The sequence below is a fragment of the Nicotiana tabacum genome, chromosome 7 (assembly GCF_000715075.1).
Source record: "Nicotiana tabacum cultivar K326 chromosome 7, ASM71507v2, whole genome shotgun sequence".
Classification (NCBI taxonomy): Eukaryota; Viridiplantae; Streptophyta; class Magnoliopsida; order Solanales; family Solanaceae; genus Nicotiana; species Nicotiana tabacum.
Window position 1 is genome coordinate 21,642,020 of NC_134086.1, and position 72,089 is coordinate 21,714,108.

The 72,089-nt window shown below is 36.0% G+C and overlaps 3 protein-coding genes across 4 annotated transcripts; all 3 read left to right on the top strand.

Moving 5' to 3' along the window:
* Positions 1-9,113: 9,113 nt before the first annotated feature.
* On the top strand, positions 9,114-22,949 carry LOC107759038 (uncharacterized). Of its 2 annotated transcripts, XM_016576904.2 has the most exons (14): positions 9,114-9,485; positions 10,056-10,412; positions 14,632-14,806; positions 15,353-15,436; positions 15,531-15,772; positions 15,896-16,115; positions 18,569-18,648; positions 18,726-18,810; positions 19,880-20,011; positions 20,088-20,201; positions 20,315-20,362; positions 21,217-21,301; positions 21,503-21,559; positions 22,496-22,949. In XM_016576904.2, exons 2-14 carry the CDS (start codon positions 10,189-10,191, stop codon positions 22,591-22,593), a joined length of 1,644 nt encoding a protein of 547 aa, XP_016432390.1. In that variant the 5' UTR covers positions 9,114-9,485; positions 10,056-10,188; the 3' UTR covers positions 22,594-22,949. The 2 variants fall into 2 exon arrangements, with proteins under 2 accessions (XP_016432390.1, XP_075113098.1); XM_075256997.1 differs by lacking the exon at positions 10,056-10,412 and having other exon boundaries at positions 9,349-9,485.
* A 3,523-nt stretch (positions 22,950-26,472) lies between these two features.
* On the top strand, positions 26,473-29,549 carry LOC107759037 (putative pentatricopeptide repeat-containing protein At3g23330). The gene has a single exon (XM_016576903.2). It carries the CDS (start codon positions 26,735-26,737, stop codon positions 28,946-28,948), a length of 2,214 nt encoding a protein of 737 aa, XP_016432389.2. The 5' UTR covers positions 26,473-26,734; the 3' UTR covers positions 28,949-29,549.
* A 4,869-nt stretch (positions 29,550-34,418) lies between these two features.
* Positions 34,419-40,630, top strand: LOC107759036 (casein kinase 1-like protein 10). The gene is made up of 15 exons (XM_075256998.1): positions 34,419-35,083; positions 35,184-35,224; positions 35,822-35,891; positions 35,989-36,137; positions 36,216-36,311; positions 36,720-36,790; positions 37,405-37,466; positions 37,548-37,611; positions 37,712-37,796; positions 37,967-38,093; positions 38,225-38,298; positions 38,399-38,462; positions 39,490-39,626; positions 39,776-40,089; positions 40,188-40,630. The coding sequence occupies exons 1-14, from the start codon at positions 35,008-35,010 to the stop codon at positions 40,052-40,054; spliced, it is 1,395 nt and encodes a 464-aa protein (XP_075113099.1). The 5' UTR covers positions 34,419-35,007; the 3' UTR covers positions 40,055-40,089; positions 40,188-40,630.
* Positions 40,631-72,089: the final 31,459 nt, after the last annotated feature.

The following is a 72,089-nucleotide window of genomic DNA, read 5'->3' on the forward strand; positions in this document are numbered from 1 at the left end:
TATAAAGAAATTTTCTCATCCCTTAATGGCCAAAATGGGACTCAACACCATAGGAAGGGGATGTTTTCTTTTGGTGTTTGCTCCTTTTTTTCAACTACAATTGCAGTCAAATTAAACTGCCTGCTTATACAAGGACTGGCTCTAGCCATGAATATTGAGTAAGTTGACAAGAACTATTTCTCCCCTCTGAAGGAAAATTTGCTTGAAAAAGAAAAAAAGACATGAAAAAAAGTTGCTATTATATGAGTACTCTTCCAAAAGAAATGCGAAGCGACTTATAAGAAAGGGAAAAAAAATATTTATTTGGTACTAATTCTTCGGGATACCTGGTACATTTATCCAACAAGTACTCAATAACTCTATCTACCAAGCCTTGAGCAGATGGGAAGAAAAGAAAAAAAAAGTTAATTACTATGTACAATATTTATTTGGAATTGGTGAAATAACTAATTATAAGGTTTATGGAATTGAGTCCTCATAACTTTCATTTTAATCTAAATAGTAAAAACTTTAAGAGATTGTATACTGTCGATCCACAAGTTTGGAATACAAAAATGAATTATGGCGATTAGCTTCTAACTCTAATTAATGATAAGCAATTAAGCATTAATATTTTGAGCCTAGAAGAACTAACAACAACAACAACAACAACAACAATCCAGTATAATCCCACTTAGTGGGGTAGTGTGTAGGCAGACTTTACCCCTACCATAGGGTAGAGAAACTGTTTCCAAATAGACCCCCGACATCCTTCTCTCCAAGAACTTCCCACCTTGCTCTTGGGGTGACTCGAACTCACAACCTCTCAGTTGGAAGTAGGGGTTGCTTAACATCAGAGCAACCCCTCTTGTCTTCGCCTAGAAGAACTAAGGACGTGAGGAAATATGGGGAGGCGTTATAAGCTATTACCAAAAAAAAAAAAAATTTAGACTCGGTCAATTTTCTTATAGAATGTCAAAAAGTTACTCCTCTATATCATATTATGTGTCGTGTTTCTCTTTTGCATGCCTTTAAAAAAATATTAATTAGGAAATGGATTGGACTATTCTACCCGTATTTATGTCTCCATTCATTGAATATTTATTCTATTTATGTATTATCTCAATATTCAAGAACAATTATTACTAAGAGTAAAAAATAATCAATTATGTTTTGAACTTCTAAAATGACAAATAATTTGAGACAACTATTTTTAATAACTACGGCTGTTAATATGAGATGGAGGGAGTACAAGAAACTATGTGTAGTCAGCTTTCTAAGCTCCCTCCATCTTATTTTATGTGGCGTCGTTTGACACACAGAATTTAAGAAAGTAAGTAAAATTTGAAACTTGTTATCTAAACTAAATCATAAAAGTTGTGTATTTATAAATCATGTAATTATTAAGGTTAAATAAAAAGTTTAAAATTAAATTATTTATAAATAAGATAGTATTACATGTTTTTTGGGATAAACCGAAAAAAGTAGTATACCTAAATTAGGACAAGGGAGCAACAAGTAGTAAGCTAGTTTAACAATAAGATATGAAGGAATTTACACTTTAATCCAAGGTTGAACCAAACACACTACACCAGAAAGTAGTTTGGTCCTAATTAAAAAAAGGTATCTACTAAACTTTGTTAATGGTGATTTAATAAAGAGAATTCAAGTATATTCCTTAGTCATAATGCAATTGGTAATCTTTAATGTTTGACTAATAATCAAAGATAATTAGTTTAATCGAGTAGGATATTTGTCAAAAGGCCCTTTTCATTTGCCAGTAAGGAGATTTTGTCTACCCAAATTGAATTAAAGATGGCCCCCCATTGAAATATTGTTACCCTTAATTTTGGGGCAATTTTCCCACTACATTTAAATTGCCTGGGGTATGCCATTACCAAATCTTATCCTTATTTCCCTTTCCTTTCATTTATTTGAAGAGCTTTTCAAATCAAAATTCAAATTTAAAGATCTCATTAGGTCCCTTTTGGTATTCGAATTTTAGTGGCCGTTTGGACATAAGAATTGTAAAATTATAAAAAAGTGGAAATGGTATTTGAAAATTAGAGTTGTGTTGGGAGATGAATATAATTTTTGGTTGTTTTTAAATTTTTGTGAGTGATCTGAATGAATTTTGAAAAATAACCTTTTGGAGTTTTTCAAATTTTCAGAAAATTTTAAAATTCATTTTCAGGTGAAAATTGAAAATTTTATGACTAAATATTAATTTCGAAAAAATGAAAAAAATTCGAAAAAAAAGTAAAAATAATCTTATGTCCAAACGGTTAATCTTTTTGAAAAAATTAGCAAAACTTAGGTCCTAAGTTAAACTGTTAAAGTCACTTGTGGGCCGCAAATCTGATTTTTCAAAGTTTGCCTTCGCATGAGTCATCGTTGTATAACTTTTATCCAAGTCTAATTCATAGGGTTGAAACTCAAGATAATTTTCTTATAATGATACTTTTCTAAGTGGTGTAAATAGGTCTGGTTGTTTTAATTTTTTCATTTACTAAACTAAACCAGCTATGTCAGTTTTTAAATCTATAAACTAAATCAAACCAACTAAAATTAATTTTTCAGTCTCAATTTTTCGATTTGGTTCAATTTTAATCAGATTCTTTCCGGAAAAGGCCTCCATAGCATCAAAAAATGTAACCAATGCTTCATTTTTTTTGTTATAGCTCAACAATACAATTCTTTTTTTAAATATCAAATCAAACAGCTAGTCAGATTTTTTTTTTCCCAATTTGACTCGGTACAAAAAAATAAGATACAAAAAGCCAATAGATTATGGATATATAAAGTATGTACGTATACCTTAAAAAATAATTATATAAATAAGTTGGTACCCTGAATAGTAAAAACTTTTAAGGGTCGAGATAAAAAAGATAATGGTATCCGTGTCACGTAAAATTTTTGGGGGTGGCTCTGAACATTATAACTTATACTACGTGACAACTCTTCTAAAAGTTTCCTAACTCAAACAATATTTGCCCATTGTTTCTTTTTTGACTATTCTACCATCCATCTCCACTTTAACTTTTGGAAAAGTGGAATAAAGAAAGAAAAAACTAAAAGAGCTTCACTTCTTCTCCTTTCTCGTACTCACAAATTCGACTCAACCACAGAAGAATTACCAAAAAAAAAAAAAAAAAAAAAAATTTTTTTAGAACTCCCAGCTAATTCTTTTGCTATCTAATCAAAAAAGTATATGTCTAAACTTTCAATTATCACTTTTTAAATGTCTTAACTAATTAACATTCCACCAACTGGTATACTAAGGGTAATTTTTTTTTAATGTAATAAATTTGATTTATTGAAATGAAATTAGTTTATCAAAAGCTTGATTCAATTATAAAGACGAATTTTTAAGACCTTAATTTTAGTTAGCGTTTGGACATAGATTTGATTGAAACTTGAAAAAAAAATTGAAAGTTGAAGTTGTGTTTGGACATGCATTTTATTTGAAGAAAAGTTGAAGTTTTGTGAGTGGAATAAAAAATTTCACCCAAATTTTTGGGAACTTGAAAATTTTTGAATTTTTTTTCAAAATATGATTATATTTTATAAACGAACGATATTTTAATTTTTTTTAATAAAAATAAAATTTATGACCAAACGGAACCTTAACAACTTAGAAGATATAAACTGAAAAAGATTGAGATTTTCAAAAGATAATTGTATTGGGGCAGTCTGAATAATTATTTTTGAGGGTTTTGTGAACAGAAAAGCAGGAAAACAAAGATTTGTCAAAGGGCCCAATATGGGGACAGCTACCAATCTTCCACGTGTCCATCATGCCCCAATGTTTCTGCCGGACATCAAGGCTCTCTAATGTTTTTGTCGCCCTATCCTTCTACTATCATTTTTCTTTATTTTTTAAACTTTTTTGGGTGATCCAAAATATTTGATTTTTATATATATCAAAAGGAAATTAACTTATTCTATCCATAGTAACTTTTGGAGTAAAGAGCCTAGGAATAGTTTGTTATATTTTTAATGAGCAAATAAAAATTAATATGGTCAAGTTCATTATTAATTAATGCTAAAAAATAAATTCCTTAATATATGTGAAAAGAGCCAAAAAATTACTTAATGTGAACCGGAGGAAGCATTATTTGTCGTAGAAGTGACCTTTTAGCAACAATAAAGTTATTTTCATATAACTTATAGATTACGAGTTCAAGACGAGTATTTCAACAGGTAAATTATGACATATGGAGCTCGTCTAATTTTATTTTAACTCATATATGTATATTGTTCATATAAAATTATTGAAATTCAAATATGTTACACAAGATTTATAGGGATATCCCGGTGTACAAAATATTTCACATTCACGTAGGATTTGGAGAAAGGCCACATCCCAAAGAATATGATACATATAGTCTACCCTAAAGCAAGCATTAGAGACTATTTTCTCAGCTATTTAATAGTATATGCAAACATCAGTGGCTATTTTCTTATATACTAGTAATTGAATTTTCGCTTAAAGGAGAATGCAACTATTTAATCCAGATGACCAGATCTCAATTTTGATCGGCCATTCCTTTGAAGGCTGAATGGTCCGAAGAAGTGTCTAGCCACATTAATATTAATCTTTGCTAAAATATTCTTATGATATAGTTTTTTAACTAATCAAGCAAGACAGATGAAATAAAAAGGAGAAGAAGTAACTCACCACTATTGATTTGTCAATTCATGAACTTGATAAAGATGTACCCGATATAGTAAAATTAATTAAGACGAATCATCTTAGTTATTCCGCAAGCTTATTAATCCTAATCCTTAAAGTGAATAATATGCTTATAATTGTGATCATGCTACATTAGAGGTGGAGCCAGAATTTCAAAGTTATGGATTTGAGATTCTAATCATTAAGTTATTGGGTTCTAAATTAATAATTTGTACATATTCAATGAATTTTTTAAAACAAATATAGGGTTTGTACCAAAATTACTGGGTTCGGCCGAATCCGTTTCCAGCACTCTAGCTTCACCCCTGTGCTACATCATATTGTGATGAGCCGATAATCGATATATCAAATATTAAACTAATAAAAATAGATACTACACCTTGTTTTATAGTATCATATATATGGTAGCGCGCTACCTACCCCACCAATATGGAACTGAATATTGGATGGTAAAGAACTCACACATCCAGAAGATGAAAGTAGCAGAGATGAGGATGTTGAGGTGGATGTGCGGGCATACAAGAATGGATAAGATTAGGAATGAAGATATTCGAGAGAAGGTGGGTGTGGCCCCCATGGAGGACAAGATGCGGGAAGCAAGACTCAGATGGTTCGGGCACATTCAGAGGAGGAGCACTGATGCACCGGTGAGGAGGTGTGAGCGACTGGCGGTAGTGGGCACGCGGAGAGGTAGAGGACGACCTAAGAAGTATTGGGGAGAGGTGATCAGACAGGACATGACGCGACTTAGGATTACTGAGGACATGGCCCTTGACAGAGAATTATGGAGGTCGAGCATTAAGGTTGTAGGTTAGGGGAGAGTTGTGAATATTTCTACAGCACAATAAAGTGAGACTAGCCAGTTAGGAGTTAGACTAAGAATGTCATTGGTCGTCTATTGATGCAGGGCTTTACCTTCTAGTTTTACTATACCAGCCATCTATTTCGTATTTCGTATTTCGTATTCTGTATTTCATATCTCTTATATATTGCTGTTATTTTTATTATGCATTTTTATGGTACTAATATATCAGCTCCTATTGCTTTTTTGAGCCGAGGGTCTCCTGGAAACAGCCTCTCTACCCTTCGGGGTAGGGGTAAGGTCTGCGTATATATTACCCTCCCCAGACCCCACTTGTGAGATTATACTGGGTTGTTGTTGTTGTTGTTGCTCTTCTCCCTTATTAATTATTCTATTTAATTATAGTTTCCATAATACAATGATCTGATTGTATTCTTGTTTTAAGGTACTATTTGTTTTAAATTGTTGGTGTAATGTACCTGTTCACATAAATCTCTAGTACGTAGTATGTACATGTACGTAGATAGATAAGTATGTAATTATTGAAGCAATTATTCTTCAACGGTTTTTTTCTTAAATAAATATTTGCAGTAGGGACCTAAATGGTCCAGCTCAACCAACCGCGTTTTTTCCATTACTGTCATTTTCTTCAGCTCCTAATGTCTTTATCTTTAATTTATCGTTTCATTTTATCATGTGATAAATGATACGAAAGCCATTAAAAGTCAATATCTTGACGGCGCTAACTGCTAACAGCTAAATTAAATAGGCAATAGGTCAACATTTTCACAATTTTTGGTTTCTTATTAAGCATCTCCAGGCTAACATCATTTTTTGCACAAAATTTCACACCAAAATAGTATAATATCAAATTTACTCCAACTATTACATCATTTTTTAAACCAAATCTTCTCTCTCTTCTATATTATATTATTATCTTCTATTTACTTTTCATTTTTTATTTCCTTCAAACTAATACTATCTTTTTTCTTTTTTCCATATTCATTATATATAATTCACATTCACCACTTATATAATTATTTATTACAAAATTATTTTAAAGGATAAATTAATTAAAAGTGATAGTCGGCTTGTTGAGGCGATGGAAAAGTCAAGTAACTCAAGAAATGAAGCTTCGAGACAAAAAGAATACAAAGAAGAAAATAAAATTTTATTGACGAACTTGAATTCTATTGACGATCCAAATCTTCATGAATTTTTGCGACAAGAACAAAAACGAATAATCCATAAAAGAAGTCAACAATTTCAACAACCACAACAATCTTCTACCCCGTTCTCTCAGTATTTTGGTAATTTTGGTACACCTGAAAATGACATAGGGGATTACTAAACTTATGTTTAAAATGTAATTTCAATTTTAATGTATCCTCCTTTTATGTACTTTAATTATAATGTATTTTTATTTTATGTATTTTTAATTTTCTTTTTAAAATTTTAGTTTTCACTTTTCAATTTTAGCAACATTAAATATCTTACATTTGCATTTTTTATTTTTAAATAATGGTTATATTTCTTTTTATACAATTATAATAATAATAAAATTAACTTATAATTTTATATAAATATAATATATACAAAAAATAATATATCAAAAAATAGGATATAAAATTAAAATTATAAAGATCTTAATATAAAAATTAATTATATACACAATATATGATAAATTAAAAGTTCACAAAATAAAAAGATTGAATAAAATAATATTAAACCAAATTTAGAGTGATGAATAGTGTTGCACCAAATTTGGTGCAACACTATTCATACTCTATAATAGTGCAAGAATTAGTGTTGCATTGGAGCAAAAAAAACATTATTTCTTGCAACAAATTTGCATTTGGTGCAAGAAATAGAGTAGCCTTGGAGATGGTCTCAGTGAAAGAAACCCAGTAAAATATTTATTAATTCGAATTCGTGGGGACCAAGAGCACATGTAACTATTTTCAAGATTACTATTTAGAAATTAATCAGTATTTATTTTTGTCCTAAAATTTTAAATTACAAATCTTAACTTCAGGATAATTCATGACATTTTTGTCTCGAAAAATTAAACTGAAAAGCTGAAATTTATGACGTGCTGACTAATTCCTAAATATTACCCCTTTAGAGTGCTACCCGGTATCATTTATACGAATTCGTGCCGTAAAATCTCACTATGAAAGATAAACTATTTTCTACTAAAAGAGACTCTATACCTAGAATTCGAAGCTCGAATCTTTAGTTAATGATAAATGAATAGTTGCTCCTAATTATTCCACTATAATCTTCTGAATTAATTGAAACAGTAAATTCTGAATATCTTGTACCTAACGTAAGCTAGTAAACATTGAGCTGCATTTTTTGGCACATTGTGAGCTGCCTTATTTGATATTGTTCGTCGCTATAGATTAAATGGAAAGTTTTGAAATGTTTGATTTTTTTCAACTGAAGTTCAGACCATAATCCTAATATATATTGCAATATTAGGATGAACTTAGTCCAACATGAATGATAATGGTTGTTTGGTACTTTGGTTTGAGAAATAAAATAATTTAATCTCAGTATAACACTCAATAATTTGTTTGCAATATGTGTTTTAATATAAAACGCTGCATTGTCATGCGAAGTTAAGACCGCAAATCAATAGAAATATGATATTGTATACTCTATACGGAAAGTTATGTGTTTTCTATACAAAATAAAGAATACATATATTAACAATATGATAATAAAAAATTTGAACGCTCTTAAAGTTACATAATAATTCATTTGTTATTATTTATATATTATAATCTCTACATAATTAAACTTAAATAAAATTATGATCTCTTAATATTTCACATATTAAGTTATTGATATACTGGTTTTAGGCATCTCTCTACTCTCGTATGTATTTTTCAGAGGACCTGAACAATTGAACTTCACTTCTACTCGCCAAATTCTCACGACATATCAAACATGGGCTGTTTTGAAGTGAAATGGAAAAGGGCACTCTAGTATTTACCTAATAAAGAAATGGAAAATAAAAAGAATATTAACGAAAAAAAAAGAAAAAATAAAAAATAAAAAAGAGAAGGTCTCAACTTTTCATAAATGTGAAACGTAAAAATTACAAAAATTCTGTATTTAAATTTTTATTTCTTAAACAAAAGATCCTTTCTATTATTATTCAATCTCTTTTGGGATTTTCTGCTCAATGTCTAGTATTAGAGTTAAAATAGCATGTTCGACCAAGTATCTAAAATCAGTTTATTTTGAAAAATACTTCTCACAAAAGTATTTTTCCAAAAAGGTTGAAAAGTACTTTTGGTAATAAATAATTTGTGTTTGATTAATTAATTTGAAAAACACTTTTAAGCAGCAAGTGATATTTGGCCAAACTTGTAAAAATTACTTCTTAAAAATACTTTTGAAAAAAAATCATTTTTTTTATTTCTCAATATTACTTTTGCTTCTACTCAAAAACAAATTTCTTAAAACTTGACAAACATCTTAATTTTAGAAAAAAATACTTCTGGCCAATTTTTTTTTTAGCAATAATCCAAATTGTACCCGGGTAAAGCACATTAAAGAGGAAAATCTTCTTTAGCAATTTTTTATTCTCAATTTTGCTTAGCCAAATATTTTATTCCTATTTTCAATCTTCAATCAATTACTCAAGAAAAAAAGGAAACAAGGCTTTTCCTCCCTTTTTATCTCTCTCACACACAGTATGTGTGTGTCTATGGTGAATTGATGCCACCAAAGCACAACACAACACAAAGTGGTCATCCCCACTCCCACACAACTCTTCATTCTTCTTCTTCAACTAACACTATCTCTTTCCCCTTTTTTTTCAGTTTCCCTCTTTAGGGTTTTCTTTCTTTCCCTCTTTTGACAATTCAACTGTATTATATCCCACAACTAACCTATGTGATTCACTTGTTACAAAAATACTCATTTTTTCCTTTCTGGGTCTTGTTGATTTGGTACAGAGCTGCCAGAATTTACTCATTTTGAAGCATTTTTGAGGTAAAGTTTGAATCTTTCTTGCTGAATTTTTGTCAAGAAAGTTGCTTTCTTTGATGAAATTTACCTTCTTTTTTTAAGCTTTCTGTATTATGGGATGTTAAATTATCATTTTTATTGATATTCTGAATTTTGACATGATTGAACAATTACCTGTTTTTTATTGCATTTAAATTGATACTATATGTAGTTATGGATTCTCTTTATTTGATGATACATAGAGGATCTGTGTTCTGGAGAAGCAATTTTGATTTTTGAAGTTCTAGATTTACTGTGTGGTTATTTGAACATTGAAATCCACCTTTTTAAACTTTTTCTCTTTATTCATGGAATAAGTCCTATTGTCCCTTATTTATCTATTGTTAATTTAGTGCTGGTGAGCAGTGTATGAGATTTACTCCAACCACGAATATTTTGTATAGTGTATTATTTTACTAACCTTAAGTTAAAAAATAATCGAGCAAATTGAGAATGCGGAGATTTTCAGATTTTGACAGAGTTTTAGTTGCCTGTAATGGTTAGTTGCTCAGTGCAAATACACGGCATCAATTCTTGATTGAGTTCTTTTTGCAGAGCATTTAATTGGCTCCTTGTGGTGCTTTGAAGCTTGGCCTATAATTAATTTCCTGTCGAAGAAAGACAAATTTGCAGTTGCAGACTTCTTTGTGATTATTCCTTCCTATCTTTAGTAAGTTGACTAAGGCAGATGGAGACTGCGAAACGGTGGTTCAGTAAGCTTGGAAAAAAAGATAAGCCCAAGCCTCCGAAGAAGCAGGAAACGACTACTAGTAATGGGAAAGAAGGGTCAAAATTGTCCTCACATGAGGAAACACCTTCAACTGCTACTAAACAGAAAGCTGCAGCTGCCAAGCAGTACATAGAAAAGCACTACAAAGAACAAATGAAGAGTTTGCAGGAGCGTAGAGAGCGGTATGTTAGTTCTCCTTTTTCCATAGGATACTGTGAATTAGCATTGGTCATTCCTAGATACATGTCCTTGCAAACGTTCATTTGATCATTGGTCCAACTTGTATTTACTGCGGTTGCTAGAATCTTAGTTACATCATATTTCCAGTCTTGCAACTCTAACAAACATGGGGAAGCTTAGACATCTATGCAATGACCATTTTCTTGTCCCTTCTCGTGATCATCCTTGAATCTATTATCACATTCCAAAAGGTTTTAATGTAGTTTTCCGTTGATTATGTTGTTAACAATAACTTCAGAATGGGATACTGGGATACTTAAAATGGATGTCATTTCATAGAGGGAATGCTGATTTAGTTTGTTTTGACAACTTGATTAAATAAAAAAGGACATAGAGGGAACTCCGTATTAGGTTAGGCTGTCTATATCACACCTCTTAGGGTCGGGGAAGAAATGTGGGATGCTTTGTGCATTGGGCTGCCCAATAAATAGAGGGAACTCTGTACTCTTTCCTGAACAAGTCATACAGCCTCATTCTGGCACCTGGAGTTGATTCATTAATTTTGCCGTGACATTTACATTTTTTGTTGGTATTTTGATGATGAGTGATGTATCGCAGGGGGTGGTTTATGCTAATAATAAAGAGTTGATAGCTGATACCTGTAAAAAATTTCCCAAGCTTTTCACTCTAGAGTGTTCTAGATAGCTAGAAATGAGCTTTGTGGTCTTAATTCCATGAAATGTTGGATCATGATGAATCGTCGTGGATGCCGTATTAATTTGTGATAGTCCAGTTGTGATTTGTTAGCCTTTAAGAAATTACAAGTGTACCTCGTGGTTTTCTTGATATGTTTGCATATTGATTGTGCTAAGATTTAAATCTATTTGCATTTAGGTTGTGCTAAGATTTAAATCTAAGGTTGAGAGGAATCAAATGTTTAGAAAACATTTCCGATGGTTTGCTCTGTGCCACTTTGGGGCGAATGAACTCCTTGCAATGATTCGACATTCTTGAAGAAACATTATCTGGATTGCGAACTGATACAGAATTTCATTCCCTTTTTGCTCATGTGAGGCTCATAGATTCATATCGATCAGGTGTAGGAAAAGTTATTGAAGTTCCTAACCCTTGCCAACATTTTCCTGCGGTTTTGGCATTTGTTGATAAGCCTAGTTCCAGATTTTCAAGGGAGTGCATTTGGTTGTGAGGTTTGGGAAACGTAAATTGCCCTTTGGTGATGTAGATTTGTCTTCTAATATATATCTTTGTAGATGCGTAGTTATTTGTGAAAACAGAGGCGAAAACTGCATATATGAACTTTTTGGTGCCTATGAGATGCCTATTAGCATCGATAACTGCTATTTGTAGAGAACGGTATTATTGTGTAAGTTCAACAACGTTACCGAGGAAGCGGATATGGAGGTGAGGCTTGATAGACAAGTCATCCCCAAGAGAGGTAGTTTCAAGTACCTTGGATCTATAATACAAGGTAATGGGGAGATTGATGAGGATGTCACACATCATATTGGAGTAGGATGGTTGAAGTGGAGGCTTGCTTCCGGTGTCTTGTTTGATAAGAATGTGTCGCTGAGACTTAAAAGGCAAGTTCTACAAGGTTGTAATTAGACCGATGCTGTATGGAGCAGAGTGTTGGCCGGTCAAGAACCCTCATAAAGATACAAGTAGTTGAGATGAGGATGTTATGGTGGATGTGTGGCATACCTGGTTGGATAAGATTAGGACTGAAGTTATTCGGGATAAGGTGGGAGTAACCCCTATGGAGGATAAGATGCGGTATGCGAGGTTGAGATGGTTCGGGCATGTTAAGAGGAGAAGTATAGAAGCCCCAGTCAGAAGGTGCGAGAGGTTAGCCTCAGTGGGTATCAGGAGGGGTAGAGGTAGGCCTCAGAAGTCTTGGGAGAGGTTATTAGGCGAAAAATGGCACAGCTAGAGCTTGACTGAGAACATGGTCCTAGATCGGAGAGTGTGGAGGTCAAAGATTAGGGTAGAAGGCTAGTAGGTAGTCGAGCGTTTCTCATTGTCTTACGCAGTTCGCTAGCATTAGTGTTAGTATATATCCTTTTATTCATAGATTTCTATTACTATCTAGAGTTTAACTGCTTTGGCTACAGTCTTTTTTATTTTGTTGTTATTCCTACTTGTTGCCATTATTTTTTCATCCGTTCTCCAGCCGAGGGTCTATCAGAAACAGCCTCTCTGCACTTCTAGGGTAGGGGTAAGGCAGTGTTTTTGAGAGCGAGAAGCGCAAAAAAGCGATAGGGGCTCGCCTCGCTTTGAAATGAAGCGCAATTCTTAAAAAACATAAAGTAAACCTTGCAAAGAGACAAACATAATGAAATAAACTGAAAATATATATATATATATATATATATATATATATATATATATATATATATATATATATATATAAAACTGAAATCAGCAACACCTTAATTAAATTAAATTTAATAATTGAAATTAGTAACATTTCAAATAAAAAGGAAAAAAGATGAAAAAAAAATAATAATTATGTTTAATATACTAAAATCAGCAAAGCAACAACATTTCAAAATATAATAATTAAGTTTATAAACTGAAATACACACAAAAATTAATAAATAAAGGCTAAATAAGAAGAATAAAAGGAGAGAAAAAAAGGACTGTTGCCTGCCCTAGCACTTAGCAGCAGTCGACGGGAAGAAGAAGAAAGAACAGAGAAAAAAAAAAGGATAAGCAGAAGAAAGAAGAAGAAATTACCTGGAGGTTGGACGGGCTTCTGGAACCTAGCAGCAGTAGCAGTGATGCTCGATGGAATAGAGGAAGAGAAGAAATGTCTTCACTTTGGGGTCTATGTTTTGTATAATATGAAAATGACCCAATCTTTTTTTTTAAAAACAATTGACCCCTTTTGACTGAAGCAATCACTTTTTCGCTTCTCGCTTCTGCGTCGCTTCTCGCTTCAGGTGTTGAAGTGATCGCTTTTGATGGTCGAGCTGTCTCAGCTTCAGAAAAGCGATGATTTGTCGCTTCGCTTCTCGCTTAAAGCGATGAAGCGATCCCCATACCCCACTTCTGGGAAGTTACTGGGCTTGTTGTTGTTGGTATTATTGTGTAAGTTCTCTACTTTTATATCCGACTTGTATACTGGAAATTTCCACCCCATCAATACAAATATTACCTTTTGTTAAAAAAAATGCAAATATAGAATTTTTTGTGTTATTGGTGATTGCCATTAGCCAAGTTTAGGCCTAGCTATGGGAGAAGAAAAATGGAATCTAGAGTGGACAAACCATTCACAGTTGCATTTCTTTGAACTGAAAGTAAGTATGAGCAGAAAATTGTTCAGCTTCTTGTTGGTCTTCCCTGATTAATTTGGGTTCATGTAATTTATGAAAATAGAGCACTGGAACTGCAAATTTAAAACTTATTTTGTTAGTGTTGATGGCCTTTAGCGAAGGTCTAGCCCTAATCATGGCCAAAGAAGACGAAAACTAGAGTTGACAGTTTCTGCTACTTATTTCTTGTCCCTGATAATTTGCAGTATGATATACATGTGTATGATAATCTGAAGTAGCTAGTAGTATACAGTGAGGAGTTTGTTTAATTATAAATAATTACAGTCCTTATATTACTGATTAATTTTGCCTTCAGTTTTATTTCTTCCATTATGATCTCTTTTATTAAGTTGGTCAAGTGCTTCTAAAAACCTTTTGGTAGTTGGTGAATCTGCTGATATACAAATCAGGCCTTTACCTCACTACTTCTTACTCATAGGCTACCAAACAAAGCTTTACATGCAATGCTTGCTTAATCTCTTTTACCAAGTTGATTTATTGTTTTTAGAACCTCTCCATATTAATAACTAGCCAACCAACATTTGCTCTATTTGACCCATTACTTGCAATTGTAGAGTTTATAAGCATGTTTTTGGGGTGATATGTCTTAAGACTTGATTATAGAATTTCTCTGGATAAGTTGAACAATCTTGTGTCACCCTTCATTCTTTTGCAAAATTACTTGATGTCTTAAGACTTGAAGTTTTCTGAGGCCATGTTTATGGTAATCCTCCTTTATAAGATATGCGTCTCTTATTAGTTAATAGATGTGCTCTCTGTGCTATCACCATTCCTTTTATCTTTTCCATGTTCTTTGTGCTTTAAATGAACGGTGCATACAAAATCAATTTCTCTTAAAGAATAATCATTGTTTTCTTTGTTGCAGGCGCAATATGCTTGAAAAAAAATTAGCTGATGCTGAGGTTTCTGAGGAAGAGCAGAACAATTTACTGAAGTACCTTGAGAAAAAGGAGACAGAATTTATGCGCCGTCAAAGGCATAAAATGGGTGCTGATGATTTTGAGCCTTTGACAATGATAGGAAAGGGTGCATTTGGGGAGGTCTCTTTTTTCATCTCTTACCGCATGCATACATCCTTTCTCCCATTTATATCTGACCAGCATAACAGGCAAAGAGAACTTTGATTGGAAATCTTTTAAAATTCTCTTATTTCTTTTTAATTCTACTTATCAAGCTTGTATCTTTTTCCCTCGGGGCTCAAGCATCCTTTGGGAGAAATAAAACTAATAAAAGTAGAGGTATGGTAGAAAAAGGGGGCATTATGTCCTTGGGCTGAAACGCTGTCGTGGTTGTTTTCTACATCATACATTCTAACTCAGATAGTTGGAAATTGGAACTTTTTTCCTAGTGAACTGTTATGGGTTCTTTTACTCTTGGTGGGGTACACTTATCTTTGTGGTGGAAAGCTTTTGAGCTTTAATTGAGAAAGGATATAATCAGTAAATCTTCACTCACAGACCCTCTCTCTCGCTTTCTCTCTCTCTCTCTCTCTCACACACACACACACACACACCTGAGTCGGAAATATGAGTAACATTTGAGATTATATTCCTCTTGACCTTCTAACTTATTTTGTCTTGCTTCAGGTTAGGATATGTAAGGAGAAGGCAACTGGTCATGTCTACGCCATGAAAAAGCTTAAGAAATCAGAAATGCTTCGTAGAGGCCAGGTAAAGAACACAGAGAACTTTCTCTATAGTTACCTGGTGATTGTTTGTGTTGCACTTGCATGCTAATTTCTGCTTATCAACTATTTTTTGTTAGGTTGAACATGTTAAAGCAGAAAGGAATCTGCTTGCTGAAGTTGAGAGCAATTGCATTGTTAAGCTATATTGCTCTTTCCAAGATGAGGAGTATCTTTATCTAATAATGGAATATCTTCCTGGTGGAGATATGATGACTTTGCTGATGCGCAAAGATACTTTAACAGAAGATGAGGCCAGGTTTTATGTGGGGGAGACAGTCCTTGCTATAGAATCTATCCATAAACACAATTATATTCACAGGTTGGTACAAAATTCTGTTTCTCTGTGATGTGATTGCATTGACCAATCAAAGTGTTCTTCTTTGCTCCTAAACTCCATAGTTCTCTAATCAGGAGGAGTAACTTATGTATCCAAAATTTGCAGAGATATCAAGCCGGATAACTTACTACTTGATAGAAATGGGCACATGAAGTTATCAGATTTTGGATTATGTAAACCACTGGACTGCAGTAATCTTCAGGAAAAGGATTTCACAGCGGCAAGTAAGTTAAGTGGTGCTCTTCAAAGTGATGGACGCCCAGCCCCTCCAAGGCGCACTCAACAGGAGCAACTGTTGCATTGGCAGAAGAATAGGAGGATGCTTGTAAGTCCTTATTATAACCATAATAAAATTAACCTTTTATACTCAAAATCTTAACCGCACCCCACTGCCTTTCCTCGGATATCACATATGGTGCAACGGATATCTGCATGAGGTGCATCTGGAAAATATATTACACGCCTCTATATGGTAAACTAATGCTTATTTTCCTCTTAAACTCGCTACCGAAGACAACAAGGCTTGCAATAAAAGTGACCTAAATCCAATGTACTACACCCGGCACTGTCATCCTCTCTACTCCTCACCTCCTACCCCTCTTGTGCTGGTATATATGCTACCCCTACTTTCAGTGCTGACTTCCTCTGATCTCTTTCTCTTTTGTCTTAATCCTCTATCATCACTCCTCTTGGTCGGAGCTCTTTGCCTATATTTCTGTCACTTCGGTTTAATGATGTGCCTACGGAAGTTTCCTTTTCTTTACCGTGTTTGATCATAAGAGTGAGATATGCTCTATTCCTATCCATTATCTCTCTCCCCTCCCAACCCTCCCCACCCAAAGTCTGGAGCAAATAGCTAGAGTGTTCTTGGATACTGTAATGCCTATGCTTATCGAAGACATTACAATCAGGGACGGATTTAGGGGGGCCAAAGGGATCCAAACCCGTCACCGAATATTACACTGTGTATATAAGGTTATACTTGTTATTATTAGATATATAATACAAAATGAATCCCCTTAGCACAACATGAATGCGCAGCGCAATGATTAAGGGGGTTCAGATTTTCCTTTGGTTCCAGGATCGAGTCCTGCTAAATGCACACTGTTATGTTTTTTGCTAAATGCACACTGTTATGTTTTTTCTCGGAAGACAGTTGTTAAGATATTGTACTAATTCTATATATGTAGAATAAAATGAATGCCCCGAGTATACTACAGATGTGCAGTTCAGTGGCGATGGTATTTGGATTTTCCCTTTGTTGGCAAGATCGATTCCCATTGTCTGCACGTTGCTATCTCTCTCTTTTAAACTACAATTTATTTGGTTATTTTGGTTGAAACTTTGGTATCTGAACATCCACCACATCGAATATACTGTTTTATACTTTTAATTAGGAATTTTCTTTCTGAGTTATTTTTGCAATCATATTTAATGTATTGTTTATTGTAATAATTTTTTTTGCCTTTTCTCCTTTAAATGCCTTTTTCACTAGCATATTTAGATAATTCTTTTGGTTGAAAATTCGCATTTGAACATCCTCCACTAAATAAGAATTTTATTATTATTATTTATTTTGCAATCATATTTAGTTAATTGTTTATTATACTATAATGTATTTTTTGTCCTTTCTCCTTTAAATGCCTTTTGCACTAGCATATTTAGACAATTTTTCTGGTCGAGAATTCTCATTTGAACATCCTCCACCTCAAGTAAAATGTTTTATTTATTAATTAGGATTTTTCTTTATTAGTTATATTTGCATTAGGATTAAATTTTTTTGAAAAAAGTACTGCAAAACGATGTACCACCGTATCTGATTTAATTTAATTTATAATAGTTGCTTAATTTTTATTTAAATTTAAATTTTTTAATGACCTCGTTTGATGAAATTTTTTATTGTTAGCTTCTTTAAAATATTGAATCCCCTTGCTCAAAATCCTTGATCCGTCACTGATTACTAACCTGTAATTTGAACTTTGAACTTGCTGCTATGAAGGAGAATAGAGTTCTCTTTGTATTTGTAAAAAAAATAATTGAATATTCATTGCTTTTGGGAGATATTAGCAGACTAGCTGACAAGATAAACAATTGGGAAAGACCATGAATTAGGGATTCAACTAATAAAAAAGGTCTTGACTTTTAAATTTAATACATTTCAGTTCCTTTTTAAAACTTCTGAATAATTATCAAGCTGACTTTTGAGAATTTGGGTATTATATGAAGGACTTATTCAACAAATTTTGTTTTAATATGAAAAAGTCTCTGGGCTTATGCATCACTAAAAAACGCGCCTCAAATGCCCGGGCGTACGCTCCTAACGCCCGGGTGTACGCCCCGAATTGCTGGGCGTACGCCTCTTGAGACTTTCGCCTCACACCATCGCCCGGGACGTTTTTAGTGCGCCTCGCCCTAGGGCTCGCCCCGAAAACGCTTTTTAAAACACTACTGATTACAAAGCTATAATAGTAACAATAGTAAATTAGTAATGAAGCTTAATGCTTGATCATTCCTTGCCTTTCTTATGTTCCAATGCAAACATAGACTAGAATTCCTACTTCCTACGTTCTAAATTGGAGTCTACATCTTATGGATTGTAGTGCAACATTATCTTAAACTCATGATGAGTTCTGAGTAATGAGTGATTTTGCAAACTAACAAAGGTAAGTGTTCTTCCCTCACTGCTGCTTCTGACTAGGAAAGTATTGTGATGAATTATTATTTTTCTGAAACTTGTATTGATTACATGGAACCATTTAACACAGTGAAGTACTGTAGGCTTATTCCACGGTTGGAACACCTGACTATATTGCTCCAGAGGTTTTGCTGAAGAAAGGATATGGATGTGAATGTGATTGGTCAGTATCTTTGTATTATGTTCTCTCTTTCAATTAAAAGCTTATCTATTTTTTACATGCCTGTGTGTTTCTCTCAGGTGGTCACTTGGTGCTATCATGTATGAAATGCTGGTTGGATATCCACCATTCTATTCCGATGAACCTATGTCCACCTGTAGGAAGGTAAGAATGGGAATCTGCTCCTTGGTTATGCATGGTGAAAAGTCTTTTAACGTGCGGAATCACTGGTTGTCATCTTTGTCCGTTTCATTCCTTTGGTCTAGTTATGCATGATCTTAGCTATTTTCATTCTGTTTCTGGCTTGGGACACACAACGTCTGGAGCTGCTTCAAAATAATTAGAACTGAAGCGGCTATATTGTTAATGGAAATTCAATGCACTGCGAAAAAACTTGAACTGCTTCCCGAGACTGCTTTTTGGCCCGTCTAAGTTGATAAGAGACCTGGGAATGTAATTGTTTGCTGAGCACAGTGAGTCATTAAGAATATGAAGGCCAACACTTGTCTTTGCTTCGAATCATTATGATTCTTTCAGTGTCTGATTTCTAGGGAAAGGAACAGGAGGAAGTAATACAGTTTTTAACATCTGGCATTATGTATATGAACACATGCCTCTTAAGTCTTATTGTGCAGAATCTTATGCTCTGCTGAGTTTATCCAGAGTGACTGGACATAATAGCATACTGCGGGGGCGCCAAAATATCCTGGGGCAGAAGCCTTTTTTGTTTCCACCATATTTTGATGGTGTATACATGCATCACAATATTTGCTTACTATATATATCAGCAATTCTTCTTAGATCAACTTTGGCTAAATGCATCCTTCTAGGCACATAATATCAGTATTTGATAAAACAAATTTTAAATGGATTTACTATATGACCAATTTTGAACTACAACGAGCAAGGCTTGATCATTATTCAGTGATTGCATCTTGATGCATGTGTGTTCTTGTTTGACATTCACAGCCATTTCCTTGTGACATAGGTTGCATTGTATTGTGGGTTAGGTCAGGAAAAAATGGGCATGTTGTCTAAGCATGATTTTTGCATTTAGCAACATTTGCCCAAGATGTCTTAGAAGCGGTTTCTATTTTCATCAATTACAGTATTGCATCAATTTTAGTATGTAACCTTTGGTGAAAACTTGGAATGCTTGATAACTATCCAACTTCAAGTTCCATTTTGATACTTTCTTGATGACAGTCCGCTTTTATCTGTCTTGTTGCTACAGATAGTAAATTGGCGGACTCATCTTAAATTTCCTGAAGAGGCAAAACTATCTCCTGAAGCAAAAGATCTCATATGTAAACTCTTGTGTAATGTGGAACAGAGACTTGGGACCAGGGGTGCTGGTGAAATAAAGGTAGTTGGTGTATTCGATGTAAATACTTAGAATGGGATTAGACTTGGTCAAGTTTAATCGGTTAACTGTTTTTCAGGCTCACCCATGGTTCAAAGGTGTTGAATGGGATAAACTTTATCAAATGAAAGCTGCATTTATTCCAGAAGTTAATGACGAGTTGGATACTCAGAATTTTGAGAAGTTTGAAGAGGTGTGCGAATTGACCTTTTCAGTCGTGGTTTCTCCATCAGTGCTACAGCAACCCTTTTGTGCAATCCTTATCTGCTTGATTCTCATGTCTTCCTTTGCAATTTTGGTTTGCAGGGTGACAATCAAATTCCAACAGCAGCAAAATCAGGTCCTTGGAGGAAGGTTAGCACCGATAAACTGCTAGTGACTTCATAATTTGTAGGGGCTTCTTTTTTTTAATTGTTCATAATTCATAGGGGCCTCTTTAAGTGATGTTAACTGTCATTCTGCATTTGAATAATCAGCCAATAGGGATGATTTATTGCATACAAGTTTCATAATTCATAGGGGTTGTTTCAATGATGTCATTCTGCATTTGAATAATGAGCTCATAGGAACAATTTGTATGGTCTTCATTCTAACTTTGCTTCACATATGCAAAATGGAGAACCTGAATTTGGGAAACTAGTTCTCTGGAGTAGCCATTTCCTCTGAGTGCTATCAATCCAAATGCAATTTCTAGCTGACAAATCAGAATATCCTGTTAAATTACCTATTTTTCTATGTGGCAATTTGACAGAATTGGAAGTAATTAGTAATAAAGAGCCAGATACTCATATCTGTTTAATCAGCATTTAATATGCTGGAAGAGGGGATCGGTTTTGGTAGATAAGTTCTCTAGTTGAGCATAATTAAGTATAGGGATGTGTTTTCTGTTTCCAAATTGAAAAATCTATGTAATTACTACATGGTAAAGGATAAAGGGTGAGAAACAGTTGAAACAGAGGATACTGCCACCTTTATTGAAACTAGTTCGGTAAGAAATTGGCTGATAGAAGTGTTTCAGTACTGAGTAAGAGGAAAATAATTCATTTTGCTATATATCATTAGCTAATCTAGTTGGTGGTTATGGTCGGTCATAGTGATTCATGTGGCTACATCGATATATCAACTTCTATTGTCTTTTTCACCATGCACTCATAATATTCCTCTCATCGTTAAATCTGTTCTTTATCCTTTTGTTTGTTTTGCTACAGATGCTTTCTTCAAAGGATGTCAACTTTATGGGCTACACTTACAAAAACTTTGAGATTGTGAATGATAATGATGTTGCTGGAATGGGTATTGAGCTTTTCCTTGCATTAAGTTATAATTAATCCCTTTGGTCTCAATTGAACTTATCTAACATAGGATAAGTATGATTTGATTTTCTGCTGTTATCTGTGCTTTGCTTATCAACCTCTGTTTTACAAGTATTAAATGGTTATATTTGTTTCTTTTGTAATTTTGATTTTGTCTTGAAATGTTTTTTTCCTTTTTCAGCTGAACTGAAGAAGAAGAGCAACAAAGCTAAGAGGCCAACTGTGAAGGCACTTTTCAGTAGGATTTCTGCCCCTCTTTCTATTCTGGTTGTCATCATTATTACTGTAGACTGGATTATTACTTCTCCGGGCATTGCTCCTAGAAATAGAGAGGCAATGCCCAAGGAATGGAAATAATAGTTGTACGCCTTCGCTAGCTGTAGTTGTTAGGCATGGTCAGAAAACGTTTTCCCACTAAGTGTATTGCAACTTATATTGGGATTGAGCGTCACCATCCTTTATATTGAGAAACATCGATAAAGTTTCTGAGAGTTGAAGGTAAATAGAGTTTTTCCTTATGTTTTGTAATGTGGTAATTTGTCAGAATGAAACAGTTGATATTATATCAGCAAAAAAAGGAAAAGTGAATTGATATCCACCACCAGGCCTTTGGTTCAGCCATAAGGACACATTGGAGTGTGGGTTAGGTCCACATCAGTGGTTCGGATCCTGCCAATGGACAAAAGTCCGGTATTTAAGTTGGGAGGAGGGTAGGGGGAGGCCAATACTCTCCGGAGTTTTGAACCTGCTGATACCTCACAAAGTGGGGGCTCAGAGGTGATTTCTCCAATATAAAAAGAACATTAAGAAAAAGAATTGATCATTCGTTGACTCTCCAGTTGCGGTTTACAGCATTTTGTCCATCTGTTTCATGTGGTCTTTCTTGTTATCCTTTTTTTGTGGATCATGAAGTTTCTTAGAGTTGGAGAGCTAGCGACAAATCTTTCTCTGAAGTTCTCCTTGTGGTGGTAATTTCTCAAAAGAAATGGTGGATATTACTGTTAGCTTACAAGAAATGAGTTGATTATTTGTTGACTTTCTGTTTGTGATACCTTTACAGCATCTTGTCCCTCTGTTTCATGTGTTCTTTCTTGTTATTCTTCCGTATATTTTTCTCTCATGGATCATGAGATGGTATAAACATGCTAAAGTATGGATGTTCATATGTGTGTAGGTGAGGATTCGGATGCATCCAACTCTCAACCTGCTCACGGGAGTTTCCTTAAAATGTTACCTCCACACTTGGAATCGTCAAAGCAGGCTGAACTATAGCGTCCAAACTAATCTGTTAATAACTGTATGACCATAGTCAACAAAGCAAACATGCAACATTCCCTCTGTTAAGTGAAGCTGTTGTGTTTTAACATAGGTGTATTTCAAGTGTAAAGTGTCCACGACCAAGGCAGTTTTGCAAATCTGTGACTGCCTTGGTTCATAGTTGCGCTTGTTTTTGTGTAAATTATTTCTTGGAAGTACATATCATTCTTTTTGTTGCTAGTTTGTAATTTTCTCCCCTCTAAGCTGCAGAAAATTGCACCCTTGTTCTTGTAATCTCTTCCACTATGGGTTTATTTATTTCAATAGCCTATCTCAAAAGGTGGAAGTTCTAGTTTGAGTTCTTCCTAAAAGTGTACACTCTCCTTGTTTATGTTTTCTGGGATTGAAACCACCTTTTCATTGTTGTGTTACTGTTAACTCGAAAAGAAGACGAAAGATGCTTTATTGTTCTATAGTTTTGCATGAACTGAGTTGGTTATGTTGATGTCCCTCACCCCCTTGGCTGTGTAGTTGGTTCTTGTCAAGGGTGGCATGTGAATTGCAGACCCTTTAGCAGTTGGGTGAAGTACACAAATAGCCCTCAAAGTGGATGGTCTTGAATTATTGTTTTCGCTGGTTCTGTCTATGGGACAAGCGGGAGTCAAAAGTTAAAGATCACTCCAAAGTGTCATATTTCTGCAATTTTTTGTTAGCAAACTGACATGAAGGGTGCTTGTTCATCTATATCTTTGCTTCTTCTGTCCAATTTGCATTATGGTCTGCACATATATCCCCCTACCCCACCCCATTTAGTTTTTTGATAACGGTAGAGTTCCGGCATGTATCCGATGACTTTGTTCGCCAAGGTTGGTCAAACAGAAAGAAATCACCTAGCATATTGTGTTTGTTGGGAATTTATACTTGGTTTCCCTTAGGATTGCTTTAATTAGTTATTTGACTACACTTAATCTCAAAAGTAGTTGGGGTTGGTCATATGAGCTCTATACATCTAGGCTCTAGCTTACAAGATTTTACTGATTCATAACAGTGTTTTAAAGGCAGAGGTGCATAGTAGGATATTTTTGCTTACATGGGGTAAGATATTAGTCACAATGCACGCTCCACAAATTCAATAATAATATTATCTAAGTCAACAAGATTCTTCCAGTATATTATAACAATTATAGTTAAATTTTTCAAAAGAAATTGTTAAATAATACTAGTATTTCAGGCCTTATAGATCAACAATTTAATACTAAAGTGAGCATAGTTCTTGGACGTATTGGACCAAAAAAAATGTGAGTGAGGTAAAGATACACTGATTGATGTATTCCCCCAAGTCTCTAGCTCTCATAATACTTTGGGTTCAATCATATAAACAAAACAACTTTTAAGTCGAAATAATTAAGTCACTAAACCACTCGAAATTACTTAGTAAACAACAACAACAACATTAGCGGCGGAGCCACATGCATCGAAGAGGTGTCGACCGACACCCGTTCGTCAGAAAATTACACTGTATAGCTCGATAATTTTTTAAAAAAATATGTATATATACTATATAATGACACCTCTTGACTTCTTGGTGAGTTTGTTTCTTTATATTTTGACTCCCCTTAATGAAAATTCTGGCTCCGTCACTGAACAACATATCCAATATTATGCCACACCGTAGAGTCTGGGGAGGGTAGTGTGTACGCAGATCTTATCCCTACCTTGTGAGGATATAAAGGCCCGAAATTACTTAGGTTTTTTTTTGGTTTGTAAAAGAAAGTCACTTAACTATTTCTATAGCACTCTTGGAACAAAATAATTGAACAAAATTTTCAAGCATATATTGAATATATTATAAATATGTCTTTATTTTAAATAATTACTTTTTTTTTTAGTTACATGTATGGATAATATACTTTAAAAGTTTTTATTCTCTTTCATTATTGATACGAATAAACTATTCTAGTTGGAAATTTTACTGTGCTCACTTAGTTTATTCATCAATTTCAAGTGCTTACACTCTTATTTTATAACTCAACCACAATTTTTAATATTTAATTTATGCAATTTAAAAAAATTATTCATAAGAACAACGCGCACGCGAAACACATGTACGTTAAGACTAGTTAGACAATAGTTTAAATAGAGGACTAAAAGGATTTGGTTAGTTTAAGTAGCATTTGACAGATTGGGCTAAATTCGCCATAAAATTAGTAGCCAATTATAATTTATCCAGTCCAAAGTTCAAACCATGCTACATTGATCCCAAATAAGATTGGGAAGCTTAGAGAAATGTCCCAAATAAGTCTCAACTTACCAATCTCTAATTTTAGTCATAGACTTACCAAAACTAGTCAAGCACATATAAAAATTAAAAAATCAAATAAATAAAGTTCTTTCTCTCAAAGAATCACATGCAAAAATCACCTTCCATATTTTTAAGCGTGATTAACAACATATGCAAGACGGAAAGAAAATTTCATGAATGAGGTAGTAAATAAGGTGATGAAATACAAAAAAAAAACGGCCAAATACATCGCCAGCCCATCAAAGTTGTCCGTATTTTTCATTTAGACACTCCATTTAAGTCTGTTTCAATTGAATACTCCAACCACATCCCAAATGTGTCATTTAGACACAATTTGATGATGTGGCATAGTGCGTGTATTACACCATTATTTGGTGTATTTAGTGTGTTTTGTTCGATTCCAGTAGACCTCGATAGCTTGTTGTGATGGGTGTAATTTCTAGCAATCTGGGATTAATCCTTTGTGACAAAGAATTATTAGTTAATTTCTATGTCTTATGCATGTTCTTAATATTGTAGAGGGTTAGAGGTGGAGATTAGGAGGAAAAAGAGTGGTGATAGGAAAGTGAGTTTGTACCTCTGTTCTTTCTTTTGGAAGAAGAAGACGGAATGAGGGAAGAGGAGTCGCTGGGGTCGTGGGGAAGATGACAAAGGGGTGGGATGGGTTCATGTTTCTTGTTAATCTTTTTTTTTTGTTTTCTCAAATTGTTTTTTTTTTTAATTTGTTCAAGTTATATCCACTTGTCCTCGTCTTATTCGTTATTTTGGCGTGTGAAATACACACTTCTTTTGTATTTGGGTGCCTATTAATTTTGTGTTTAAATGACTCATTTGGGATGTGGTTAGAATGTTCAATTGAAAAGGACTTAAACTGAAGTGTCTAAGTGAAAAATATGGACAAATTTAAGGGACTGGTGATATATTTGTCCAAAAGAAATATATATACAATATTCCAAAAATCTAAGCAAAAAAGGATCTTTTTCCATGTGTATAGTTGAAATTCATTAAAAATATATAGATAAGTCGGTATACAAAATTTGAGGAAGATTGAAGGTGATTTGGACTGGTTTTGTATCAAAATTCGTAATTAAATCGAGTTCAAAAAATTCTTCCGCGACACATGTATCACGCATGTATCTCACACAAATGTATACATGGATATACATATAATACACAATTGATACAGATATGATACATATGTGATACATAAATGATACACAGCGACAGTGTGATACACATATCATTTTTTTTTCATGTTCAGTTTTTACTTTGAATTTTCAATTCGAACCACCTCAAAACATCACCAAATCATCCCAAAATTGAGATTCAATCTCCTTAAGATGCACCACTCAAAGGAAAGCAAAAATTTGACCTTTTTTTTTTTTGCTACAAATAGCTTTTGACTAATATTAGTAATATTTTATGGATTGATCAATTTTTGTAATAAGCTACTTATAAATGGACAAACGGGTAGTTTCTCAATAAGATTCTCCTAGAGTTTGCCTTTTTCTTTTTTTTTTTTTGCAATTTTAAAAAGAAAAACATAACTGAACTTTGATCCAGTAGTTAACAGTCTCATTTTAAGGATTCATTTTCTGCCTTGGCTCTCATTCCCCTTATGTCTATACTTTGTTTGTTACATCACAAGGTAGAACATCACATTCTTACATCATCTTTCCCTTTGGCCTTCTAACTAAAACAAAAACCAAAACTCATTGACAAATGACAATAGCAACCATTTTTTAACAAAATCCTAAGTTCCTCCCAACATGTCTTGCTCACTATTTCCATCTTCACTAATGTGACCATTTAAAAACCTCAAGATTCATTCACCCAAAAAACCATTGTACCAAAATGGATTCTTCCTATGAAAATGTAATCAAAAACCTTTTAAGAAACCCATCTTCCATTAAAACAAAGTCACAAGCTAAGCAACTCCATGCCCAAATTGTAAAAACAAGAGGGTCAAGGTCTGTTTCACTTGCCACTATAATTCTTCGCATTTACTCTGACCTTAACCTTTTAAAAGAATCTTTACAAGTTTTTAACACCTTTTGTTATGTACCCACAAAAGCTTTTAAATCTGTTATTAAGTGTTACTCTTGTAATGGCTATTTTCTTGATTCTTTAGCTTGTTTTGTTGAAATGAGAGGTTTTGGAAAATTACCTGGCCAAGATGTCTTTCCTGCTGTAATAAGAGCTTGTACCCATTTGAAAGAATTAAGGTTTGGTGAATCTGTTCATGGTTGTGTTGTAAGGTTTGGTATGGAATCTGATCTTTATACTGGAAATGCACTCATGAATATGTATGCGAAATTGCAGGTTTCGTCACATGATTGCCATGTGTTTGATAAAATTCCCCAGTCAAATCGCTTCAGCAGTCAAAGAAGCAATTTAGTATCTGTTTTGTATGAGGAAACAAGAAATGAGTTGATAAGGAGTGAAAAAAACCATTTTGATACTTTAAGTGGGAGGAGAGTGGAAAAAGGTACAAGATTAGATAGTGTGAGTAAGATTTTTCAAATGATGCCGAATAAAGATGTTGTTTCGTGGAATACTGTGATTGGTGGGAATGTACAAAGTGGGCTGTATGAGGAAGCTCTGGATATGTTAAGGGAGATGAGCAATGCCAATCTGAAGCCTGACTGTTTCACTCTGTCGAGCATCCTTCCTGTCTTTGCGAGGCACGTAGACGTTACAAAGGGAAAAGAGATTCACGGGTATGCGATTAGACATGGGTTTGACAAAGATGAGTTTATTGCCAGTAGTTTGATTGATATGTACGCGACTTGTACTAGGGTTGAGGATTCTTATAGGGTGTTCGATTTATTACCACAAAAGGATGATGTTTCATGGAACACAATAATAGCAGGATGTGTGCAGAATGGTGCTTTCGACGAAGGGCTAAGATTCTTTAGGCAGATGTTAGCTGCTAATGTCAAGCCTGTGGAAGTTACTTTCTCAGCTATACTGCCAGCCTGTGCTCATTTGACCACACTACATCTCGGGAAACAGCTCCATGCATACATAACGAGAATGAGATTTGATCAAAACATGTATATAGCTAGCTCACTCGTGGACATGTATGCCAAATGCGGGAAGATAATGACTGCTAGATGGATTTTCGATAGGATGGAGGTGCACGATTCAGTTTCATGGACAGTCATAATCATGGGCTATGCGTTGAATGGACATGCTCGCGAGGCCATTATTCTATTTGAAAATATGGAGCGTGAGAGGATAAAGCCCAATGCTGTGGCCTATCTAGCTATTTTAACAGCTTGCAGCCACGCCGGTTTGGTTGATGAAGGTTGGAATTATTTTACAAGTATGAGCAAATGTGGAGTTTCTCCTGACATCGAGCACTATGCTGCTATTGCAGACCTTCTTGGTCGGGCTGGAAGATTATCGGAAGCTTATAAGTTTATCACTGACATGCCTATTAAGCCCACGGGGGGTATTTGGGCTACGCTTTTATCAGCTTGCCGAGTTCACAAAAATGTTGACCTGGCTGAAAAAGTTGCCAAAGAAATGACTACAACCGATCCCGGGAACATGGGACCTTATCTGCTCTTGTCAAATATGTATTCTGCAGCTGGGAGATGGAAAGATGCATCAAAATTAAGAACTAATATGAAGAAGAAAGGAATGAGGAAACCACCAGCCTGCAGCTGGATAGAAGTTAGGAACAAAGTGCATGGTTTTGTCTCGGGAGACACATCTCACCCATATTATGAGCAGATACATGAAGCACTAAGAGATCTTTATGAACGTTTGAAACAAGAAGGTTACGTTCCTGAGATGAGTGAGGCGCTACATGATGTTGATGAGGAGCAAAAAGGTGATTTGCTCTATACTCATAGTGAACGGCTTGCAATAGCATTCGGTATTATTAGTACGCCTGCTGGGACAACCATTCGCATAACCAAGAATCTCCGTGTATGCGTAGACTGTCACACAGCCATAAAATTCATATCCAAAATTTTGGGGAGAGAGATAATTGTGAGAGATAATAGTCGATTTCACCATTTCAAAGATGGGAATTGCTCATGTGGAGACTATTGGTGACAGTTACTATGGAAGTGTATCCATAATGTGGCGGTAAAGGGCTTCATTGTAAGCCAAAAAGAAAAAAAAGGAAACACATATGGGAAGGTTTCAAGAAAATAACAGAGATTATGTAGGAGTTCAGATAGTCTCTAGTATTTCGCATTTTATTAGCAAATCTAGAGATCATGTCCGTTTTGGTCTGAAAATTACAAGGTCCTTCTGATGCTGTTCAACTACATGGTATTGGGGGCAAGAATTTCATCAATCCATTCAGCTAACTAACTGGATAAATGGTCTGATGTGAACTTCCCATTTTCTCCAGTGTGTTACAAAAGCTTAGAGACATTTTGGAATATCATAAGGTCGTATAGGATTCATCTGAGGAGGATACTAGGAACTGGACTTAAACTTTAAATTATTTTGTGTAAATTGCATTTTTTTTCTGTGACGTTTGAATATTTTGCACAACCTGAAAAGAGAATTTTCTGAAAACTGTGTAAGTCTTTGATGCCAAAAATAATGCAATCTTTGTCATTGTGGAAACTATCTTTGTACATTTGCTTAAACATTGTTAGACACTTAATGCAGGGCAATATTTGGAACTTTTGAATAGTCAAAATGTGTTTTCTCTCTTTGCAAGGCTGTTTATTTACATTTGTTGCACTTTCTTGGTGCTGAATCGCTTAGGAGCTCTCATGAATTTTGGCAAAGATTTCATTCCAGTTCTAACTATATTGGTATATGGCCTTTGAACGTTTGGATAGCATAGCGAGTGAACGGAAATGGGATGAAACTTGGTAGATATTCCGTCGATAAGAGCTCTGGGGAGTCATCACCATGTTATCCCAGGTCAAGCTCTGCAGATTATAACATGCTGCATGAGGCTACAATGTGGTCATGTAAAGTACTTGCCACATCTTGGGAAAGAATTTTCATAAGCTTAATTGCGAATTGTTTATTCTACATTGGTTGGATCTTTGTTATGGGAGTGTAAGTGAGATGATGAAGTTTGTATTTTCTGATAGGAGCTGGCATTAAGGAGACAGATCCTATTTCACCTCAGGAATAGGTCATAGTACAAGTAAAGTAAAAGGGCAATCCGGTGCACTAAGCTCCCGCTATGCGCGGGCTCCAGGGAAGGGCCGGAGAACTGTACGCAGCCTTATCCTGCATTCCTGCAAGAGGTTGTTTCCACGGCTCGAACCCATGACCTAATCATATGGCATCAACTTTACCAATCACGTCAAACTCCCCTTCCATAGTACAGGTAAAGTATCCATCAAGTTGGACCAAAGAAAGACAATATATAAAATAGTATAGTAGTTTAATACAAATGTATGTGAATTAACAATGTATTTGGTCATTTGATGGTCATTTGAGTTATCCACTATTTGTTCTTTGTCAGTTGGCATGTGAAAGCAACATTGTATATGCATAAGTAGACAAAGTATGCCTGTGATTTTCATATGTTTGATCCTTGTGATCTCGTTGCAGTCTATTTTTTAAGTGATTTGCTGGAGAAAGTGAACAAAATGGTCATGATTTCATCTTACAATATGATCTCTTAGTCAGAACATGCGCAGTGAGACAAAAATGATGTTCTGATTAATATGCACATCTTCAGTCACCGTCCTACTTTAATTTTTTTTAAATACTTCTCCTCTTTTACTTCCTTCTTACTTTCCTTTTCTGTTTGGACGTATTTTTCAGTCTTTTTTTTTTTGAAGGACAAAATAGACCTATAGTTGAAATTGTCTCCCAAGATTGATAATCCCGGGGTGTTTGGTTGGTGGGATAAGGGATAATACCCGAAATAAAATATGAGATTATTTTATTTTATGTTAGTTATAGGTATTAGTTAGTCACGGAAACTCTTTTGTACTAAAATGGTGGGATTAGCAATCCCGTATAGAATGTGAGATAGCTAATCCCTGAAGATATCCTTGTCTATACCATCCTGGTAATCAGACGACCTCGAAAATTCAAGAAAAATTCAAGAACAAATTGACCGCTTTATACTTCAGAAACAAACATAAACAAATATTAATCACTTTCATCTTAATAAAAAAAAGAATTAAGAATCTTTAATTCAAATATTCAAATAGTCTTTCTTTATATATATATATATATATATATATATATATATATATATATATATATATATATATATATATATATATATATTTGGAAAAAAGAAAAGAAAGGGAAAAGGGAAAATGGGTGTGTAAGATGGATTGATTTAAGAAATCTTTTTTTTTTCAAGAAGAAAAGAAAATAAAACATAAGAAAATAATACGTTGATATCTTCTTAGTGGTGAACATTTCAATGTACTAAAATTTTATTGGTCTTCTTTAGTTATGAATACTATTAATCTTCAGGTTCCTCAATTAGCTTTGACAAATTCATATGTTGTAGCTAAGATTATGTACGAAAAGTATAAAGAAAATAGTTGGCTTCAAATCTTCAACCCAATACCAATCATATTTGATTAATCATTAAATTTATGAACTTGATATGATAATTTTTAAATATTTTAAACATGACGTACTTGTTCTATCAAATCAGAACTAATTTCGTGATCTTTGTATTTCAAACTGGTGCAATTACAGAAATTTCAAATTAGATGACCTTAGAGAGGAATTTTGGCTGCGGTAGCAGCCATTGCCCATTGGCATCCTTTGACGCCTTTTTTTTTTTTTTTTTTTTTTTAATTTTTAATGTTGAATGAAATTTTGATTATCAACTTGTTTTGACTTTTTGCTGTTTTTTTTCTAATAATAATAAAAATGTGATATATTCTCACTTTTTGAACAGTTTACTAATTTTATTTCTCTCTAACACAAGGCTATACCTACCAAAGTGAAAAGTAAACTCTATAAAAAAGTTATAAGACCAACAATGTTATATGAGAATGTCATTGAGATATAGAAAGTGTGGTCATACAAGATAAGAAATGATCACATTATTAGACAGAACATGTATCACATATCAAGAATAAAATGAAAGATGATCATTTTCGATGGTTTAATCATGTCATACATACAATGGCAAAACTAGTCTTTAAGAGTGTTAAAATTTAAAAGAAGTGAAAAGAAATTTCGATAAAGGGTGTTCAATATGTGTTATATACCTCTAAAACGTAATATTTTACCTATGTACACAGTGCAATTTTTCGACGAAGAATGGTTCGCCACTAAATGCATAGACCTTTAGATGCACCGGTCAGTATGTGTAAAACTATAGTGAATGAAGATATTAAAATAGAATGAGGTAGACATATAATTACATGAAAAAAGTTTTTTTGAGATGTCTACAATCTCTTAGAATTACTTAAATCTAGGAAAAATATGGCACAACGGAAGAAATAAGATCTATATGGGTGATGCCGGTTAGTTGGAACTATGTTTGCTCACGTTGTACATTAACTCTTATATTTTCTGAATTTCTTTAACATATTGGACGTTAATTCTATTATCAAAATTATCCCCGCGACTAACGGCACTTCATGTGGGCCTCTCACTAAATGATGTGACATTCTTTCATTTGTCCACATGGCTCAGTGGGACTGAAATTGTATTTGGGTAAATTTTGACCCATTTAACCGATCCGACCCACTATTTTTTATATGGGTCAGCTCTCCGTACAGTGCGACTACCGTGAGCAGTAACACGGTCGTGCTTTAATGCACACTGCTCTACCGTTGGAAAGCCACCAGACCACCACCAAAAGATGCGCCTTCCAATTGCGCACCAACTTCAACAAACCATTTCCCAAAACAATTCCCTAGCTACTACAAATTTGCAAAATGGTGCTGGGATCACTGTAGCGCAAAATCACCTGGGAGTTCAAATCGAGCCATTCCAAGCACCAAGGATTCTTCTCTAGGTCCATATCAATCTCCCCACCAAAATCTGGAGGATTTCAGCGTCGGAATTGGAAGCCCCGATCAACTGAACAGTCCAAAAATGCACTAGATGGTAGAGCATGGAGTTATGGTGAACCAATTGGCCCAAGACCAATGCCAAACGATTCCTACTGTTCAGGAGATCGTTTCCAACTCCTCAAACCCAAACTCATCGGCTCAATCTCCACAACAATTCAAAAAGGTAATTTCACAAATTTGGGATCACCAGACGTTCGACAAAATGTCCAAGCCAATTCCCCAGCTCAAATGGTTGGTACTGATGTTCCTCAAGCTTTTCATGATCATAATGAAGTCAGTCGTCTAACCTAATTCTCACGAAACAATTCAAAAAAGGGTGATCAGGCACTTTCTTCCCCTTTCAGTTCCTCATGTGGCCGTCAATGGTGTTCAGTCTATTGAAAATGATCAGAGCCAAGTTAAAGTTAAATGGGTTGAAATTTCGGAGAGCTGACCCACATAAAAAAGAGTGGATCAGATCAGTTAAATGAGTCCAAATTTACCCAAATACAATTTCGACCTCTCTGAGCCATGCGGACAAATGAAAGAATGCCATATCATTTAATGAGAGGCTCACATGAAGTGCCGTTCGGTGGGTAATTTTAGCAATAGAATTAACGTCCTACATATTTTCAGACGGATAGATGGATGGAGGATTTTTATAAACCATTTAGCATATGACAGGGGTATCAGGTATCTTAGGCCCTTTTCCGTTTCTTTAATTCTATCTACAAAAAATATATAAAAAAATTGTAAACATATTATTAAGATTAAAAATATTTGAAATTTTAATAATATTTATTATTAAGTTGACTTGTGACTTATTTCACAGATTTGTTACGTTAAAACTCAAATTTACATTGACTTAATAACATGAAACATTACCTTTATCCAATGAAGAATGAGCGTAGGACTTTAAAAACTAAAAGAATATCAAGCCAAGAAACGTTGATAATTCAAAACTTCTTTATAACTAAAAAATAATTTAAAAATAATAAGTACGGTACATTTATTTATTTTCTTGAAAATTTTAAATTGAAATCCGAATACATTATAATAACCACCTAAGCTAAGCTAAGTTATTGTGTAAAAGAGAATATTAATCTTCGAATTTAGAAAACAAAAAACAATTTTAATCTTCTTTCCTAGAGAATCACAATATATTCCTCTTTCCTTTCTTTTTTTTAAATTATTCTCCCCAGCATCTAAGTTTTTTCTTTTGAAAAAAGAATTTATCCCAAAAACCAAGAGTAGCCGCCCCGCCACCCAAACCTCAAATAAAGAAATAAAAAATACAAGTATAATTTCATAAATAAAAAAATAAAGTTTAAATTCAATGCACTTATAATGTAACAAATATATATACAATCATATCATTTACTAAAATTATATATTAATTTATTAACAAATTAGTTGATAATGCTATAAATGATAATTAACCTAATCATCACAAATTAAATTCACAATATTATAAGAAAATAAGAAACCCAAAAAAATAAACTAAAAGAAAAAAGGAAATGAAAAAAAGAAGAAAAAGCCACTATTTTTCCAGCTTTTCTTTTCTTGTATACCATTTTCCCTATTTCTCCTTCATCATCTTCTTCTTCTCTCCGTCTCTTTGAATCAAATTCCCTTTAATTTTCCACAAATTTCGTTTCCATTAGATTCTCTCTCTCTCTCTCTCTCTCTCTCTCTCTCTCTCTCTCTCTCTCTCTCTCTCTCTCTTATTTTCCCTTCTCTTTCCCATTCCATTTCCATTTCCTCTCTAATTCTTTTTTTTCAAGAATCCAAAAACCCACTTAACCTTTTTTCTTTCCTCATATTATCTTCCCAGATTTAGGGTTTCTCTTCAACGCTATAATTTTTTTTGTTGCAATTTTTCCCCATTCATTGTATTATTCTTTTATTTTTTTTAATTACAAAGGGGAGACTTTTGTTGAAAAAAATACTTGTTCCAAGTGTTTTCCATATATATGATTGATATTAGGTATTAGGGTTTTGAAGATTTTTTTGTTTGTTTCTGGGGTCACCAGAAAGAAGTCATTTTTGGTAATTTCTTTTGGTTTTTTCTGGATCTGAGGGTAATTTCAAGATTTAAACCTGTTTAGTTGAATTGGGTTTAAGTGAAATCAAGAAAAGATTCAATCTCTGAGTATGGATCATGTGGTAGGTGGCAAGTTTAGGCTAGGCCGAAAGATCGGTAGTGGATCTTTTGGGGAACTTTATTTAGGTAATCTCAATTTGTATTTCTTGATTGTTGTTAATTTCAATTGTAGCTTAACATTTTTTTGTTATGGGGCTTGTGTTGACTTTCAGTTTTTTTATATCAGGAGTCAATGTACAAACTGGAGAAGAAGTTGCTGTTAAGCTGGTGAGTATGTTTATTAGAATTAGAGATTGGGTCTTTTCATTGGATTTGAATAAAATTAAGAATGTTGATTTAGCTGAAGCTGGAAACTCAATACATGGTTGTGGTGTCAATTGTCTTAAGATTGAGCTTTTCACTCTACTAAATAAAACTAAAAACAACATTAAGAAAATTAAAAAAACAATGAGTCTTTTACTAGAAGATGAGAAGATTAATCTTGAGCTATCAATTGTCAAATAAAAAACTCACAATATAATAGATACACATTGCTATATTGTGCTTTGTTACCGTTCCCAAAAAAAAAATTGCTATTTTGGCTGAATGTTCGAGTAACGTTGCTTATTTGACCCTTTATTTGGTTAGTCTGCATTTGCTGGATATAGCTTCTATTTCTGAAGAGTCCATATTGGTTTGGTAGGGGACCATATTGTGATATATTATAAGACTTCATATGTGGCTTGCTTCTTTCACCATTCGTCAAGTGTTTTAGAACATCAATGAGATTTTCTTGCGCTTTCTATGCAGGAATGTGTTTCTAGTGCTATGTTTAGTATTGAAGGTTTTTTCTTTGACACATTAGCTTTATTTTTTCGTTTCCAGGAATCAACTAAAACAAAGCACCCTCAACTTCATTATGAATCAAAGCTGTATATGCTTCTACAAGGAGGAAGTAAGTAATAGCTTCTACCCGTGAATATCAATGACGGATTATATTTTTTTGAGCTGAACTGATCTGTTTTTTTCTTTTATCATTTTCTTACTTTAAGCTGGAATTCCACACCTCAAGTGGTTTGGCGTTGAAGGTGAATACAATGCCATGGTTATTGACCTTCTTGGGCCAAGTTTGGAAGACTTGTTTAACTATTGCAATAGGAGGTTCACTTTAAAGACTGTGTTAATGCTGGCAGATCAATTGGTAAATAATTAAAATTATATATACTGATTAAAGCATAAATAATGTAGCTGGTTGCATAAGACTTGTTCTCCTATGCAGATTAATAGGGTTGAATATATGCACTCAAGAGGATTTCTTCACCGCGACATTAAGCCTGACAACTTCTTAATGGGTTTAGGGCGTAAAGCAAATCAGGTGTGCACTTCATAATATGTTCTCGAATTGTTCATCTTTGTCTGTGTATTTTAAAACAAAGTTGTATGCTCCTACGTGTTGGACTGGCTATTCGGGAAAATTGTCCACCTATTTGTCTGGAAACTAGATCAGAGGATCTAGGAAGTTGGTACTTTCTTAGGGTTTTATAGTTCCACTATATGAGTGCTTCTCCATCATTTGTGGAGCTCGAACATTCTATCTTGCTCGTTGAGCTTGATCTAGGAACTTTTGGAGTAACATCTTTTTGGTATTCCCTTATGTTATCTGTAGTCTGTACCATTGTGAATCTACGTTGGACAAAGTTTAAAAATTTGATGGAAAAACAATTCTCATGGCATGAATGCTGCAGCTCTAAACAATTTTGGGTGTTTTCTTTTGCTATAACAGGTATACATCATTGACTATGGTCTTGCCAAGAAGTACAGAGATCTTCAGACGCATAAGCATATTCCATACAGGTATAAAATGTGAACCTCTTCTGTTCCTCAAAGATCTCCATGTGATCTTTCACTTTTAGAAATTAAAATGGTCCAATTGGTGACAAAGTGTTAGAATCAAGGACGATTACTTGATAGAAAGAAGCCGAAGGTTGAGCTGTTTCCATTTGTCTCTTTGGTGGCTTCATTTTGATTTTTGCAGTAGTGAGCATTTGATTTTTATCTTGAACTGAGTAGCAACCCTCGCTGATTTGTTATATTTTCTCCAAAGTTCACATTTGCATAAGCTGAATCAAAGCCACCAATAGGGGATCTCAGAAACCATATTGTTTCATTTTGCTTCTGTAAATTTTGACTGTGCATGGTGTACTATGTCACTTATAATCAAAGAGTTGGATTACTTTTCCCCACCTCCATTCCTGCTTGGACACATCTCTTATTTTTTCACTCGCTCGCCGTCCATTCTATATACACTTCCAAGCTTCTCAATAATTGATGGTTAGATTAAGAAACAAATTTGGAGGTTTTCATTCTTATCACGCTTTTCTTTCCTTCACCTTATTTTTATAGGGTGTTGGGTGGATGGATTGGAGTGTATGTTGATTTTTGAATAATTTATTTGCTCCTTTTGACAGGGAAAACAAAAACCTCACAGGAACGGCTCGTTATGCTAGTGTTAACACCCATCTTGGAGTTGGTAAGCGACGATAATGATATCGTTTTTGGTACTTAGTATTCTTTGGAATTGAACATAATTCACTCGCTTCTTTGTATGCAGAGCAAAGTAGAAGAGACGATCTGGAGTCACTCGGTTATGTGCTTATGTATTTTTTGAGAGGAAGGTTTGGGAACTACAGTTTTAATGTTGATCTTTTGGCTCCTGTCTTTTGATTTCCATGTGCCTTGTTTCTTACAATTAGCATATTTAATTGTCTTTACTAGTCTGCCGTGGCAAGGTCTGAAAGCGGGCACCAAAAAGCAGAAATATGACAAGATTAGTGAGAAGAAGATGCTTACACCTATAGAGGTAGTGTGACTTTGTGTACATTATATGTTCTGTGTAAAATCTTGATATGAGATGCTACATGTTTGGTCATACAGGAGAGTACTGGGTCTTACAAATATATACCTGCCCTAAATATGTGTTCTGTGCATTAAACTGCATAATGACATATTCCATTGGTCTTTGTTAAGCAGGTGCTTTGCAAATCTTATCCCTCAGAATTCATATCATATTTTCATTACTGCCGATCATTACGGTTTGATGACAAGCCTGATTACTCATACCTGAAGAGGCTATTCCGAGACCTTTTTATTAGAGAAGGTATATTTTATAGTTTATGATGCTAGTAGTTTCAGTCATCCATTCCATCCTTTATATTTTCTCTTTGGTATTTATCATATGTTTTATTTCAGTAGTTTTATACAAGAAACTTTTTTTTGTGTGCGTTGCAGGTTATCAATTTGACTACGTATTTGACTGGACTATATTGAAATATCCACAGATTGGCTCTAGTTCAAGAGGACGAGTCTGTCCCTTTTTTCTGCCCTCACTAAAAACTTATCCACTGTCACTTGATTTCTGCGTTATAAAGATACACTAGTCTTACCCTTCTGTTTCTTTTTCAGCAACCTACTGGGAGATTACCTGTGAACCCAGGACCATCCGCTGAGAGAGCAGAAAAGATTCCTGGTACTGTTTTAAGAAACTTTGGCTTAAGAAGTAACAGCTTGAATTTCTGATAGTGTGTTCATTGATGTTTAGGCTCATGGTGCTTGTCCTTTGTCTCCAATCTAATTTATGCTTTTTGTAAAATAACCAATTATTGGGAGCGGAATAGCAATATAAGCCTCTTGAGGGGGAAGAGAGAGAGAGAGACGTATGGTGCTCAAGTATGTGCATAGACTAAAAGTTGGATCTACCCTAGTCAGGGGGAATGGGTGCTCTACTCTTCCCCCCCCCCCCCCCACCACCACCACCAAAAAAACACTCCTGGTTTAATGTGCACAAGAGATGCCTATGCATCAGATTGTGTTCCATCTTTTGTTAGCTTCCTCACTCCTGGTATCCATCAGACCAGAACTAGTTTGCTGAGAGATGAAAATGGGATCTCCCTTGGTTAAACTAGGAGAAATTTGACCCAAGAAATCTCAAGGAAGAGAAATCCTTTTAGTTATTAATATAGACAACTGTTAACAACTAGTGTTGCATGTTTGACCTTCCAAAAAAGCTAGTGTTGCATGTATTTTTGTACCATATATATGAGAAATGTGTACAGTATACGATGAAGTCCATTAGCTGTTCTGGTTACTTAATGAGCTTCTGATATGAAACACTTCTCTATAAATTGTAAACTGGAATAGTGAATGTTCCAACTGACCAAACAGTTGAGTAGTTCTGTCTCTTTCTGATGTTATGGGGCATAAGGTGCTTTTTGGGTCAGGGAATAAATGATGCACAGAAGTTGGCCATTATGGGCTAGGTTATCTCTGTTTGAAAAGATCGTAACGAGCTGTCCACTTTTCTTACCATGCCCAGTGCCCCCTACCTTGCAAGAATTATCAGAGGAAGGCGAGGCAGAGAGAGTTTCTCAAACCCCCCCCCCCCCCCCCCCCAAAAAAAAAAAAAAGAGAAGGATTTGTTGGTTGAATTTCTGGTATCATGTTACAGATTTGTATTCCAGAAGCTAATTTTTATATTTGGCTGAGCTCTTTTACAGTGAGGCAGGAAATTAAAGATAGGTTTTCTGGTGCTGTTGAGGCGTTTACTAGAAGGAACGTGTCTGGAACTGGTTTGCAAGGGGACCATTTGAGACACCACAGATCTTCAGACGATGTTCCATCATCCAAGGATGTGGTAAGCGGTGCATATGATTATCTTTTATCTGCCTGAACCTGTGGATTCTGTACAGTATTTCTGCATCCTCTCAAGTTTGCATGCATTAATTTGTTCCTACGCGGAGCTTTCTTGGTATCGGAACCTGCTGATATTGTTTATATTGTCAGCAAGCTGATACTGAAAGAAGCCGTGTAACTCGGACTGGTAGCAACTCGAGTAGGGCTGTCATGGGAAGCAGCCGACCAAGCTCATCTGGTGAACCCACTGACAATCGCACTGGTCGATTGGGTTCAAGTAGTGGCCGTATTTCCACCACCCAAAGAGTGCAACCCGGATTTGAATCCAAGTCATCATCTTTTACCCGCGCTACTGCAACAAGAGGCGGTAGAGATGATGCTCTTAGGAGCTTTGAGCTGCTAACTATTGGCACTGGAAGAAGGAAATGAGAGGCTATATGGTGTCTAAAATCTGCCCCCTCAAGGTTCCAAAACTTTTTACCGCTGGCATTTAAGTATTTCCTTATTCTTGATTTTAGTCCTCGGCTAATTTGATATTATCGTTACTGGTTTTTGCTGATAGTTGAGCAGCAGATTGAGCAGCTTTCTTTAAGCACTTCCCGGCAATCGTGCACTGATTCTTGCAATTTAACAGACTTGCTAAACTTTCAGAGATAGGGGGGCTGTTTCTCTGTTTATATATTTGAGAATGCCTCTCTAGTGTGTGATGTTGTAGACCGGGATATGTCTCGAAAATAAAAATATTTCACATCTCTGTAAATTGCTTAATGCAGAGATGAGCATAGCTCCCTTTTTTTCCTGATGCATGGCTCTGCTATGTTTGCAAATGGGGAGGAAGTTTAGTGGAAAGTAAATAGTTCATGGTTATGCAGTGTAGTTCCGATTACTTTAAGGGCTACCTCGGTACATTTTCTTAGTTGTGTGGTTCTTGTGCCAAGAAAGATATTCATTTACTTTATGAATGTACCTTAAATTTCTTCTATCCAATCTTACATGATTGTTACTATGAAACAGCCTCTTGCAGAAATGCAGGCCGTGTATAATACTCTTTGTGGTCCGGCCCTTCTTCGGATCCCGTGCATAGCGGGAGCTTAGTGCACCAGCCTACCCCTTTTATGAACTTGAGCTGTCACTAGTGAATCTGATTTGATTGGCTATGGATTAATTACACTTGCAATAATGCTCTAGTTCTACTGATATGGGACCAATTATTTATTATTTTTCTAGATTTATCTGTCCAAGTATATGGTCATTGTTAAGATGAATTTGAGTTTTTAATTTTGAATCTCTATTTTCTTGGACGAGACTAACAAGGCATTTCATGATAAGAGGGGTTGGTTAGATTGTTAACCTCTCCCACCTGGGGTTGTGGGTTCGAGTCAGCAAAGGAGTAATAGCGGGGAATTTAAAAAAAAAAAAGATCTGTGGAATTTGACGTGGGTGTGGAGAATTCACCCCTGTTCTTGTGTAAATAGTCATTGTCTCGACTTCTAAGGCGCATAAGAAACGGGCTAACATTTTTTCGATTGAAATGTGGATCAGTCACGGGCCAATTGGCTTCCCGAATAATTTAAAAAATATAAAAAATTAAGTAAAAACGGTGTGTAGATTGAAGATACACTAATTTTACAAATTACTCATTTTCATATTAAATTGAATTGATTTTATTTTCTATAGGATCTTACCTTATTTTCTTCCCTTTCAATGTTTTCATAAAAAAATATAGTCTAAATTTTTCATAAATGAGATTCCTAAAGCACCATTACTCGCAAAGGTGAAAAATATAAAGGTAGATTTCTCTTTAATTTTTGTCTAAAGAGGAAAAATAGTCTTTTATAGTATGTGCATCAAACATTAATTTTTCCATGAGCCAACTTTGATAAAGTTGTTCACCACTACCTTGTGTTCTTGTAATATTGGCTTTGTAAGGACATGGTATAATTAAAGTAATAAATTATAACTAATTGCTGAGACCAATTAATGTTATTTCCAGTTTACACAATCACAAGTGATTATAATAATATCACTTACAAGTAAGTAAATTGAAGTTTGTCCAAAATATCACAAAGCAATCTGATTCGTTTGACATAAAGATAATCATAAAATTTAGTAGATCCATTCTGTGATTACATCAATTTACTGAGTCTGATTCAAAAGAAATCAGATTGCTGCAATTTATTAAACAAAAAAAAGTTAGTGTTTTATTCTAGTTGGACAAAATCACACCTCGGATTTGAAATAAAATCATAACGGGAATTTACTTTGAAATTCAAATTCATAAATCTGTTGTATTAAATATAGAGCTAAACGACGAGTCTGTTGTAATCTAAGAATGTGAATACTTAACTTAGAGATAAAACCGAGCTTTCTTCGAAATCTATTACAGCAGGTTAGTTAAATATAAACAAAAATAAGGACAAAGATAAATCCCAAAATAAGAAAAACATTAGTTTTAAAATTTTGTTTTGTAAAGCTGTCACACATTGTTACAATATTGAACTTACCATTAGAAATCTGGAACAAAAATAAATAAAGGGCAAGATTACACCCTGAGTAGGCTATAAATTCCCTTCATATTTCACAAAAAATATTGTGCAAAGTTATTATTTTCTCTACCATTGTTTCTTTGGAGAGATCTTTCTTTAGAAAACTGTCATTCATTTTTCAACATGCAAAACACAAATCCTTCTCCTCCTCCAATTTTAATACCTTGTCGTGTGCTACTTCGCTGCCCTTTATGTTATGGCATTTTTCGTACTCATTTTGACTTTATGAATCATTTACAATCTCACCCGTTATCTTCTGAGCAAGATGTCATTCTACGTTCTGGTGTAGATGCGGCCGCTCTTCCTTTACCAGGCCATTTGCAACCAACACAGCCCACGCCATCACAACATGCAAGTTCGAGAAGAAATGACAGAGGTACTGTGCTGCCATCATCATCATCGTCGAATCGTTCTCACCCTACTGAAGGGCATCAAATGGCAAGAAGAAATAGAGGTAGAGCTCCAAGTACAACATTTCTTGATTTAAATGTGACTCATGATGGTACAAGACCATTGATAAATCAGTTGGATGTTCCCATTTCATCAAATGCAGTTGCATTAGATGAAGAACCAAATGGTTTGAACTTAAGCTTGAGGCTTTAGAGCAAAAAGTACAAGGATCTTCTTTGTTGAGTCTTTTGTTTTATTTTAGTCGGTCTGATATTGGTATGTCTAAAAGTATTGGAGTCTTCTGTTATGTTTTGTTTTGTTTTTTTTAATTGTTTTTTTTGGTTGATAGGGCGTGTCAAAAAATGTGTACGGTTGGAGTCTTTTATATTATTTTACTAAATATTTGTTTGATTTAAATAATCCTATCCCATTTGTTTTCATTCAAATTTCAATTTTTCTTGTCGAAAAAAAAAAAAATTAATTTTCCTATTGTTCAAAATTGCAATTGATTCCACGAATTATTACTGAATTTTGCCTACTAACTTATATCTGCAAAATTATTTTTTATGTTAAGATAATTGAACTATTAATTTAGTAAGAAAATATAAATGGCTAGAAGGTTTGATTTTAAATTTAGGTATGATATATCACTCATCATATTGATTTTTTTCACCCCGTAAATTCAAATAAAAAAATAAACCTCCAACCTTCATGGACTTTCAAAATTATCCTTGCCCTGAAGCCAAATACGGACATGTACCTAGGGCCAGAGTTAGAAGCCCCTCTATGTATTCGGTCGAACCTAATATTTTTTTGCTCAAACAGTATATTTGTGTTAAAAAATTTATCAAATATATGTATAAATATTAAACTTAGGACCCAATTATTAACACTTGAAAATTAAAATTGCCGTTTTAACTAAAACTCATAAAGTTAAATTTCTGGATCCCTCCATGTACCACTTGAACAACTCAAACTGATATGTTAAAAGAGGCAAAGAAAATAATTTTCGAAGCTATAATGTGAAAACAAAAAATAAAAATTAAATAGTTATTCACGAGTATCGACAGAGATTTCAAGTATAGCTTGATTGAATTGAATTATAGTAAGCATGGCATAACACAGAGGGAGCTAGTCCTGTCTTTACTCCTTAAATCTTAGAATCGTATTATGTACATCTGTCCGAGCTAATCCAGTATTTGACTTAGATTTTAAATATTGCTAAAATATAATTTCTAGATTTTATTTTACGAAGACCGTTAAAGACTGGATGGTAACACGAGATACTGATAACTTGAAGTTGCCCCTAATACAAAATATATAATCACTATTTTTTTACGAACCATTAAAAATTGGATGGCAACATGAGACGTTGAACTCAAGTTAGTCTTAATGCAAATTATATAATCTCTAGATTTTGTTTTATGAAGACCATTAAAATTTGGATGATGACATGGCATACTGAACCGAAGTTGGTCCTAATACAAAAGAAATTATGTCAAATACATATTTTATTCCATTTTATCTGAGGTCTTTGATTGAACATGAAGTTTTTAAAAAAGAATTTTAAAACTGAAAATTCGACTTAAATTCAGGGGGGTACTTATGCTTTTTTTCTTACTAGTTTCTGGACACGCACGTTGCACGTGGAGCTATTATTGCCTCAATTTATGGGGTATAATTTGGATTTCGAGAGTCGATCTTCATAAATTTGACTGTGAATTCGAACATAAATCTTTAAATTCTTTAATTTTTTTTAAATATTTGAAAATTACGTAATAAGTATTATAAGTAACAATAATAAATAATTTAAAATATTGAAAAGGTATTTAAAAAATTACAATCAACGATTTTTTTTCTTTCCGATTTTCGAAATCCGATAACAACCATATAAGTTAAGATGGAGGGAGTACATCACATAAAAAATATTTTAAAAAATTATGTTTGAGTTATTAAATAAAAATCAACTTAAAAATAACGAATATACACCTTATTTAGCTGATTCGATAAAGGAAGAAGTCATAGTAAAATTTTATGTCAAAGTAATGAATTTAAAAGTACATACAATGTTCATCTTTCGATCCTTATGTAGGGATTTTACTAATTAGTACATATCGAAATATATTTCATATCGATACATGAGGCAAGACTCTTTCCTACCATTCTTGATAGCTACAATATATAAAGTTGATTTACCTCCTATCAGGGATGAAGATGATAAAAGATATCCATTATTAAAAATTTTAAGAGTTTTTTTTTTATTATCTAAAAGTGTGCTAAGGTTGGAGTCTTATGTTTTATTTTAAGGTTGGAGTTTTCTGTTTTGTCTTGTTTTATTTTATTTTATTTTTGGGCTAATAGGTGAGTCTAAAAATGCATGTGTAAGGTTGGAGTTTTTTATTTTATTATTAAAAATAATAAAATAAAATATTTGTTAAATATTTGTTTGATTTAAATAATCCAATCCCATTTATTTTCATTCAATTCTCAATTTCCTTGTCGAAAATAAAAAAAATTATTTTTCTATTATTCAAATTGCAATTGATTCCACGAATTGTCACTGAATTTTCCCTAATATAATATTATATCTGCAAAATTATTTTTTATTTTAAAATAATTGAACTATGTGTAATTTAGTAAGAAAATAAAAATGGAAGGTCTAATTTCAGATTTAGGTATGATATGTCACTCGTCATATCGATATTTTTTCACCCTTATAAATTTCAAGTCAGAAAATGAACCTCAAACCTTCATGGACTTTCAAAATTATCATTGTCCTGAAGCCAAACACAAACATGTATCTAGGGGCAGAGCTAGAAGTCCGTTTATGTGTTTGGTCGAATCCAGTAGCTTTTTGTTCAAATAGTGTATTTGTGATTAAAAAATTATCAAATGTATAGAATATTAAATTTAGAACCCGATTATTAACACTTGAAGTTGTCGTATTAAAATCTAAAACACATAAAATTAAAATTTTGGCTCTATCCCTGTATGTACCACTTGAACAACTCAAACCGATACGTTAATAGAGGCAAAGAAAATAATTTTTTAAGCTATAACGCGAAAACAAAAAAAATAAAAAAATAAAATAGTTATTGGCGAGTATCAACGATGGAGATTTCAAGTATAGCTTGATTGAAATAAAATATTGTAAGATGGCGTAACACAAAGAAAGCTAGTCATGTCTTTGCTCAATAAAATCTTAGAATCGTATTACGTACATCTATATGAGCTAATCCTGTATTTGACTCAGATTTTAAATATTGCCAAAGATAATCTCTAGATTTTACTTTACGAAGATAGTTAAATATTGGATGGCGATACAAGATACTAAATTGAAGTTGGTCCTAATAGAAAATATATAATCTCTAGATTTTGTTCTACGAAGACCGTTAAAGATTGGATGGTGACACGAGTTACTGAACTTAAGTTGGTCCAAATATAAAATATATAATCTCTAAATTTTGTTTTATGAAGACCATTAAAGATTGGATGGTGACACAAGATACTCAACTGAAGTTGGTCCAAGTACAAAATATATAATCTCTAAATTTTGTTTTACGAAGACCGTTAAAGATTAGATGGTGCCACGAGATACTGAACTGAAGCTTGTCCTAATCTCTAGATTTTATTTTATGAAGAGCGTTAAATATTGGATGGTGACACGAGATACTGAACTGAAGTTAGTCCTAATACAAGATATATAATCTCTAAATTTTGTTTTATGAAGACCGTTAAAGATTGGATAGTGACACGAGAAACTGAACTGAAGTTGGTCCTACTACAAAATATATAATCTCTAGATTTTGTTTTATGAAAGCCATTAAAAATTGAATGGTGACACGAGATACTGAATTGGAGTTGGTCCTAATACAAAAGAGTTATGCCAAATACTTATTTCATTTCATTTTATTTGAAGTGTTTGATTGAATACAAAGTTTTTAAAAAAAATTGAAAATTTGACCTTAAGTCGAGATGAGAACCAAACAAAAATATGATGTAGATGTTGGAGAAACTTCTACACCAGGCAAACAAGTCAAACGAAAAGGAAAAAAGATTTTGGTAGATGACGACTTTGTTGAAGGGGTGTGGATGTTGATTTTTAAAGTTAAAACGGATTTTCGACATAATTGCGTTTTTTGCAGAAGATTTGTAGAAGTTTTAGTCATTTTTGATTTGTGAAAACAGAAAATAAAGCATCTACAATCAGAATACAAATAATCTACAATTTATTTACAAAATATCTACAAACTGGGTACATTAAATTTTAATATCCCAATTCCCATTCAATTGTAGCTTAATTGGTATTTTCGACATAATTGCGTGTTTTGCAGAAGATTTTGTAGAAGTTTTAGTCGTTTTGGATTTGTGAAAACAGAAAACAATGCATCTACAATCAGAATACAAATAATCTACAATTTATCTACAAAATATCTACAAACTGGGTACATTGAATTTTAATATCCCAATTCCCATTTCAATTATAGCATAATTGGGATTTTCGACATAATTGCATTTTTTACAGAAAATTTGTAGAAGTTTTAGTCGTTTTGGATTTGTGAAAACAGAAAATAATGCATCTACAATCAGAATACAAATAATTTACAATTTATCTACAAAATATGTACAAACTGGGTACATTGAATTTTAATATCCCAATTCCTATTTCAATTGTAGCATAATTAGGATTTTCGACGTAATTGTGTTTTTTGTAGAAGATTTACAGAAGTTTTAGTCGTTTTTGATTTGTGAAAACAGAAAGCAAAGCATCTACAATCGGAATATAAATAATCTACAATTTATCTACAAACTGGTTACATTGAATTTTAATATCCCAATTCCCATTCGATTGTAGTTTAATTGGAATTTTCGACATAATTGCGTTTTTTGGAAAAGTTTTGTAGAAGTTTTAGTCGTTTTTGATTTGTGAAAACAAAAAACAAAAAATAAAGTATCTACAATCATAATACAAATAATCTACAATTCATCTACAAAACATCCACAAACTGGGTATATTGAATTTTAATATCCCAATTCCCATTCGATTGTAGTTTAATTGTGATTTTTGACTAGACATAATCTTAAAGATTCATTATAGTATTCTCAATTATAGATTGAGGTAAATATGTTAGAAAGCTACATCAACTACTTTGTCGAGTTTGAAAAATACTACCTAGTGACATCAACTATTAGATTTGTCAACTTATTATTTTTCATGGAAAAAAAAAATAACGATATTTTAAGCTACAAGTTTAAGTGAGACTATAAGCAGAAAGATTAGGTTAAAATAGGAACAATTTTCAAAAGCCGATCTCATACTCTGTCTCTCTGATTATTCACGTCATTTGATCTCTCAAAGAGAAAAAATAATAATTAGAGATATCTAAATAAGGAATTTTAATGCTACAGTGATTCCTTATTTAATGAAATATCTGGAAAAATATTTACTTCCATAATTGTAGCGCGCCTAAATAGGAATATTTGGAAGAATATTTAGTTCCAGATTTGTAGCGCGCCTAATTAGGAAGAAATCAGCTCCTAATAATTGGTATTTAATGAATGGTATAATATTGTAGAATAATTGTGAACATGACGGGTAAATATGAAACTATGCACATTTTTGATAATAAGGTTTCATATATGGTATAGGAAGGAAAAAATCCCTTGCTTTTACATGTCAATATTGAAGGGATAATTCTTTTTAAAGAATCTTATTATGGTAGGAAGCAGAAGAGACTTAGTAACTTGAATGTCATTTATCACGAAATGCTTATATAAAATAGAAGTAGGGTTATAAACATTGATAATGAATTAAGAGTAACAATTTTCGATTCTAATTGCTATATTCATTACATTATTCAATTTTGAATGTAGAATAATAAATAAAATACTTAAGGTTACAAACACCATTTCGAAGAAGTCCAAAGGCCTTATTAAAAATTAACCATTAATGGGTACCCATTCTAATATAATTATTTATTTATTTATTTTTATCTTTATTGGAATGTATATTTACCTCTTTGTACACAAATATTGTTGGAATAATTTTTGAATTTAGGGGCAAAACCGCAATTCAACTTTTGATGGGTAAATCTGTAAATTAACTTTGCCATAACCTTTCCCATATATATATATATATATATATATATATATATATATATATATATATATATATATATGATATAATTTATTTACCCCAAAATCAAGAATAGGAAATGAAAAGAAATACTAACACGAGTAGGAGGAAATGTTATAGTGTACTTGGTTAGATGGGATCTTCACACAATAGTCGAGCATATTCACTCTTTACTTTTTCTAGTCATATACATAGATTATATATTGATTATACACAATTATACCCATATAATACATAAATTATGTATATATTTGTCACGAACCGGATTTCCCACCCTCGGGAGTCGTGATGGCGCATACTAATGGGAGCTAGACAAGCCAAACCTTAACTACTTGCTACACTTTCATCTTTGCTTCTTTTACCAACACAAGTCGATAATATGATAAAAGCGTAATTTTAAATAAATAAGCGGAAGTCAATAATTATATATCTTAAGGCTACGTCTATTACAACTTTTAATAAAAACCTCAAATACCCCAAAACCTGGTGTCACAGTGTCACAGACTGTCTAAGAGTTACTACATACAAGGTCTGAATAAATACAATACACTGTTTCTGAACAAAGGAAATGAAACAGGAAATAGAGATAGAGGGAGACGCCAGGGCCTGCGGACGCCTGCAAGTCTACCTTGGGTCTCCGGGTGGACTGAAGGAAGCACTCCAACTACTGTCCGAAAGCTGCTCCTGGATTTGCGCATAACGCAGAATGTAGTATCAGCACAACCGACCCCATGTGCTGGTAAGTGTCTAGCCTAACCTCGGCGAAGTAGTGACGAGGCTAGGACCAGACTACCACATAATCCTGTGCAATTTAACTAAATACAGCAGAACAGAAGTACAGAAAGAAACAGTCATATACAGTCAAGTATGGGAGGGGAAAAACAAGATGCGGGGAAACAACAAGTATCAACAGGAAATCAGCAATTTAGTGTAGGGAAAACCGTAACACAGTTATCAATAAAAATTAGGAAATCAAAAACAAGTGCACGACATCACCCTTCGTGCTTTAACTTTCTCTCACCAAATCAATACACGACACCACCCTTCGTGCTTTACGCTCTTCCTCACCCAAACAACAATCACAAGGCAAATAGGATAAGAGAATCTATAACCTCGAAGTAAATCAAATAACAACAAGTAATGAAAGAAACTACATAACTCGGATATCAACAAAGAATCAGAAACCAACAAATGCACGGCATCACCCTTCGTGCTTTTACTCTCGTCCTCACCAAATCAATCATATAATAAAATGTGCACGACATCACTCTTCGCGCTTTTACTCTCTTTCCTCAACATATAATCAATAAAATCAGCACGAAATGGTACATTGTGCGGCACGACATCACCCTTCGTACTTTACACTCTTTCCTTACAATAACAAACAATGCACGACATCACCCTTCGTGTTTTAACTCTCTTCCTCAACCAAACAATAATCACAAACAATAGGGTAAGGAAATAAAGGAAATTTGCAATAAGAATCCCGACAAGGGAACAACAAGTCAGCAATTAAATCCCGGCAAGGGAACAACAGTTACGCAATTAAATCCCGGCAAGGGCACAACAAATAAATCAACAATAGCCCGGAAAGGGTGAAAACATAATGATCTCTTCTCTTTCTCAATTTTACTTCACAATTCACTTCACAACTCGAGCCAATGCTCTAGAGGTTCGATTATCACTTATACTTTCACAACTCATTTCACAACTCGACCCAATGCTCTAAAAGTTCAATTGTCACTTATACTTTCACAATTTTGCTATACAACTTGAGCCAATGCTCCTCAATGTTCATAGGTCACAATTCTTTCCACAAACTTTATACAACAATTAGAAATCTTCACCAAGGCATGAATAATACAACGAAATCATGAAATCACAATATAAGACTCATGGTCATGCTTGACACCAACGTATAGATACTCGTCACCATGCATATATGTCGTACTCGACAAGAAGCAAATAGCAAATAGGACACAACTCCTAATCCCTCAAGCTAAGGTTAGACCAAACAATTACCTCGATGCAACGAACAAAATTCAAGCCTCAATTACCGCTTTACCTCTTGTTTCCACTACCAACTCGCTTGTATCTAGCCACAATTTGCTTAATGATATCAATAAATGCTAAATGAATCAATTCTAATGCATGAAAATAGGTTTTATAAAGATTTCTCCAAAAAGCCAAAAATCGACCCCGGACCCGCTTGGTCCAAACCCGAAATTCTGACCTAAACCCGATTACCCATTCCCCCACGAGCTCAAATATGTAATTTGTTTTGAAATCAGACCTCAAATCGAGGTTCAAATCTCTATTTTTTGAAAAACCTAGGTTCTACCCAAAACACCCAATTTCCCCCATGAAAATAATTGATTTGAAGTTGAAATCATGTTAAAAAATGTTAATGTTTGAAGAAAACTAGTTAGAAATGACTTAAAATTGATTTGGAGAAGAAAGGTTATTTGAAAAATCGCCTCTTATGTTTTTGGGGTTTTGAAAAGTGAAAAATAACTGAAAAGTCCGTTTAAATATACTCCTCTCAGATCCTCTCCGCGGACCGCATAAAATGGACTGCGGCCGCAGAGCTCCACCGCGGACCGCATAAAATGGATTTCGGCTGCGGAGCTCCACCGCGGACCACATAAAAAGGACTGCGACCGCGGAGCTCCACCGCGGACCGCAAGAAATCGAGCGCGGCCGCGGAGGCTTGGACTTTCTCACCACAGATCGCACAAATCCCACCGCAGCCGCGAAGTTTCCACCGCGGACCGTGAGACCTGACTTCAGAGACCTGCAACTTCTCTGAATCTGCAACGTTTTCCTAAGTCCAAAACTTGCCAAATCACATCAGAAACACACTCGAGCCCTCGGAGATCCTATCCAAACACACATACTAACTCAACAACATCATACGAACTTATCCGTGCGATCAAATCGCCAAAATAACCTCAATAACAATGAATCAAACCTCAAAATCAAGAACTTTTTCTCAAACTTCATCAAGTATCAAATTTAGCAATTTAGGTCTGAATCACGTCAAACGACGTCTGTTTTCAACCAAACTTTATAGAAGTGACTTAAACCATATATAAGACCTGTACCGGGCACCGGAACCAAAATACGGGCCCGATACCATCTCTTTCTAATCAAACATCATTTCAAATTTCCTTAAAAATTTTCAGAAAATAATTTCTTTTAAAAAATTCATTTCTCGGGCTCGAGACCTCGGAATTTGATTCCGGACATATGCTCATGTCCCATATTTTCTTATGGACCCTCTGGGACCATCAAATCACGGATCTGTGTCCGTTTACCCAAAATGTTAACTGAAGTCAAATTTATTCATTTTACAATCAAAACTTATCATTTTTTACAAAATTTCATATTTAAGCTTTCTGGCTACACGCTCGGGCTGCACACGCAAATCAACGTGACTCTAAATGAGTTTTTCAAGGCCTCAGAACACGGAAGTTTTGTTTTAAAACAAGTGATGACCTTTTGGGTCATCACATTCTCCACCTCTAAAACAACCGTTCATTCTTGAACGGACAGAAGAAGGAAGTATCTGGGTCGGGGAAAAGATGGGGATAACAGCTCCGCATATCGGACTCGGACTCCCAGGTCGATGCCTCAGGAGGCGGACCTCTCCACTGAATACGAACAGAAGGAAAACTCTTCGACCTCAGCTGACGAACCTGCTGGTCTAGAATAGCTACCGTCTCCTCCTTAGAAGATAAGTCCTTGTCCAACTGGACAGTGCTGAAATCTAACATGTGGGATGGATCGCCGTGATATTTCCGGAGCACGGACACATGAAACACTGGGTGCATGGATGATAAGCTCGGCGGCAACGCAAGTCTATAAGCCACCTCTCCTACTCGATCAAGAATCTCAAATGGGCCAATGAACCTAGGCTAAGCTTGCCCTTCTTCCCAAATCTCATCACGCCCTTCATAGGCAACACTCGAAGCAATACCCGCTCACCTACCATGAATGCCAAATCTTGAACCTTGCGGTCGGCGTATCTCTTTTGCCTGGACTGAGCTATACGAAGCCTATCCTGAATAATCCTGACCTTGTCCAAGGTATCCTGAACCAGATCTATACCCAACAATCGAGCCTCTCCCGGCTCAAACCGTCCAACCGAAGATCAACACCACCTACCATATAAAGCCTCATAAAGAGCCATCTGGATACTCGACTGGTAACTGTTGTTGTAGGCAAACTTTGCTAGAGGCAAAACTGATCCCATGAGCCTCCAAAGTCAATGACACAAGCTCGGAACATATCCTCCAAAATCTGAATAGTCGGCTCGGACTGCCCGTCCGTCTGAGAATGAAATGCTGCACTCAACTCAATCTGGGTGCCCAACTCTCTCTGAACTTCTCTCTAGAAATGTGAGGTAAACTGTGTACCTTGTTCCGAAATGATAGATGCATGCACACCATGAAGACGAACAATCTCCCGGATATAGATCTCAGCTAACCTCTCAGATGAATAGGAGACTGCCACAGGAATGAAATGTGCTGCCTTGGTCAGCCTATCAACAATGACCCATACTGCGTCGAACTTCCGCCGAGTCTGCGGGAGTCCAACAACAAAATCCATAGTGATCCGCTCTCACTTCTACTCGGGAAGCTTAATCCTCTGAAATAAACCACCGGGCCTCTGATGCTCGTACCTGACCTGCTGACAATTCAAAAAGCGATCCACATATGCTACGATATCCTTCTTCATTCTCCGCTACCAATAATGCTGCCGCAGATCCTGATACATTTTTGCGGCGCCCGGATGAATAGAGTACCGGGAGCTATGGGCCTCCTCTAAAATCAACTCTCGGAGCCCATCCACATTTGGCACACACACTCGACCCTGCAATCTCAAAACTCCATCATCATCTAAGGTAACCTGCTTGGCACCTCCGCGCTGCATCGTGTCTCTAAGGACACACAAATGGGGATCATCATACTGCAGATCACAGATACGCTCCAATAAAGAAGAACGAGCAACCGTGCAAGCTAATACACGACTAGGCTCAGAGATATCTAACCTCACAAACTGATTAGCCAAAGCCCGCACGTCCAAAGCAAGCAGTCTCTCACCGATCAGAATATAAGCAAGACTGCCCATACTGGCTGACTTCCTACTCAATGCATCGGCCACCACATTGGTCTTTCCCCGATGATACAAGATAGGGATATCATAATCTTTCAACAACTCCAACTACCTCCTCTGTCTCAAATTCAACTCCTTTTTCTTGAACAAATACTGAAGACTCTTGTGATCCGTTAACACCTCACATGCCACGCCATACAGATAATATCTCCAAATCTTCAATGCGTGAACAATGGATGCCAACTCCAAGTCATGAATCAGATAGTTCTTCTCATGAATCTTCAACTGCCGCGAAACATAGGCAATGACCTTGCCATCCTACATCAATACTGCACCAAGCCCAATACGAGGTGCATCACAATAAACTGTATAAGGCCCTGAACCTTTGGGCAAAACCAACACCGATGTCGTAGTCAGAGCTATCTTGAGATTCTGAAAGCTCGCCTCATACTTGTCCGACCATCTAAACTGGGCACCCTTCTGGGTCAACCTGGTCATCGGGGCTGCGATAGATGTTAACCCCTCCACGAACCGATGGTAGTAGCCTGCCTATTCCAAGAAACTCTGAATCTCTGTAGCTGATGCTGGTCTAGGCCAGTTCTTGACTGCCTCAATCTTCTTTGGATCAACCTGAATACCCTCTGCTGATACAACATGACCCAGAAATGCAACTGAACTTAACCAGAACTCACACTTCGAGAACTTAGCATATAACGGACTATCCCTCAAGGTTTGAAGAACCACTCTAAGATGCTGCTCGTGCTCCTCCCGGCTGCGGGAATATATCAAAATATCATCAATGAGGACTATCACAAACGAGTCCAAATAAGGCTTGAACACTCGGTTCATCAAATCCATAAAAGCTGTTGGGGCATTGGTCAACCCAAATGACATGACCAGGAGCTCATAATGCCCGTACCGACTGCGAAAAGTTGTCTTAGGGACATCAGATGCCCTAATCCTCAACTGATGATAGCCAGATTTCAAATCAATCTTTGAAAATACCTTGGCACCCTGAAGCTGATCAAACAAATCATCGATTCTCGGCAATGGATACTTATTCTTGATTGTACCTTGTTCAACTGCCGGTAATCAATAAACATTCTCATCGATCCATCCTTCTTCTTAACAAACAACACCGGTGCACCCCAAGGCAAAACACTCGACCTAATAAAACCCTTCTCAAACAAGTCTTGCAACTGCTCCTTCAACTTTTTTAACTCAGGCGGGGCCATACGATACAGCGAGATAGAAATGGGCCGAGTGCCCAGAGCCAAATCAATGCAAAAGTCAATATCCCTGTCGGGTGGCATACCCGGCAGGTCTGAAGGGAAAACATCAGGAAACTCTCGAACAACGGGCATAGAATCAATAGAAGGGACCTCAGCACTAGAATCACAAACATATGCCAAATAGGCCAAACACCCCTTCCCGACCATACGCCGAGCCTTCACATATGAGATAACACTGCGGGTAGAATGACCAGGAGTTCCTCTCCACTCTAAACGGGGCAAATCTGGTAAGGCTAAGGTCATAGTCTTGGCATGACATTCCAAGATAGCGTGGTAAGGTGATAACCAGTCCATCCCCAATATAACATCGAAATCGACTAGGAACGATGAACTCGATCTACCACAATAGAATCACCCACCAGTGTAGACACATAAACAGGAATACTCAATGAATCACTAGGCATGACCTGATACAGTGCAAAATAAGATGACGCATACGAGTAGGTAGATCCTGGATCAAATAACACTGAAGCATCTCTATCATAAACCAAAATAGTACCTGTAATGACTGCATCTGAAGTCTCTGCCTCGGGCCTGGCTGGAAGGGCATAACATCAGGGCTGGTCTCTACCACCCTGGACTACATCTCTGGGACGACCTGTAGTTGGTTGGCCTCCACCTTTGGCGGCCTGAGGTCCACCTCTAGTACCTCTACCTACACCTCTAGCACCTCTACCCCCACCTCTAGCTGACTGGGCGGGCTGTGGAACACGTGATGCCTGTATCATAACACGAGAACCCTGATGCTGAGAGCTACTCGGTGCTCGAGGGCAAAACCTGGCAATATGACTTGTATTACCAATTTGTCTCAACAATGCCCATGTTCCTAACAACCTCGTGGCAACTGTCTAGATAATCTTGGGGATCCTCAGTAGATGCACCGCTGAAAGTAGAAGTGAAGAGCTTGGTGAACCTATCCAGTCTCCACAAAGCATCGGCGGACATAACCACTCTATCATCGGTTTGAGCTACCACACCCGGCTGTACTGCTCCAACTGGCTGAACCGCTGGAGTCTGAATCTAAGGAGCTACCTGCTCCAGAGTGCGAGTAGCAGGAATCTGGGCCCCTCCTCCAGCCTGAGAGACGACTGGTGCTACAAGAAGCAAGGCTTCCCGGGTGACACTCTCCATGAGTCCCACTAATCGGACCAGAGCATCCTGAAGAACTGGGTAGTAATAAACCCCTCAGGGACCTGAGCTGGGCCCACCGGAACTGCTAGAGCCAGAACCTCCTCATCAAAATCAACCTGAGGCTCCGTCACTAGGGCTGCTGCTCGGGGCTGATATATGCCCCTACCTCGGCCTCTAGCACGGCCTCGGCCTCACCCTCTGCCTCTCGTAGGAGCGGCTGCTGGGGGCTCGGGCTGCTGAGCGGAGGATGAGAAAGCGCGTGTTCTCGCCATCTGCGAAATAATAGAGTAGAAGTTCAATTAGCACTAAGAAACAAAACCACATGATAGGAAAGAATAAATTTGAAGTTTTTCCTAACTCTGTAGCCTCTGGGGAATAAATACAGACGTCTCCGTACCGATCCCTCAGACTCTACTAAGCTTGTCTGTGAACTGTGAGACCTAAGCAACCTAGAGCTCTGATACCAACTTGTCATGAGCCGGATTTCCCACCATCGGGAGTCGTGATGGCGCCTACTAATGGGAGCTAGGCAAGCCAAACCTTAACTACTTGCTACACTTTCATCTTTGCTTCTCTTACCAATACAAGTCGATAATATGATAAAAGCAAAATTTTAAATAAATAAGCGGGAGTCGACAATTATATATCTTAAGGCTACGTCTATTACAACTTTTAAAAAAACCCTCAAATACCCCAAAACCTGGTGTCACAGACTGTCTAAGAGTTACTACATACAAGGTCTGAAGAAAAACAATACAATGTTTCTGAACAAAGGAAATGAAACAGGAAATAGAGATAGAGGGAGACACCAGGGCCTGCGGATGCCTGCAGGTCTACCTTGGGTCTCCGGGTGGACTGAAGGAAGCTCTCCAACTACTGCCCGAAAGCTGCTCCTGGATCTACACACATCGCAGAGTGTAGTATCAGCACAACCGACCCCATGTGTTGGTAAGTGTCTAGCCTAGCCTCGGCGAAGTAGTGACGAGGCTAGGACCAGACTACCACATAATCCTGTGTAATTTAACTAAATACAACAGAAAAGAAGTACAAAAACAAACAGTCATATACAGTCAAGTATGGGGGGGGGGGGAACAAGCTACGGGGAAACAACAAGTATCAACAGGAAATCAATAATTTAGTGTAGGGAAAACCGTAACACAGTTATCAATAAAAATTAGGAAATAAAAAACAAGTGCACGACATCACCCTTCGTGATTTAACTCTCTCACCAAATCAATACACGGCACCACCCTTCGTGCTTTACGCTCTTCCTCACCCAAACAACAATTACAAGGAAAATAGGGTAAGTGAATCTATAACCTCAAAGTAAATGAAATAACAACAAGTAATGAAAGAAACTACATAACTCGGATATCAACAAAGAATCAGAAACCAACAAATGCACGACATTACCCTTCGTGGTTTTACTCTCGTCCTCACCAAAGCAATCATATAATAAAAATGTGCACGACATCACTCTTCGTGCTTTTACTCTCTTTCCTCAACATATAATCAATAAAATCAGCACGGAATGGTACATCGTGCGACACGACATCACCCTTCGTGCTTTACACTCTTTCCTCACAATAACAAACAATGCACGACATCACCCTTCGTGCTTTAACTCTCTTCCTCACCCAAACAATAATCACAAACAATAGGGTAAGTAAATAAAGGAAATTTGCAATAAGAATCCCGGCAAAGGAACAACAAGTCACCAATTAAATCCCGTCAAGGGAACAACAATTACAAAATTAAATCCCGGCAAGGGAACAACAAATAAATCAACAATAGCCCGGAAAGGGTGACAACATAATGATCTCTTCTCTTTCTCAATTTTACTTCACAATTCACTTCACAACTCGAGCCAATGCTCTAGAGGTTCGATTATCACTTATACTTTCACAACTCATTTCACAACTCGAGCCAATGCTCTAAAAGTTCAATTATCACTTATACTTTCACAATTTTGCTATACAACTTGAGCCAACGCTCCTCAATGTTCATAGGCCACAATTTTTTCCACAAACTTTATAAAACAATTAGAAATCTTCACCAAGGCATGAATAATACAACGAAATCATGAAAATCACAATATAAGACTCACGGTCATGCTTGATACCAACGTATAGATACTCGTCACCATGCCTATACGTCGTACTCGACAAGAAGCAAATAGCAAATAGGACATAACTCCTAATCCCTCAAGCTAAGGTTAGACCAAACACTTACCTCGATGCAACGAACACAATTCAAGCCTCAATTACCGTTTTACCTCTTGTTTCCACTACCAACTCGCTTGTATCTAGCCACAATTTGCTTAACGATATCAATAAATGCTAAATGAATCAATTCTAGTGCATGAAAATAGGTTTTATAAAGATTTCCCCAAAAAGTCAAAAATCGACCCCGGACATGCTTGGTCCAAACCCGAAATTTGGACCTAAACCCGATTACCCATCCCCCCACGAGCTCAAATATGTAATTTGTTTTGAAATCGGACCTCAAATCCCCATTTTTTTGAAAAACCTAGGTTTTACCCAAAACACCCAATTTCCCCATGAAAATAATTAATTTGAAGTTGAAATCATGTTAAAAGATGTTAATGATTGAAGAAAACTAGTTAGAAATGACTTCCAATTGATTTGGAGAAGAAATGTTATTTGAAAAATCGCCTCTTATGTTTTTGGGGTTTTGAAAAGTTAAAAATAACTGAAAAGTCTATTTAAATATACTCCTCTCAGACACTCTCCGCGGACCGCATAAAAAGGACTACGACTGCGGAACTCCACCGCGTACCGCATAAAATGGATTGCAGCCGCGGAGCTCCACCGCGGACCGCATAAAAAAGACTGCGGCCGCGGAGCTCCACCGCGGACCGCAGGAAATCGAGCGCGGCCGCGGAGGCTTGGCCTCACTCACCGCGGACCGCACAAATCCCACCGCGGTCGCGGAGTCCCCACCGCGGCTGCAAAGTTTCCACTGCGGACCGCGAGACTTGGCTTCAGAGACCTGCAACTTCTCTGAATCTGCAACTTTTTCCTAAGTTCAAAACTTGCCGAAATACATCTGAAACACACTCGAGCCCTCGGGGCTCTTAACCAAACACACGTACTAACTTAACAACATCATACGAACTTATCTGTGCGATCAAATTGCTAAAATAACCTCAATAACAATGAATCAAACCTCAAAATCAAGAACTTTTTCTCAAACTTCATCAAGTATCAAATTTAGCAATTTAGGTCCGAATCACGTCAAACGACGTTCGTTCAACCAAACTTTACAGAAATGACTTAAACCATATATAAGACCTGTACCAGGCGCCAGAACCAAAATACGGGCCCGACACCATCTCTTTCTAATCAAACTTCATTTCAAATTTCCTTAAAAATTTTCAGAAAATAATTTCCTTTAAAAATTCATTTCTCGGGCTCGGGACCTCGGAATTCGATTCCGGGCATACGTCCAAGTCCCATATTTTCCTACGGAGTCTGCGGGACCGTCAAATCATGGATCAGATCTTCATGTTATAGTCAAAACTTATCATTTTTCACAAAATCTCATATTTAAGTTTTCCGGCTACACGTCCGGACTGCGCATGCAAATCGAGGTGACTCTATATGAGGTTTTCAAGGCCTCAGAACAAGGAAGTTTCGTTTTAAAACAAGTGATGACCTTTTGGATCATCACAATATTATACTTTCACCGGCTATTTTTAATCTAAGTTGTTGAATGGGCGGCTATTTGAATTAATTCTTCTCAGAAAAATGCTCATTCATCTCGGACCCTATGGCCCATAGGCCCATAAACAGATTAGACTGGAGCTGGTATCAATTTCGGCCCAACAACATTTTTTCCCTATATAATTTGATATTTTGACCGTTGACTAGAAAAAGGAGAATTACATCCCTTGTCACTTGACCCAACAACCCATCAGAAAATGTCCCATGTTTGAAGTCCTTACCCAGTATAGCCCAGATTGTACATAACCTGAAAATTACTTTTCACTAGTTGTCCTTTTTTTCTTTGTTCCCCTATTTTCCTTCATTCCAGTTACATCCCTTGTCACTCCCCTTTTTTCTTTGTTCTAGTTAGCCCACCTTTTTCTTCTCTTTCCCAAGTAAGCCTTTGTACCACAAAATTTTTCTACTATTGTTATTCTCCTTCAATTCTTTTCCGGATTCCAATGGTTAATTAAGGATTTGAAAAATAAAAGTCACCATTATAGGTGGTTCGAAGATTCGATTTCAGAAATTGAGTTTTCCAATTTGTTAGTTGTTTGGAATGGGTATTGTCTCAATTGATTGGAATCATCAAAATGAGTTCAAAACTTAAATTTCAAGTGATTTGGAGTAGATTTAGGTTATATTTGAGTTAAATTTTAGAAACTGAGTTTTTCGATTTGTTAGTTGTTTGGAATGGGTGTTGTCTCAATTGATTGGAATCATCAAGATGAGTTCAAAACTTAAATTTCAAGCGATTTGGAGTAGCTTTAGGCTATATTTGAGTTAAATTTCAGAGGATGTCCAAGGAAGAAGAAGAACACGTGAAGCTCCATTGATAGGATTCATTTGTATAATATTGTATAAATAGTATATGATAGTGTATAATCACAACTTATACATAGTGTATCAAGAATATTTTCACTTTGTGATTATACATCTTTACACACTTTTATACAACTATATACATACTGTACCTCTTTGTATAAAAGTGTATCAGCATCGCTGACGAAATTTTTATACGATTTCCACCTGCAATTCTTGTATAAAACTAGTCCAAATCTCCAGTAAATAACTTCAAACTTTGTATACAACCTACTTAGACTATTTCTAATAAGTTCAAACAATACCCACTCCAAATTTCTCACAAAATATAATTGAAATTTAACAAGATAAAGGAGATGAGATTTTAGGTTTCTCGCGTCTGTTTTTGCGTTTTGCAGTTGTGATCGGTATGTATAAACCTGAAAATATACAAAATTTAAAAAAAATAGAGAAATATTGGTTATGGAAGAAGGTACGAATGAGTGTTGACTGAATGAGGAACTGATTTTTCTTTTCAGTTTTGTTTGCATATGATTCTTTTTCATTAATTAAATTAAATATTTATGGGTAAAAAATGAGGAGAGAGCTACAATAGGGATAGGTAGGAATAAATGAGGTTGTTATAATTAGAATGAATGGAAAAAAAAATCTTATTGATATTTGGCTACACATTTGCAAACTTGTAACTGAGCTAAAATAATGCAAGATCAACTTATGGAGTGTATTATTCTGTAATTTTGTCACTAAAAAAACAGAATTATGTAATTGTATTACCCATCCATTATTACAACATTGAAGAAAATATATTTCCTTTATTAAACTTTAGGAATATAGCAATAGTTCTGTATTTTGCAGCGAATGGAGGGAGAGAATAAGGAAAATTGGGGTTGTTAATACTATAAACGAATAAGAAGATGAAATATGTCTTTTATATACACTCGGATTATTTAATCATGTTTACTAAATATATTTTGTCACCTAATTATTACTTAATTATAATAAATTAATGTAATTTGATGCAAATATTTTGTATGGATAAATCGATAACTTAAGAGTCTAGATTTATATTTTCGCCCTTGACACAAGGTTTTTTCCTCTCGTACGAAGTGGACACAGTGGGGATAGGGATGGAGGTGGGTTTTGATTTAAATTAAAAAATTTAACTACATTTCCCTTTCATTATACTTTATCTTTACCCTATTACACATGAATATATATGGTTTTAGGCTTTTTGCCACTAAATGTAAGATCAAAATAGAAATAATTTTGTTGAAACCTTCCGGTTTGTTTGGATGGTTGTTATATATTATTTTATAATATCATATATTGTATTATATTGTACTGTATTATTTTATAAATACAATGTTTGAATAAATTGTATTGTTGACCGTTATTTTATGATGTTACGCACTAACAATATAAAGAATAAACTTAGAGTATCAACAAAAAAAGTATATAGGGGTAGAAATATTATATAAAAAGTTGGGTAGATGATAAAATATGATTTTTAATAACAAGAAAGTGTAAAATGAGAATACAAAATAAGATAACAATACGACCATAGCAAATCGATCGTTACATAATAACGGATTTAACAACATAATATAATAATAGAATTTAAATAATAATCAAAACAAACATTATATTTAAAACAACAATACAATAATCCAAATAATTAAACTGTTAGTTACACATCTGATCATCCCTATTTGTTGCCTATTGGCTACTGTACCGCCATCATATAAATATCTTTATTAATTGCCTGTATTTAAAAGTGCAATTAGGTCTTTGCCCTATAGGAGTCTAAACTGTCGGCAATCGGCATTAAAGAAAATAGATAAAATCCAATTGATTTTTTCCAGTAATCATCCATTCATTTTCACACTACTGTAGCTTATTCTGGATTGATAAGATTCACTGGGAAGATAGATCTGTGCAGCCAACTCAATCATGTTTGGTGGAGGTAATAAAATTAAAAGGGAAATTTGCGCGCAATTCCATGCACAAAGCATCTCGCGTTCATACAAATTTCGCGGAAGAGCCGTATTCAAGGGTACAATATAGACAACTTACCCTAAGTAAGCATTAGTAGCTGCTTCCACGGCTCGAACTCATGACCTATAGATCGCACGAGATAACTTTACCACTGCTCTAGGGCTCGCTTGCGAAAATTTGCACATCTTTCCTTTCTTTCTAAAATTAAACAAAGAATTCCCAATTTGTCATACATTATTTTTGTCTGAAAGAATTAGAGGTATCTAATATGTGCATTTGACTAAATTTGAGTGAGGTATTTACCCGCAAAACAGTACATTTGAATTTATACGTAGTTTCTAGATAAGTGAATTAATTCGATCCTGAAATAATAAAATAATTGAAGAAATACACAATACTTAGCCTTGAAATGAAGATAAAATCGAAGAAACAATAATTCTGGGAGCAAATCTTTCGAGCACAATAATGATGAAATAAAGGAACAAGAAGATAAAATTGTATAAAACTTTGAATCAGCTATAGCATAAGTTTGCCCGAAAAGTCCCCCTACAATTGTAACAGAGCTCATTATTTATAACTTCACACAGGGAACAAGGTCCTAGGATCATGCCCTTTTTTAATGTCAATTATGAGGGCCATTGATGAAGGTATATCGGTGAGCATAAATGAAAAGTTCTCAATAACGGGCAGTACACTAAATACTGTGGAATATTCTCCATTACATGCCACTGGACGGATGGTATTTATTGCATCTTTACGACTGTCATTCTTTCTGGTGACAAATGGGATAATTGCCTTCGGTTCTAACTATCCCCTGCTTTAGGTTCCACGTGTCACTCTCCTAAGCAGCCACTTAGCATAACATATTTTACCTTATACAATAGTCGCCCTGCTTTTCGGTGACATACTTTTGTATCACCGGGAAGTTGGTAGAAATACTCTTTTTTGCAGGAATTACTATGATTCCTTCTCAAAGCTTCTGACGGTTGATTAGACACACGCCTATCCGCATTTAATGCCCCGAACATGCGTCATCCCACGATTCAACATAGCTTTTGTCGGTTATCGTGATAATCATGGCCATGAATTTAGCCGCCCAAACCTTTACTTATACGTATCAACCTTCTCCATTCATACACCATATGTCACGACCCAATTTTATTATAGGTCATGATGGCGCCCAACACCGTTGTCAGGCAAGACAACCTTAAGATATTAGTGTGTTCTCATTTTACTTTACCAAAACAACTCCAACATTTTCTTAACTTGAATTTAAAACAAGTGATAATTAGCAACTTAAAGTAATAGATATACAACCCAAAAGAATAGTCTACCAATGTGTGTCCCAAGACCTGATGTCACGAGTATATGGGCATCTAGTAGAATATACAAAAGAATAAATCTATCATACTGTCTGAAATAGAATAGACAGTCAAAAACAAAGAGAGACTCCATCATGCTGCTGAACGGCATAGGAAGGGAGAAGCTCACTGTGTGTTGGCCTAAGTGAAGGTTAGTTTTGAAGATTGACAAAGGAAGCTCAGGCATGAACCAGGTCGATCCCTCAGGTGCACAAAAACGGGCAGATTCGATCATTTAGGATATACGTGAAGGAGATAAGCTTAACTTGGTGTATTTAATATCTCCTGATCGAAAATGTTGCATAATTGATAAGGAGAAGGACTCCTCACTCAAAGAGAACATTATCCAAGATATGGAAAGAGTTAGAAGTTGAGATAAACTAGAACTCTTCTTCTAAGGAAGAGTTGCATTAGAAATCTAGTTATTTATTCATCTACTAACTCTATAAATTGCAGGATGTTCTCCCATTACATGTGTTGCACAAAAACGTAGAAGTTAAACGTGAATTGAGAGCAAAATAGCAAGGCTTTTTGCAAGCAGTTTGTGTGTGATTCAAGTGTGGAAACCTGAAGTTACATGAACCAGATTGAAGAACCAGCTCCATAAAGAGTTTTATGTATCTTTCTTTATTTCTAGTTCAATTGTAGTAGGTGTTTTCATATTGTAGCTTTCAGCTTTATCTAGAAGCAATTGTAATAGGTACTTTGAGTATTCAAGTTAGAGTTAACTTGAAGTTGTCGAAACAGTTAGAGGCTGGTTGCTACAACGGGATTAGAGGTAATCTTTAGGTTTACAAAGAGTTTTGTAAATGCTGTTTTGACTTAGTGATTTAGTGAAGTGTTTGGAAAAATCCTACTGAGTAGTAGGTCGTGTTTTTTTCACCTTTTGAGTCGGGTATTTTCCACGTAAAAATATTTGTGTTCTTTACTTTCAACATTTATTAATCCGCAACAGTAGCAGAAGGAACACATAGAAAAATCGGGTCCTTCAATAATCAGTTTAAGCGAAAAATTGGTCACCACACAAATCACCCCCCTCTTGTATGGTATTGAAGTATAAAACATCAATTGGTATCAGAGCAGGTTATCCTTGAAGAGGCTAACACCTTAAAAACAGATCAAGATGAGTGTACCACCTGAAAACTGGGAAGGGCAATCCACTAATAGGCCTCCACTCTTTAATGGCCAGTACTACTCTTAGTGAAAAAATATGATGAGAGATCACATCATCGAAGAAGACTATGAGTTATGAGACATTGTCACTGATGGTCCCCTCGCTACCATGAACAAAATGCTAAAGGAGTAGACGTGCCAAAAACAAGAGCTGACTGCAATGCTGTGGACTTGAGGAAATGGGAAAATAATGCTAAGACCAAGAAATGGCTTATGTGTGGACTTGGTCCAGACGAGTATAGTAGAATTCAAAGATGTACCAATGCTAAGGAAATCTGGGACACTTTGCAAGTGGCTCATGAACGAACACCTCAAGTGAAGAGGTCCAAAGGAACACTGCTGTATTCTCAATATGAGAATTTCACCATGAAGGAAGGAGAAAACATCCAAGAGATGTATACAAGGTTCACCATACTGACAAATGAACTGAAGTCTCTTAGAAGGGTTATTCTTGAAGAAGACAAAATTGAGAAGATTTTGAGAAGGGTTCTGCCAGTCTCTTGGGAAAGAAAAATCACTGCTATTCAGGAATCAAAGAACATTTCCACTCAGTGATTTAGTGAAGTGTTTGGGAAAATCCTACTGAGTAGTAGGTCGTAGTTTTTTCACCTTTTGAGCCGGGTGTTTTTCACATAAAAATACTTGTGTTCTTTACTTTCTACATTTATTATTTCGCAACAGTAGCAGAAGGAACACATAGAAGAACCATGTCCTTCCATAATCAGTTTAACCGAAAAATTGGTTACTGCACAAATCATCCCTCCTCTTGTGTGGTATTGAAGTATAAAACATCATTGTGGAATCTCGACCTACTATTAAGGATGCGCACTAGACAGGTAGCCAGATGTACCTGCCTCAGATCCTGTACAATTAAGTACAAAAATGTAGTATGAGTACATAAACAACATGTACCTAGTAAGTATCCAATCTAACCTCGAAGAAGTAGTGACGAGGGGTCAACTTGACACTTACTAAGGTCAATACCAATAATAATTAAAGATTACACTAAGCATGGATAACATAGACATAATGGCAAGCTCAGAATTTAAAGAGAACATTATATCAGTCTTAGTCATGTCTTATAATAGTTGCACTCCAAGGCATTTAATAGAGTAAATCATGGATAAGATTTCACATAAATATCAAGCACACATTATGCTGAGGTCGTATGGACCGATTCAACAGAAAAGAAATTGTGTACTACCAGAGGGTCGAATGGCGTAAACCATAGATGCATCTATTTCTACCGAGGCGATCGGCGCGATCCACAAATATCAATTATTATCAAGAAGGCACATAAAGGCACATTCATAGTCAAATAAATTCATGCAAGTTCTCAAGTAAGTGCATACGTTCGTATATATTTATCTTCAAACCTCAACATGTCCTAGGTGACCTTATTAGCATGTAAGAATATAAGCATTTACAAGTATGGCATGATACGAGCCCTAAACTACCCGGACAATTAGCATAATAGTAGCTACGCATGGACTCTCATCACCACGTCCGTACGTAGCCCCCATAAACAATCACATATATTTATTAGATTCACTTAGGGGTTTATTTCCCTCTTACGAGGTTAGAAAAGAGACTCACCTCGCTCTAAAGCTTACTTCCAATATCAAGAACGTGCTCAAACCCTCAATTTGGAGACAAACGATCCAAAACTAATTAAACGGGATAAGAACTAGTCAATACACGCTCAAGAGTTCATATTTTAATTATTAAAGTGATTCCCCAACCTTAAATACAAGTTTCCTAAAATCCATCCTGAAGCCCACGTGCCCGGATTCCGAAAAGCTTTTAGGGAAATTGTTCCCATAACCTAAGGATCAAGAGTATATGATTTTTATTTTATTCCATAACAAATTTCGCAGTTAAATCTTGTTTTTATCAAAACCCTAGGTTTTACTCTAATCCCATGATTTTTCACTAATCCTTAAGTGTTAATCTACCCAATACCCAAGTATTAAACTCAAATTAAGCAGGAATAACTTACCTCACAATGCTAGGTTGAAATCCCCTCTTTGGAAGCTCCCAAATCGCCCAAACAATGAAGGAAATGTGTCAAAAATGGCACATTCCTGTATTAAATGAAGGCACTGCCTTCAGGGATTTTCGCACTTGCGGTTAGGGGACCGCATCTGCGGTCTCGCTTCTGCGAGGGAACGTCTGCATCTGCAGATTTGGGTTTGGCTGGTTGGGACTGCTTTCGCGGTTTGGGAGCTTCTCCTGTGGGTCTGCTTCTGCGGAAGAGGAACCGCATCTACGGTTCCTGGGCTCTTCCCTTTTGGCCGCACCTGCGAGGGCTCGACCGCTTTTGCGGTCCTGTACCTGCGGCTGACCAACCACAGGTGTGGTTACGACAGATACCTGTAGCTTCAGCTCCTTCCAAAATTTTCCAACTTCACTCGAGCCTTGTTCGATTGACGCTCAGCCCCGCTTGAACATACCGACAAGTTTGAAATCATAAAATAGACTCGCTCGAACCCTAGGAATACCCGAAACAACACTAAATCTAAGAATAACCCCCTAAAAAATATTGAATTAGACTTATGAACTTCAAGTTCTTCAATTTACTTCCAATGTGACGAAACACACTTGCACTACTCGAATTGAACACCAAATTTTGCGTGCAAGTCTTAAATGGCAATACAAAAGTATTCTCGGTCTAGGAACTCCGTTCAGACCTCGATAACACAAAAACTCTCTCCAAACCAAATATTTAAGAACTTTAAAATCCCTAAGGAATCAACTTTCACTATTAGGCACCAAAACGCTCCCGGTTCATCCAAAACCCGATCCGGACATACGCCCAAGTCCAAAATTAACATACGAACCTATTGGAACCTTCAAATTCGGATTGCGAGGTCGTTTACTCAAAACATCGACCGAAGTCAAACTTGGCCTTTTAAGCCAACCTTAAGGAACCAAGTGTTCCGATTTCTACCCAAACTCTTCCAAATCCCGAACTAACCATTCTCCCAAGTCATAAATCAGTAAAAGTAAGTACAGGAAGTCTTATCTAGGGGAACGAGGTTCTAAAAAGCAAAACGACAAGTCAGGTCGTTGCATTCTCCACCTCTTAAACAAACGTTCGTCCTCGAATGGGTTTAGATTCATACATGAAGTGTCGAATAAGCGTGGATATCTGCTCCGCATGTCCTCTTCAGACTTCCAGGTCACCTCCTTGACTGATTGGACCCTCAACTGGGCCTTTACCATAGAAATATTCTTGGATCTCAACGGACGATCCTGCCTGTCAATAATGGCAACTGGCTCTTCCTCATAACCCAAACTCTCATCCAGCTGAATAGTACTGAAGTCTAACACATGGGACAAGTCGGCGTGATGCCTCCGAAGCATAGACACATGGAAAACTGGGTGAACTCCCTATAAGCTGGGAGGTAAGGCAAGCTCATAAGCAACCTCCCCAACTCGCCTCAACACCTCAAATGGGCCAATAAACCTTGGGCTTAACTTGCCCTTCTTCCCGAATCTCATAACACACTTCATTGGCGAGACTTTCAAGAGAACCTTCTCGCCGACCATGAACGATACATCGCATGCCTTCTGATCTGTGTAACTCTTCTGTCTAGATTGAGCTGTGTGATATCTTTCCTGAATCAACTTCACCTTTTGCAAGTCATCTTTCACCAAGTCTATACCATATAACTTAGCCTCACTAGGCTCAAACCACCCGATAGGAGAACAACATCGCCGACCATATAAAACCTCGAAGGGAGCCATCTCGATGCTGGACTGATAGCAGTTGTTGTAAGCAAACTCGGCCAAAGGCAAGAACTGATCCTACTGCCCTCCAAAGCCAATCACACAGGCTCTAAGAATGTCTTCCAAAATCTGAACTATCCGCTCCGACTGCCCTTCGGTCTGCGGGTGAAATGCTGTGCTGAGCTCTATTCGGGTCCCCAACTTACTCTGTATGGCCCTCCAGAAATGGGAAGTGAATTGAGGGCCTCTATCTGATATGATGGAAATAGGCACACCGTGCAACCGAACTATCTCCCGAATGTAGATCTGGGCCAACCTCTTTGAAGTATAAGTAGTCACAATCGGAATAAAGTGTGCTGACTTAGTCAATCTGTCAACAATGACCCACATTGCGTCAAACTTCCTCAAGGTCCGCGGAAACCCAACTACGAAGTCCATGGTAATGCACTCCCACTTCCACTCAGGTATCGACATCTGCTGAAGTAGGCCACCAGGCCTCTGGTGTTCATACTTAACCTGCTTTAAATTCAAACACCTAGCCACATACTCAACTATGTCTTTCTTTATCCACCGCCACCAATAATGCTTCCTCAAGTCACGATACATCTTCGTAGCACCCCGATGAATGGAATATCATGAACTGTGTGCCTCCTCTAGAATTCTCTCCCTCAAGACATCAATATTAGGAACACAAATGCGACCCTAAAGTCGTAGAACGCCATCCTCGCCAATAGAAACCTCCTTGGAATTACCCTATAGCACCGTCTCTGTGAGAACTACCAAATGTGGATCATCGAACTACCGGGCCTTGATCTGCCCCAATAATGAAGACTGAGCGACAACATATGCAAAGACTCGACTGGGATTTGAAATATCTAGCCTTACAAGTCTGTTAGCCAAGGACTAAATGTCCAAAGCTAGTGGCCTCTCCTCTACTGAAATGAATGCCAAGCTTCCCATACTCTCTGCTTCCTGCTTAAGGCATCCACGACCACATTTGCCTTGCCCGGATGATAAAGAATGGTGATGTCATAATCCTTCAGTAACTCAAGCCATCTACGTTGCCTCAAATTGAGATCCCTCTGCTTGAACAAATGTTGTAAGCTGCGATGATCAGTATAAACCTCACATGACACCCCATACAGGTAATGCCTTCATATCTTAAGAGCATGAACAATCGCGACCAACTCTAGATCGTGCACATGATAATTCTTCTCATGAATCTTTAGCTGACGCGAAGCATATGCAATAACTCGCCCCTCCTGCATCAATACACAACCCAAGCCAACGCGTGAAGTGTCGCAGTACACAGTATACATCCCCGAATTGGATGGCAACACAAGAACCGGTGTTGTAGTCAAAGCCATTTTGAGCTTCTGGAAGCTCGTCTCACAATCGTCGGATTAACGAAAATGAGTGCCCTTCTGGGTCAATCTAGTCAGAGGTGATGCAATAGATGAAAAGCCCTGCACGAATCTACGGTAATAACCTGCTAACCCCAGGAAACTCCTGATCTCGGTCACTGAAGTAGGATGTGGCCAACTATGAGATGCCTCAATATTCTTGGGATCCACATTAATACCCTCTCCTAACATAATATGCCCCAAGAATGCCATTGAATCTAGCCAAACCTCACACTTGGAGAACTTAGCATATAGCTTCTAATCTCGCAAGGTCTAAAGCACTACTCTCAAATGTTGCTCGTGCTCTCCCAGGCTACGTGAGTATATCAAGATGTCGTCAATGAAAACGATAACAAAGGAATCAATATAAGGTCTGAACACCCTGTTCATGAAGTTTATAAATGCTGTTGGGGCATTAGTCAAGCCAAAGGACATCACTAGAAACTCAAAATGACCGTATCTAGTACGAAAAGCAGTCTTCGGAATGTCTTGAGTCCCAAATCTTCAAATGATGGTACCCTAATCTCAAGTTGATCTTAGAGAACACCCTAGCACCCTGCAACTAGTCGAACAAATCATCAATGCATGGCAACAGGTACTTATTCTTGATGGTATCCTTGTTCAACTGGCGGTAGTCAATGCACATCTGCATGGTCCTATCCTTCTTCTTTACAAACAACACTGGTTCACTCCAAGGTGATACAATTGGTCTAACCAACCCCTTTGATAACAACTCCTCAAGCTGCTCCTTCAACTCTTTCGGAGCCATAATGTATGGTGGAATAGATATAGGCTGGGTACTTGGAGCCAAATCAATATAAAAATCAATATCACGATCTGGTGGCATGCCAAGAAGGTCAGAAGGAAACACATCGCGAACTCTTGGACTACTGGAACTGAATTAATCGTTAGAGACTCTGCGGTGGTATCCCAAACATAAGCTAGATAATCCAAACAGCCTTCTCGACCATATGTCGAGCCTTCAGAAAAGAGATAACCTTAATAGATGTATTAACTGAGGAACCCTTCCACTCAAACCTTGGAAACTCTAGAATTGCTAATGTAACAGTCTTGGCATGGCAATGCGTGATATGGGGATAACAAATCCATGCCCAAGATGACCTCAAAGTTGGTCATATCAAGCAACATGAGATCTGCTCTAGTCTCAAAACCATAAAATGTGACCATACAGGACCAGAGAATCGCCCATAGAAGTGGACACATGAATGAGAGTACCCAAAGGCTCACGAGGAATTCCAGGAAATGAGTAAACAGAGATGACAAATATAAATAGGTGGACCCTGGATCAAATAGCACCGAAGCATCCCTACCGCAGACGGAAATAATACCTGTAATAACGGTATCTGAGGCTAATGCATCTGGTCTGGCTGGAATGGCATAGAATCTGGCTAGAGCGCTAGCTGGATGGCCTTCACCTATCTAAGCAGTAGTTGGTTGACCTTTCCTTGTCTGGCCTCCATTTCTAGGACGGCCCCTGCCAGCCTATCCCCTACCTCTAGGCAACTGGGCAACCGGTGCTACAGTCATAGGTTGCTGACCCTGATTACTGCCTTGCCCTGAAGCCCGGGGCCGTATCTCCTCATATGACCAAGGTCTCCGCACTCAAAACAACCCCG

Coding starts and splice junctions, on each gene's coding strand:
- LOC107759038 (XM_016576904.2), top strand. CDS start 10,189: ATGGAGACTGCGAAACGGTGGTTCAGTAAGCTTGGAAAAAAAGATAAG. Junction 15,437..15,530: donor AAATGCTTCGTAGAGGCCAG/GTAAAGAACACA, acceptor ATTTTTTGTTAG/GTTGAACATGTTAAAGCAGA. Junction 20,012..20,087: donor GGGGTGCTGGTGAAATAAAG/GTAGTTGGTGTA, acceptor ACTGTTTTTCAG/GCTCACCCATGGTTCAAAGG.
- LOC107759037 (XM_016576903.2), top strand. CDS start 26,735: ATGGATTCTTCCTATGAAAATGTAATCAAAAACCTTTTAAGAAACCCA.
- LOC107759036 (XM_075256998.1), top strand. CDS start 35,008: ATGGATCATGTGGTAGGTGGCAAGTTTAGGCTAGGCCGAAAGATCGGT. Junction 36,138..36,215: donor TAATGCTGGCAGATCAATTG/GTAAATAATTAA, acceptor TCTCCTATGCAG/ATTAATAGGGTTGAATATAT. Junction 37,467..37,547: donor TAACACCCATCTTGGAGTTG/GTAAGCGACGAT, acceptor CTTTGTATGCAG/AGCAAAGTAGAAGAGACGAT.